We start from the raw sequence: 72,089 nt of genomic DNA, 5'->3' as shown, positions 1-72,089 counted from the left end.
CATTTACATCATCGACATGGTTGGTGATCAACATGGCGTATCCTCGATAGGGATTCTATAGCTGGCATATCTATCTAGCCAGGATAGCTACTTAGCGGGTTCACATTATGGAACGCATCTCTCTTTTGGTTGTACTACTTATGTAGTCAGTTTTTCATTATGTAAATACACACTCATTTTGTGAAATAGATAGAAGAAGAAATTTCAGCCCTCTACCGTGTGTATCTTCTTCTCTGTGTGTGTCTATGTGTAGCTTGGGAGAAGGTCTCTCTCGTCTCTCCTCTTTCTTTTCAAATGTGAGTACTTATATATTTATATTTTTTTTTCTCTAGTTGGTATTATGGAGCACTCTCTCTCTCTCTCTCTCTCTCTCTCTCTCTCTCTCTCTCTCTCTCTCTCTCTCTCTCACACACACACACACACACACACACACACACACACACTTGAGTTCAATTTTTCAAATTGATCTCTAAGATCCCTTGGGTGTTTTTCTAGAGCATTAGAAATTCTCCTCATGGGTGTATGAGTGAGAAAGACACATTGACATACATACATGCATACATATATATGTATATGTGTGTGTGTACACACACACACACACATTTGAATAAATTATCCTCGTGCGTGTATTGTTCATGCGTGCGTGTGTGCGTGCGTGTGTGTGTGTGTGTGTGTGTGTGTGTGTGTGTGTGTGTGTGTGTGTGTGTGTGTGTGTGTGTGTGTGTGTGTGTGTGTGTGTGTGTGTGTGTGTGTGTGTGTGTGTGTGTGTGTGAGAGAGAGAGAGAGAGAGAGAGAAAGATTGCAGAGTGTGATTTTGGTGGAAGTGCCTATCTTTCTGAAGCTAATGTCATTCTCGCTTACCATGGGTAAATTCTAATCTCTTTAAGAGAGGTTTTTCAATTGGTTTTTGGTTTTTCCAATTTTCTCATGTACCTAATTCTACTCAGTTCTCACAGTCCCAGCTTGTTACTTCAATGCCGTCAAAATCAACACCATTTGGAATTCTTAGAGTTGTTTTCAAGTAATACAAATCAACCTCTTTTTGGGGGGGGGAGAGAGAGAGAGAGAGAGAGAGAGAGAGAGAGAGAGAGAGAGTTAAAAATTCCTTTTATTGCCCAGATGTAATAGAAGGGTGATCAAAATTCTCTTCTAAGGAAAACCTGTGTAACTGCCTTATGACCGTTTTGGGTGGTCTGCATAAGAATGAAACAAATGCCTTGAAACTCCATTAGAATCATGAACAAAATGTACTTATCATTAGCATCACAAAGCTTTATCGATGTAACATGGAAGCTTTCATTGATTCAACTTCACATGGATGCATCATATAGATGGAGATGTGTACAACATTGTCTCCATGCACACGAAGAGCATTTAAGCATACACAAAAAGGTTCAAATCAACATAGGTCTACTTGGATATACAAGTCTACGCATTGCCTCTTCCAAGTTTCCATGAAACTTAGAAAAACATTTAAAAAATTGTGTGTATGCGATGCACGAGCGTGTAGCTTTTGCAAAAACTCTCTGTGAGAGAAGAAAATACACATGCACATCTCATGAAAATAAGAAAGAATTCTTATGCTTACAAAGTAATAGATCACAAGAGTGTAAAGAAATTACATGTACATAAGCAAAAGTCTCAACATGATAGTTCTTGAATTCACAATGCATTGGCATATATGCACGTGCATGCAAGACTAAGAGTGCAAACTTCATCACATAGAGGGTTCTTTTGCCTCAAGCAAGTGCAAGACAAACTACATGAAAGCCCCAAAGGATGTCAGATATGTAGATTTGTGAAAGAACCTCTTATCATAAGCAAAAACAAGGAAAAACACACCTGGTATATCTTGAGGCATTCATAGATTACATTTCTTATGCAGCTCAAATGAAGGTAAAATTATCTTTGAAAGGGGGCTTAAACTTGAGACACCTGCTGGAAAATCTCTGGGGATTGCGAGTATGCCTACACGATAACTTCTATGAAAAACAACCTAAAATTTTGATTGTGTGTGTGGCACTCGCAGGGACCCAAGCTTGGTTCATAACCATGCTCAAATACCAATATGAGAAATTGGGGACTAGCACATGCACATCTCCACCCAACCATGCCATGTATAGGCCGTTAGACTGCTAAATGTAGGCCCCCTATCTGCATGTGTGTCATGGCCCTTGGTCTGGTCCATCTTACCCTAGGCCTGATAGTTTGTGCATAAGGAAACCTTGTAGCTTGGTCTGCATTTATGAAAACCCTCCCATTTGAATTTTTCAATTCCCTTTTCTCCCATAGTGCTAGTAGAGGGCTCTTAGAAACTGATAATGCCAGTGTCTAGCCTCTAAACAAGTGCAATTGAGTGACCTTGCCCCTATATGTGAGACTATACCATGGATATTAGAGTTTATGAAGAAAAGCCTTGAGCCCCTTGAGCTCTGTAGTCTTGGAGCTTGAAGTCTTTTGAATCTTGTTGGGGCTCTTTGAATCTCAAAAGAAATTCTTTGATACCTCTTGGTTCGAAGCTCTTTTGAATGCTTGAAGAAGGTTTGAATACCCTTTAATTAAGTTTCCAAAATGGGAATGACCACTAAGTAATGTATGTTTCTTCCGTTGTTGGAACAATCCCTTAAGACCTTGAACTTGAAGGCACAAGTTTACTACAAGCGGGATTGCCTAATAGCACTCTAAAGCCAAAGTAGCTAGCAGGTGGCTGCTTTTTGCAGTCATAGATGTTTGGGAATTTCTTGCAGGCTAAGATGTCTCGAGGAATTGGGATATAGCTTGATGACAAGTGATTGGCTTGAATTTTTGAGTTCATTGCAAATGGTGGCAGGTCTATAAATGTGCTAGCCAGGAGAGAAGCCAATTAGTTGGATTGCAAAGATTGGGGAATGATATAATGCAATGTCAATGGTGCTCATGTACCTACTGAGAGTCGCTTTACAAGTTGTTGATGAGGTAGTTGGCCTTGCTATGCATGATCCGTTGTTGTCAACAATTGACGCATGCATTGCAAGTGGTGGGGCTTGGTAGTGGCCTCAGGCAAGCAAGGCACAAGAGGCCTTGCTAATGATTGTGCAGCACCAAGAGATTTGTCAGTAGATTGCAGATGATTGGTGTGTGAGGATTGTCATGCGAGGTTGTATCTGACTTGAGATGAAAGCCCTTTAAGAAGCTATAAAATGTATTTTCTCGCATGAGGTAGCTCCTACCCAAAAACCACACACATAAATTTAGTAATGGCCATTTTGGTAGGTTTGAAAAGTTATCCTAAGTTGGGCTACACATACACAAAAATCCACACACACACACACACACACACACACACACACACACACACATAAGGATAGGCAAATTTAGGCAATGGCAAGCAAGATGTTCCTGATCTTAGATCACAATGTCTGAGAGCTTGTCAAAAACCCTCAAAGAGAAATTTCATCACAGCTTCCAATGCATCCAAATGGGTGTCAAAAGAGGAGCCATTTGAGGAGCAAACAAATTGCAAAACAAACACCAAAAGAATTATGCACACTAGATTGATGGAAATTTGATTCGATTTATCAAATGAAAAATGCAAATGAATCCAAAATAATGCTAAATTAGGGAGCGTTTTAGAGTTGCAATGCAAAATTCCAACACTAATTAATCCCTAATTAGCTATGAAAGTAGTGGCTCAAGAGATAAACTCAAGCACATGCCAATATTAGCTAATTGAACATTAATTAAGAATTGGAAAGGGACGATAGAGATTAGAATCAATTGCATCCTAATAACTTGGTGCTTTTATACTAGTTGTAAAGTTAAGGGGGATTAAGAGGACTAGGATTTTAGCATACTTGATAAGCACACTTATTACTAAATGCAAGAGAGAGAGAGAGAGAGTAGACTCAAATGATAACTTGATTAGAAATGAATTAACAATACTAGAAGTGTGTACAAATGAGTGGCTACTTAAATAGTAGCAGCATATGGCTAGGTGTACCTCTCAAGGATCACCTAAGCATTTTTTCCAAGGGTCAAAGGGAAACTCCCAAAGGGAAAGAGTGGCTCCATAGAATATGGAAATCTAGGGTGATTGGGAATGGCTTTTGGACTCTTGTACAACTCTCCATGCCATGCGTACTAGGCTATATGCTCTCACATGCTCATAAGATGAGTAGACTACTGACTGTACAAGAGGTCATGCCCATAGAGTTTGAGAGGTTTCGGTCAAAGGTCATAATCCCAACACAAGTGGATAATGTCTCCCGCTAGATCAACAAATGGTTCAACCCTAAATTCTATATAAAAATTGGATTGAGAGTGATGAATAAGTTGCAATCACAATGAGGAATGTAATAACCCTCCATCAAACAAGGTATGCCGATTGGTGTCATTCTTTTCAGTCATAAATAGTGTTTATGCTTGTGATCTTTGAAGATAAATAAACCTAAAATTACTTCTTTATCCTACATGCCACACCTCCTTGGAATCTTCGTTGCATTTGATTTTTGGTTTGCATCAAAGAATGTATATTATATTTGTTCAATCCAAGAATTTGTTGGGCATCATGCTCTCATGTTTCAACGAGAGAGAGAGAGAGAGAGAGAGAGAGAGAGAGAGAGAGAGAGAGAGAGAGAGAGAGAGAGAATTAATTCATCAACATCCTCCTTGAAGGTCAAAGAGGATGTTGATTTATTTCATCAATATCATCCTTGAAGGTCAAATACGACCTATGGCACCTAAAGAAACATATCATGTGGGGTGTGTGGAGTTGATAAATGACTCATTTTGCTCAACAATTGTGGAAATGAGCATTGTTGGAGAGAGAGTCCATATTGTGGCTAGGAGATGAATGTGTGTAGGGAAATATCATGGCTAAGAATGTGGGCAAAGCAAGCTCTAATATGATCAAAATTTGAGCACTCAAATTGGGTGTGATTTTTAGACTCCCACACTTTATGGGGGCATAAAGTGTATAGTCGATGAGACTCCTCCTCCATGTCCCAGCACCGTGTCTTGCATAGTAGAGGATGAGATCTCAATCAGATAGAGTCAATAGTGGGGATTGAACTCAAGGGGATAGGCTTAATCACGTAAGTGTGGGGTCGTTTCCCACGTTCAAAGGAGAAGACGATTTTGTAGATAGAGACAACATATGTGGTGTAATGTATGAAGTATTGAGAGGCGGAAGTGAAAAATAGACCCGGTGGCCTCTACACCAAGACAATGCACAATGGCCTCATCATGGGGGATACACAATAGGGGCACCACCTAGCAAGATATGCGGCTAGGACGCATACATATACACAATGAAGCATGCCATGGAAAACAATTTCAAGATCCACGCCCAAATGTGGAATGGGGTGGTCGGAGAATAAGGTGAGAGGAGTGGTGAATGAGTGAGAATGGGCTTGCTACTCATGCATGTTAGTAAGGAAGATAATGAGGTAGGGAAAACTTGCGAGTATGCTCACTTATCATACAAGAGGTGGCAAATCCGCACACCTCAAGATGGAAGTAGCAAGATGATAGGAATATGAGAGGGAGAGAGAGTGTGTGTGTGTGTGTATGGTGGCGAATCCGCACGCCTTTACATAAGCAGGAAAAAAAAAGGCAAGGAACAAGCATATACCATACTCACAATGAGATGTATCCAAAGCGACACAAAGTATGGCACCAAGATGGAGTGTGTTGATTGCTTGCAAAAGATGAATACAATAGGTAGCGTATGGCAGGAAAATGAGAAGGGGACAAGATCGTAGGAGGCATAATGGAGAGATGGGAGTTGATGGCAAGGAATATCATGAGTGTGTTCATCCTTCTACTTCTTGAAATTGTGCCTTCAACCCTTAATTACAAGTGGTGTGGAGGTGTGGTGCTCATCTTTTGTGCATGGTGATGGTGATGATGATGGTGTTGTGATTATGTGATTAGGGTTCATGCTACAAGCATGTAGCACAAGAGTGTGTATGGATAGGTGTGTGTGTGTGTGTGTGTGTGTGTGTGTGTGTGTGTGTTTTTAAGTGAGCTCTCATGGCCTCCTTATATAGGGAAGGAGGGGAGGATTTAGCAATATTTCTATTTGAGGTGAGTGTCCCACTTTGGTGACTAGGAAAATGGGGTGCATGTGACTGTGGCTCCCATCTTGTCTCCTCATTATTTAAAATACCAGAGTCAATAGAGAGAGAAGAAGAGAGAATGTGGGTAGGATGTAGAGGATAGGAGATATTTACAATAGTCTAGCTTTGGCTAAACTTAAGCTTATTAGGGAGAGAAGAGAGAGGTAAGAAATTTACAAGAGAGATTGTCAAAGGTGGATAGTTGTTGATGAGGATGGATCCTCCAAAAATGGTGATAGAATCACTCTAGACTTGCCAAGACCTCATTAAAAGAGCCTTGTCTCTTGTAATCATGCTTGAAGACTTGTAGAACCATAGCCATTCTAGAGGGAAGAAAATTGGGATGGCCTGTGTCACCATTACACGAGAAAACTGGGGTCCACTACAAAAATCATATCTCCGTGTTCATAACTCCAAAAATTCTGAAAAAAATTGAGCTAAAATTTGAGATCACAAGCTACATCGTTCATGTTGAACGCTCCTTCAGATTCGGGGTTCTTCTCTACTTGAAAAATTCAGCCAAATAATGTATTATTTGTGGCTGCAAAGGTCTTTTGGTGGTCCCCTTTGAGTGGACTTCTCTCTTGCCTTCAAGTGTGAGCTCCTTCATGTGTATGAAAACATGACCTAAAGTTTTTAAAAAGATTGGCAATCATCTAGATGGAGATATTATTGAAATTTGAAAGTGGGGTTGAGGTTTGAAAATGAAAACTAGTGAATAAAATATTTGGTAGGGTGGATTAATATATATATACATGAAAAATATATTAGAAAATACTAAAATATATAATGTAATTTAGAATATATATATTTAATATTTAAGGTCAAAAGAGAGATCAACAAAGAAAGCTTACTTATTTATGCTACATCGTGATTGATTTAGCATAAGTCTTATTTATTTAATAAAGGCTAAAACGTTTGTGAAAAAGGGTAGAAAAAATCAAAAGTAACTTATATAATAGGAAATATTTTTGGTAAAAGAGAAAAAAATAATGGGGGGGTTCCCATGCATGGAAAAGCATGCCTCATTAGCCCTCCCTCTAAGGCTAGAGGTATTCATGCCTCTAGCATTGTACTTGATTCTTTTTCAATTGAGGTGGAGGAGTCTCCCTCCTCGGAGATTTCCATCATAGGTGCTTGATCAAATCTCAAAAAGTACTGCTTCAACCTCCATCCATTGACACGTGTTTTGTGGAGCCTACCATCTGCATCCATCAATTGGTAACTGCCATTGGCGTAGCGCTTTCTAATGACAAATGGCCCCTCCCATCTAGGTGAAAACTTTTTATCCTTCCTAGTGTCAAATCTGTTATCTTACCGTAGGACCAACATACCTTTCTTGAGACCTTTTGCCCTAAGTCCCTTGTTGAAGGTAAGTCGACGTTGCTCTAACTGTGATGCATAATAGTTGATAGCATCTTCTCTGTCTAGTTAAAGCCTCTCTAGATCAAGAATGTGGTTGTGGAGATGAGCATTAGGACGTTCCACCTGCCCAGCTAGCACCCTGAGACTAGCCAATTGTACTTCAATGGGTAAAATGGCTTCCTTACCAAACACCAAGTGATATGGTGTGAACCCAAGGGATGTGCGAAATGAAGTGCGATAAGCCCAAAGTGCAGCCATAAGATGCTTGTCCCAATCACTTTTGTGATTGTTTACATGTTTAGTGATGATCTTGCAAATCATACCATTTACCTTTTCCACCAAACCATTGCATTGTGGGTAGTAGGGAGTTGAGTGTCGTCGTGAGATACCTAACTTCTCCATTAGCTCTCCTACAAGGTCTCCTCTAAAACCTGGTCCCCTGTCAGAAATTACTTCAAGAGGAGTGCCAAAACGGCAACAAATGTTTTCAAATACGAACTTAGCCACTTCCTTAATTGTAATCCGGGTGGTGGCAACTGCTTCAGCCCACCTGGTCATGTAGTCCACACCCATGATGATATAAAATTTACCTGATTGGCTCCTTGGCAAAGGCCCAATAGCATCAATTCCCCATTTCTCAAATGGTCCATATGAGATTATAGGAGTTTGTGGCTCTTATGTGAGCCTCCTATCCCCTGCCTTTTGACATTCCTTGCATGTTTTACACCAATGATGCACATCCCTATGTAGACTAGGCCATACAAACCCGGCTTGTAGAATCTTTCTACTAGTGATGTCAAGTGCAAAGTGTCCTCCGCAAACACCATCATGGCAACTTGAAATGATTTCAGTGATCTCTCTAGAGAGAGGTACACGCCTAAGAATTTGATCCTTACCCTTGTAGTAGAGGTCGTCATTGATAAGGCAGTATTTTGTTGCCTTGCGCACAAGCCACTGCTTTTAGACCATAGTAAGATCCTTAGGACACTCTCCTGTGTCCAAGAAACTCATGATGTCAGGCATAGCATCGCTACCTTGGAAGAGAGGAAGCTTCAATTTGATAGCACCCACCACTGAAACATCTTGCAGCTTCTCTCTAGCTAGAGCATCTGCTTCTTGATTTTCTACTCGAGGGACATGATGTAATTGTACAACTTGAAATTTTCCTAAAAGTTCCTTGACTTTGCGCAAATGGCCTAGCAAGCTATGATTTTTACAAGCCCAAGTTCCTTGTATTTGTTTTATTAAAAGCATGGCATCACCAAATACATTTAACCGTTGAATGCCCTGTGTCACACACCACTCTAACCCAAGAGTTAAGGCTGCATATTCTGCCTCATTGTTAGAGTGAGAATCCAAGAGATTCCCAATGGAGAAAACCTTATCCCCTTGCTCGTTGAAGATGACAATGCCTGCTGCAGCTTTGTCCACTTTCCTCTTGTAGGCTCCATCAAAGAAAAGAGAGTGAGCCTCCTCTACCTTAGGGACTTCCAGTACGGGTGTAATATCTTGATCATTTGGCTTTATCTTTAGCTTCTTTTCATAGTGGCGATGAGTGAGAATACCTCCTAGACTGGCCCTTGTGGAGTTCTCCACTTGCATTGTGTAGTCAAACTCTTGCAGCCTTGTGAGCCATTTGGAAATCCTAGAAGAAACATCCATGTGCTGCATTACATAAGGAAATACTTCTTCCATTGTTAAGATTATGAATGGTCTAGACAATAAATAAGAGCAAAATTTGGTGGTAGCAAACATTAATGCAAGCACCATGTGCTCCACTGCCGTGTATCCCTTTTCTGATGGAGTCATCATTCGACTAGAGAAGTAGATAGGACGCATGAAAGAAGTTTGAGGATCCTTTTGCATTAATACAGCCCCAAGTGTGTCATTGCCCACACTAGGGTTTACATAAAATGGCTCGTCCCACTTTGGAGGTGCTATGGTGGAAAGTGAAGCTAGAATTTGTTTTACCTCATTGAATTGTTGTTCATTTTTTTCACTCCAAGTGAAAATCTCTTGATGGGTAACTTGTTGTAAAGGAAGAACCACTTGGGAGAGCAAGTGAATGAACCTACTCAAATACCTCACCTTTTGAAGAAAAGAGACCAACTGCTTTGTTGTGGTGGGAGAGGTCAAAGCCAGCAAGGCTTGAACCTTGCTTGGGTCAGCTTCAATGCCATTGGCCGAGATCACATGGCCAAGAAGAGTAACCTTGCTTTCACCAATGTGGCATTTCTCCACATTGAGTTGGCCCCCCAAATCTTGTAGCCTAGCTAGACCTTCATAAACTTTCTCCAAATGAAGAGAGCGAGAGCTATAGATACAAAAGTCATCAATAAAAACACGGATTGATTTTCCAAAGAATGGCTGAAAAACAAATGTCACATATCGCTGAAAAGTGGCTGGAGCATTAGTGAGACCAAAAGGCATAACTCTGTAAGCAAAACATCCCCATGGTGTGATGAAGGTTGTCTTCTTTTGATCTTCTTCAGCGATGCTAATTTGGAAGTAGCCTGAGTAGCCATCACATACCGTGTAGCGCTCATGTCTTGCTACCTCATTGAGTATTTCATCTTGAAAAGGAAGAGGAAAATGGTCCCTCTTTGTGGCTGCATTAAGAGGCTTGTAATCAACACAAACCCTCCACTTACCATTCTTCTTTGGTGTGACTACCACTGGAGAAACCCACTCTGAGTCTTCAACAGGATAGATAAACCCAGCTTCTAGCAACTTCCTCACGTCTTTGAGCAGGGCGTCTTGTTGAATTACTCCTAGCCGCCTGAGCTTTTGCACTACAAGTTTACTTCCCTCCTTGAGCTTAATGTGATGTTGAACTACTGTGATGCCAGTGATTTTATCATATTCATCAATGAACAATGTGGTAAAATTACTTAGCATCAAAATATAATCTTCACGCTCCTTCCCACACAACTCACTAGAGAGCATTTGATGTAGCTTACGTGCTTCTACCAGAGGTTATATACCTGGTGTGTCCCCTTGGTTTGATGATGAGAAATCAGGTTGCTCCATCTTCTTAGGATCCTTGAGAATGATCCCCATCACCTCAATGCTACTGTCACTTTCTTCACTCACTGTTGACTCCTCCTCTGAAGTGGTTGAAGAGTCACCACTAGAAAACTCATCCATAGAGGTTTCTAGATCCATGTCGCATTGCCGACCTGTCTTCATGTCGTAAAGTATTGGCCTCCCTTTTGCATCCTTCATCTGGATTATGCCGGTGTCCCAGTCCTGCTTAGCTCTCATAGCCATAAGCCAAGGCCTCCCTAGAATGATAGGATAGCCCTCCCCTTTGTGTGGCATGACAAAGATGTCCACATCTACCTCGGTGTTGAATGCCTTTATTCTAACTGCATTTATGACACCAACACATTGAACTTTTAAATTATTTGCCATTTTGGCTCGGCATGGTGCCGGCCGACTCACCTCTAAACCCAAACGGTGCATCATTTTTTCACTCATGACGCATATTTGTGCGCCACCATCGATGTAGATATTGGAGATGTGTTGCCCTTTGATGTAAGCATCCATCACTGGTAGTATGTCATCTAGATTCCTCCCAGAGATAGCCCCAGCTATCTTTGGCTTTGGTCGTCTCGTGCTAACCATCTTTGTCCATTGTCTCCTCACCCTAGGTGCTAGGTGGAGTAATTGGGGCCAAGTGATTTTTGGGCCCTGCACAGAAACATCTTGAACCAAATCATATGGTTTAGAACATTCACCCAAAGAGAAATCTACAATGTCAATTTTACGTCGTGACTTGGACGTCTTTTTGCTAGATTCCCCTTTAGTCTTCATCTTTTCTTCCTTTTGGGAAGATTCACCTTGCCTAGCGCGTTTTACCCCTATGGCATCTACTCCTTTAAACTTGGTCTTACCTTTTGCTACTCCCTTGATATCCTCCTCCACTTTCTCCTTTCCTTTACCTTCAAGATTGATGACGCTTACTGTTTGATTGCCAACTAGTGGTGGGGGTAAGGGTGGAATGAGAGGTTGTGGTGGTGGTGGTGGTTGTGGTTGAATGGGTGGTTGTAGGATTTGCATGGGTGGTGCTTGTTGTGGTGCCCTCGGTGGTGGTGGTCTTGCTCTCGGTGGTGAAACCTGGTTTTGCGTGGCTCCTCTGTTGAAATTCTGCCTCCTTGGGTGTGGACAGTAGTACATGCCATGACCATCCTCCCCACAATTGTAGCGGTGACATTCTTGGTTTTGCCTTTGTTGTCCTCTTCCTTGCTCTTGGTTGCGATTGTGTGCATGCCCTTGTTGTATCAAATGGACTGAGAGATTCTCAAGTTGATTGGTGATTCGATTGAGCAGGTCTTGCTGATCTTCAATTGGTTCTTGTGGTTGAATCCTCTGGGCGGCTATTGTAGGTGGTGCTAGAGGTGGTCGGGTCCTAACGGCTTCCTCTTCATCGATATTCCTGGCTTGTAGGCGCAACTTCTTGTCTTTAAGGCGGGCCACTTCAACTGCTAGCTCATATGTAGCAGGAAACCTTCCCTTCACCTTCTCTTTAAGAGTTGGCCATAACTCAGCCACAAACCGATCCTTCTTTAAGAAATCAGGTGTCCCCTCATCCTCTCTTAGCGATGCAACCCATCGCCCCCATAAATCTACAAACTTTGACTCATATGATACGTATTCCAGCATACTGCCCTGCTTCAACTCTGTCAACAATTGCCATAGCTTCTCTGATGTTGTGCCCTCTCCAAAACGCTTGACAAAGGTTGCTCTTAATAAGTCCCACCCTTCCTTGGTTGCTTGTGCCAAGGCATTGTACCATGATCTTGCCTCCACCTTCATTAGAAGTGGGAAGATGCGCAAGCATGAAGCATCATCATCTCTCGCAGAGATGACACATGCTATTTCCAAGTTGTCTAGAAAGTCTGCAGCATCCTCACCCACCTTACCAGTAAATGTTGGAAATGCTACACTTGCCATTGTGAGAGTGAGAAAATTAACTCGACTTTTTTTTTTTTCTTTCTTTTTTAATAGAGATTCAATACATGGGTGCTCGGTAGATGGAAAACATACTATACAAGGATGAAAATAACTACATCAAAAGACACTTCATGATTAATCATAGGGAGGATAAAGGGTAGAGAAGAGGTGTTTATCTCTTGCAGTCGTTCTCTACCAAACATGGTTGTAATGATCTGCTGCTAAAACATCTTGCGGTCCAAGATTACTTTGATTGATTGAATTCGTTGTGATACATAAGTTTGGTTACTTGCAAAAGGCTGATGCGCTGGGTCCATCACATGATAATTCGGAAAGGCTCTCCCTTCGTGGTGGAAGGTTATAGTCGGAGGTGTAGAGCTCTTGGTAGTTGAGGTCAAATTTATAGTACCACAGGACAAGGTTGTCTTCGTCTTCTAGCTCTAGGACTACCCCTCTAGCAAGCTCTTGGAAACGCTTGAACTCTCTCTCTTTGAGCAACTTCACTTTCCTGCAAGATAGAGTGCCATCTAGTGTATACACAGGTGTGATGAGGTAGGTGGTGAGTCTTACCACTTGTATTAATCCAAGTTGGATGGATACATAGCAAGCTGTAAAGTCGTCATCATAGCCTTGATTCACAAGCAACACCCCTTGAAGGTGGAGGGTCTTGTCTTTCCGCCAAGCAAAACCTGTGTCAAAGACCTTGTCGATGACAAGCTCCGCCACTTCACTCGATAGACGACGTAAAATCCATGCTGCTGTTTCTAGTTCTTGGCTCATGAGATGAGAGTGAGGTATAGAAAGACTTTGGAGGATTTACTCTTTTGTTTTGGAGACGGGGTGATTGTCGGCGCTGGAAAACCCTTGAATCTTTTGGTGCAAGGGAGAGGGAGGGACCACGCGTTCGTAGTAGCTTCCTCAAGTTGTGAAGGCTTGTTGTGGATGTAGGTGGAATAGGTGGCAAAGATGGGGACGTAGATGTAGAGAAATCTGGTGCTACTTGAAAGCCTACCGTTGTGAGAACGCCTGTGCGGATGTCGAGGGAGAAAATGATGGCCTTTTCTTCACTTTGGGTTGCACTCATGTCGAAGGTGCGGTTTTTTGGCTACAATGTGAGCATGATGCAGCTTGTGCCTTGCTTTTACACTTGCGGGGATGATGAGAAATGTAAACAATCTGAGTAGGGAAAGAGGGTCTTACCACTTCTTCTATGCTAACAATACAACACCCTGGCAAGAGTGTCTTGATGACTTGAGTCAAACCTTCCTAAAGCTCCTCCTCTTCAGTGGTCCAATTAAAGAATTCAAGAAGCCACTCCTCCATGAAGAGAAGTAAACATGTCAACCTTGTAAACTGAAGGTCAAGAGCCCTCCTCAGTGGGGGCACCAAATGAGAGGCGGAAGTGAAAAATAGACCCGGTGGCCTCTACACCAAGACTATGCACAATGGACTCATCATGGGGGATACACAATAGGGGCACCACCTAGCAAGATATGCGGCTAGGACGCATATATATACACAATGAAGCATGCCATGGAAAACAATTTCAAGATCCACGCCCAAATGTGGAATGGGATGGTTGGAGAATAAGGTGAGAGGAGTGGTGAATGAGTGAGAATGGGCTTGCTACTCATGCATGTTAGTAAGGAAGATAATGAGGTAGGGGAAACTTGCGAGTATGCTCACTTATCATACAAGAGGTGGCAAATCCGCACACCTCAAGATGGAAGTAGCAAGATGATAGGAATATGAGAGGGAGAGAGAGTGTGTGTGTGTGTGTATGGTGGCGAATCCGCACGCCTTTACATAAGCAGGAAAAAAAAAGGCAAGGAACAAGCATATACCATACTCACAATGAGATGTATCCAAAGCGACACAAAGTATGGCACCAAGATGGAGTGTGTTGATTGCTTGCAAAAGATGAATACAATAGGTAGCGTATGGCAGGAAAATGAGAAGGGGACAAGATCGTAGGAGGCATAATGGAGAGATGGGAGTTGATGGCAAGGAATATCATGAGTGTGTTCATCCTTCTACTTCTTGAAATTGTGCCTTCAACCCTTAATTACAAGTGGTGTGGAGGTGTGGTGCTCATCTTTTGTGCATGGTGATGGTGTTGTGATTATGTGATTAGGGTTCATGCTACAAGCATGTAGCACAAGAATGTGTATGGATAGGTGTGTGTGTGTGTGTGTGTGTGTGTGTGTAAGTGAGCTCTCATGGCCTCCTTATATAGGGAAGGAGGGGAGGATTTAGCAATATTTCTATTTGAGGTGAGTGTCCCACTTTGGTGACTAGGAAAATGGGGTGCATGTAAATGTGGCTTGTCTCTTGTAATCATGCTTGAAGACTTGTAGAACCATAGCCATTCTAGAGGGAAGAAAATTGGGATGGCCTGTGTCACCATTACACGAGAAAAATGGGGTCCACTACAAAAATCATATCTCCGTGTTCATAACTCCAAAAATTCTGAAAAAAATTGAGCTAAAAGTTGAGATCACGAGCTACATCTTTCATGTTGAACGCTCTTTCAGATTCGGAGTTCTTCTCTACTTGAAAAATTCAGCCAAATAATGTATTATTTGTGGCTGCAAAGGTCTTTTGGTGGTCCCCTTTGAGTGGACTTCTCTCTTGCCTTCAAGTGTGAGCTCCTTCATGTGTATGAAAACATGACCTAGAGTTTTTAGAAAGATTGGCAATCATCTAGATGGAGGTATTATTGAAATTTGAAAGTGGGGTTGAGGTTTGAAAATGAAAACTAGTGAAAACAATATTTAGTAGGGTGGATTAATATATATATACATGAAAAGTATATTAAAAAATACTAAAATATATAATGTAATTTAGAATATATATATTTAATATTTAAGGTCAAAAGAGAGATCAACAAAGAAAGCTTACTTATTTATGCTACATCGTGATTGATTTAGCATAAGTCTTATTTATTTAATAAAGGCTAAAACGTTTGTGAAAAAGGGTAGAAAAAATCAAAAGTAACTTATATAATAGGAAATATTTTTGGTAAAAGAGAAAAAAAATATGGGGGGTTCCCATGCATGGAAAAGCATGTCTCAGTATGACACCCTAGATTTCTTCCAAGCCATGATACATTGGTGTTGTAGAAAAGACTGATTCATGGAGTCAAGGTGGGGGGCTCACTTTCAAGAAAGAACAAGGCTAAAAAAGGTGCACATGGAAGTGGTAACAATAATGCAACCACTTCTTGAAGTTCTTCTATGAGTAGCACGTGTCACATGTGTGTAGTGCTTCTACTAGCAACAAATTGTTTGGGAATTTTGGTGAAAAAGGAAAGAAGAAGATGTGTTGCCATTATTGCCATGCTAATGAGGATCACTTGTTAAAGAAATTTCCAAAGTTGAAGGCCAAAGAAGCCTAGAAAAAAGAGGCTAGATATTCTACAAGTGCAACTATCATGTAGAACTTTCTTTAAATGGAGATTGTGATATTGATGTAGATGCAAAATGGGCATTTAGGGTACAATGTACTTATGATCCTTTTGTCCATGATGCATGTATGTCACTTGTTGCAAAGTCACATGTTTGGTACTTTTATAGTGGTGCTTCAAAGAACATTACTTTGCATAGTGACTTGTTTACCTCTCATGAAGTTGTCCCTCATGGGAATATAGTCACTTGTGCCAACAATGTCTCTTATTTGGTCAAGGGAGTTGGAAAGATTGTGTTAACTACTACAAATGATAGTCATTTCACACTTATTGATGCACTATATGTACCAAGGATCGAAAAGAACCTTTTTATATATCTACACTTGCAAGACTTGTCCTTGTTGTCAAATTTGTGATTATAAATCTACAATTTATGATCTCAATTTTGGTGATAAAATTGTTGCATCTAGCATTTTGTGTCATGGGTTGTATAAACTCATTTTGTATGACAAGTGTGGGTAGAAATTTTCAAATACAATTTTGGATTCAAAGGTTGTTTCATATGAAAAACTTTGGCATGCACGTTTTGGGCATTTGAATTTCGCAAGTTTAAATGTTTGCAAAAATCTGATATGATTATTTCTTTGCCGACTCTTGAAGCACCTTCTAAGCATGTTTGTGAAGGTTGTATTCTGAGTAAGATGCAACATGCAAATTTTACAAAGTGTGGTTCAGTAAGGGCCACATATAGATTACAACTTGTGCATAGTGATGTTTGTGGGCCTATGCAAACTCTATCCCAAATAATTACCTACATCATGTCCATTCAAAGGGTATCAAAAAAAAACCACTATACTGACATGCTCTAAGGTAATTAAACAACCCATTTTTCTTCATAAACCAATGAAACATAAACCACCTTCCGTAAATCAAACTCTATTAATTTCTCCTCATTAAAAATCCCTTATGTTGAACTCACCAATGTGATATTAACATACCTTTGGGTGATCACCCAAGCATGGGTATATTTGCTTAAATTTAAGTCCAAAATAATCCATGTACTTCCAAGAAATTTGTGGTTATGGCTAAAAACATCTCAAAATGTGCTATGGACACCCTCCGTTCAGATGGAGAGTTTGGGGGGGGGGTATGATGTTAAATGGACTATTTTCTTTTTTTAGTAATTTTTTTTTATTGAAGTTAGGATATTAAAATGTGTGCACTTGAATCGTAAGATTAAGAACTATAGATCTACTAGCATATTAAAGGCCATCAGGAACGGACAACTCTAATGTGTCATATGGTGGGAGACATTAAGCATCACGAAGGGGTAGTACCATTAGTTTGGTAGGAGAGACCGACAAACGAATATTCTTGATGCATCACGTGATGCGTGATGGGAGTATCAAAAATGATATACTCCATGGGTCTAGTAGGAAATCCGCACTGGAAAAAGAATTTGTGTAAAGATGCAAGCACAAGAATAAAGATCGATTTTGAGAAGCTTTTTCTAAAAAGTAGAATATTTTAAAGTGTTTTTTGAGAAAAGCATATGCTTTCTCGCAAGAAATCTGTGTTTGCATTACATCTGTGCCTAAGAACTGCAACTGAGGACGCTTGGAATGTGATTGTATAGCATCAATTTTTAGCTCACTCAATTTTATTGAGTTTTGTCCAAGTTCACTTTTTTTTTTTTTAAGTGATCGACCGCCCATTTAATAAGTGGGTAGCCCACTTAAAAATAAAGCAAGGCTTTCAAAAATAACTAGCCCTAGATGAAAAAAAGCATCATGTAATCTCTCTCTCTCTCTCTCTCTCTCTCTCTCTCTCTCTCTCTCTCTCCAATTCAACTGCTAGCCTCTCCCCTTTCTAGCGCTACTTCTTGCCTCTATTCCGGACGGCACTGCACCGGTTATTCTTGTCAGTGCGGGTGCCCATAAAAGCAAACCACTCCCTCTCTCAGCTTATCAAATTTTCCAACGCTAGTGTTAGCATATCAAATGTAGCCAACAAGCATCCTCCTAGCCTACCACATCATCACAGGGCTAAGATCTTTTGTAAATTGGCCAAATGAGCCTAAGTATAAAGTTCAAATTTTCAAGTTTGAACACAAACTTTGTAGCTTATTTAAAATTTTGAAGAGCTCTGAGCATACGACTAAGAGAAGCTACTTAGCAACACATTATAATCCATTTTTCTCAAGCTCTAGTATTCATATTTCAATTTTGAAAAGTGCATTATGTTCTTGTCTTTTATTCTTTAAGTGTAATCATTTTTTAACTTTTTTGTGGCTTGTGATTTCCTATCTGTGAGCTGAATCTATTGTTTTGAGTGCAAGAATGATTGTTTTTTGACGTTTCAACCATATGATAGTGTTCTTAGGCCATAGGGTGACCTTTTAGAATAGTTTTGTTACAATTTTCAAGACCTTGATCATGATGGATCCTGATTTTGGTACCTTGCCAGATTGTGATCAGGCTATGTAGGATAGTGCCCCTAGGCCTATTATACCTCCTCCTAAAGTTTTGTTGCATATTGAGTCTATTCGAGTGTTGAAATGGGCGTGATGGCCGAGGGTGTTGAGACAAGACATAGGCCAATTTGCATGAGTAGGGAGTGATAGTTTGCTTGTTGAGGATAGCTTAGTTTAGTAGATTCACTTCTTGAGGCTGACACCCTCAAAGAATCTCCGAGCCCCATCCGAGTTTTTTCCTTGAGTATTGATATATTATGTTAGTGTGAGACAGCTATGCTGCAAACATCCATCACGACGACCCAGTAACATTGGCGTTGTTGTTAGGGATTGTGATCCTTAGGTGGTGAGTGACCTAGTCATAGTTGTAGCCTTCTTGTCTTTAGATTTTGATACCCATTCCATCTACACCTTAGCAGTCAAGTAGCTAGACGTAGGGTTTAGTGCTTGGTGGCTAGAAGTCGCGGACTTACTAGATCTACTCTAGACAGGCATAGAGAGTTTCTAGTGAGATACAAAAAACATTTCATTGTGCATTTTCCTCGATGCTTTGAAAGTACAGTCCCATTATCATTTCACCTTCAAATTTGCATTGTTTGTCTGTTTCTGTTTCTAGATTCATTTCAACACTTAGGAGTAGATTAAGTAACATCCAATACCATCAAATTGGGCTAAAAAAGTTCATAGCAAAAATTACAGGACACCATATTTTGGTAAATGAGAACATAACTCTAAAAAATTGTAAATTTGATGGCCAAAACTTGAAATCTGATCAAGACTCAAAAATTGGTGCAAAAAGGGGATAACCAAGCCCATAAAAAGCAAACTTGGAAGTTTCACCCTGATTCATGAAGGAACATGGATCACAATTCTTGTACCGCTGTGACATTTTGACCAAAGACTGATACCAGTGACTCAAAAGGTGACTCTTGGCACCTAAATACACAACTTGGCAGTGAAATTGGCATTGAAAACACACTCAAAATCAAGAAATTGAAAAACCTATAAAAGCTTGGGAAATATACCAAAATTTGGGGGTTTTAGCTTTTACAAATCCAAATCCAAAAAGGGGTGAGAATTGACCTCTATAGGGTATAGGCAATCTGCTGATCAAGTTTCATGTCAAAATGCTATCAAACATGGATCACGATCCATGTACCTTTTGAGCATTTGAGCGTAAGATTTGGACAGTAGGTAGATGATATAATTTGAAACAACTTTCCCAAGAGGCACCATTGCAAAAAATTATTGAAAAGTTAATCAAATCACCAAAACATCAAAAGCTTGCCAAAAAACCAACGACAGACACAAAATAAAGTTTGGGAGTAGACTACTAACATTGCAAGTAACCAGTAGACCAAAAGGTTTCCATATTTGATGGAACATGGATTGCGATCCATGTACCTTTTTTGAATTTTTGGACAGAGACCATACCAACTTATAGCAGACAACATTACAAACAAAACTTCCAAATGCAAGGTAGTCAAAAAAGTCCAAAAAGTGGGGCAAAATGAATTCAAGAACAAAATCGCTAAGCAAACTTAGGGTTTGACTTTTGGGTGACCAAAACTAATCCAAATTGGACAAGAACCATAAAGTTGTAATCAATAGACTAAGGCAAGCTATGTACCAAGTTTCAGCAAGTTCTGTGACACAAAGGTACATGGATTGTGATCCATGTTCCTTTGTCATAGATTGAGTTTAGACTTGTAACATACCTAGAAATAGTCACAAGGAGAATAGTGGTCTTTTCAAGATTGATTTTGGAGTTAATTTGTGGATTTTACAAGAAAAATCAAATTTTTTGCTACTAAAAGTGTGATCAATTTTTGTTGACTTTAGATTTTGACTAAAAGAGCGTCTGTAAACACATAGCCACCAAGTGTTTTTTGTACAGGTTGCAAGAGCTGGAGTGTGCGGCTCAAAGTGCTATCAATCGGGGGATTTGCATGCATCAAATACGGTAATAGTTTAGGTTTTTCAAGAGTGTTTTCTTGATGTATGTGCAATCATGTAAACTATATTGGAGTAGAAATACTGCTGTTAGAGATCAAGCTAATCACATTTTGACAGAAGGGAGTATCAATCAAGGACCTTTGCCGGCCTTAGAGCCCATATAGAGGAAAGTCTTTCTGATACTTCTTTGGAGTGATCTTACACCTACATGGTTGAAGGCTGTAGATGGATTCTGGTAGCTTTTGAATGCTTTGAAAGGGGTGGCCACAGACTAGCCACACTCTAGATTATCAATGCTACCTCTTTGCCCAAGGTGATCTGAGCCCCACCCGGACCGACCGGTGTGTAAACACTGGGCGCCCGTTGGTGAGCGATCCAAGAGTGCCCGGGCGTCCGAACCAAGGAAGGTTCAACTCTAAGATGATGTCCTCTGGAGCATGTCCACCGATGTGGCCATGCAAGATGAGCTCAGTGTAGCCCTGTAACCCTACTATAGATGCCCACCACTATTCCACTCATCGTCCCAAGAGTGGTGCACCAAGGACTGAAAGTGTACTGAAAACTGAAATTTGAAAACTAAATTGAATAGTGAAAGAAACTCTAGGGAAAAAAATCCAACATGGTATATACAATGGCGTCAAAAAGATGGGAGGCACTAAGGACACTACTGCTCTGATGACTCGGAGGAAGAGGCTGGTGGTGGCATGGGGTACTGTGGAAAATAGTGGGGTGGAGGAGGGAAGTGTAGAGGTATGGTGGGTACGGCAGAGGGTAATAGGAAGGTGTGGAGGATGGAGTGGGAGAGCCATGGGGAGGGTAGACCTGAGGTGTGGCGAGGCCAATGTAAGGAAATGGGTAATGTGGATAGTGGGCCTGGAAAGGGTGGAAATGTAAAGGAGGGGCGGTAGAGGCCACACTGTGTAGTTTGAGGTGGTGGTAGAGATGGAGGTACTAGATCTGTAGGTAGTATGGGTGGTAGGGTAGAGTTGGGTGAAGAAGTTAGCTATGGAAGCGAAGATACTGGAGCCAATTACAGAGCGTAAGTGAAATCGCCTATCGTAGGCTCTACCAGAATACCCTGTGTTGGTGGTGGTGTCGCCAATAAGGAGGAGCCAGTAGACATAAGCGAGATGACCTGCAGGCTGTCTGAAGAGGGTGCTGGTATCATGGGATGAGTGTATCATGAGATGGTGCAGGCGGTAAAGAGGATGAGTATGCATGTGAAATAATGGTAGAAGAATTGAAAGTCGTGGGCAAGAATGTGGGAGTTGTGCAAGTTGTGTCAGAAGTGGGGAGTAAGTGTGTGCTAGGTGTGGAAAGTATGGTGGTGTTGCAGTGCCATGGTGTAGGCGGGGAAGTTGGGGGCACGTAAGAGAAGGCGTACCTGAGGTGATTGGCGAAGGCAAAGTAACCATTAGCTCCAATGATGTCGTTGAGGCTAGTGTCATGAAGGTGGCGAGTGCGCCCTCCGTTGTAGTCGCTCGACAAAACATGTTGCTATAGCGCTCCGCTAGTCGATGTATATCCTCCTGTAGAGAAGCAACATGAGTGTCCTGTGTGGTAATGGTAGATGTCTCGTGATTGAGAACCCGACGAAGGTCGAGGTTCTTTATCCCCAATCGCTAAAGCTCTAAAGTCTGAGTAGTGTAGATCTGGTGTATCTGGGAATGGAGAGAAAAGAATGTACCGCTTGCTCTCGGACCTACATGGTGATGTTGAGAGCGTCCGAGAGCACCAGATCCTAATCAAGTGAACTGGTAGGTCTATTGACTGAGAGGTCGAGGTGGAGAATGCAACTATGAATGGTCTAGTAGTGGGAGGTGTCTGGAGCAGTGCGTCGTGAGCCAGCTCTGTAGGTAGCGTAGGATGACATGGTGAATATGGGGGCCAGTGATCGTGGAGTGCAAAAACAAATAGCGTGAAATTCCATGTGCAGAGGTTTTCAACGTAGTGTTGGAAAGTGTTGCAAAAGAGGAGGTGGCGAGGTGTCGTGACAAAGGTCTATGTGAGTGGGTGATGAAGGTGCATGTGCGGTGAAAGATGGTTGGGCAGAGTGAGTGGTGGTTTGTGCAAGTGAAAGTGAGGCGATGTGTTGTGACTCTGAGAAGGGGAGGACTCTGAGAGAAGCTGGCGAATCTCAAAGAACTTTCACCCGGAGATGTCATGTAGAGACAAAGTAGATTTCCGTTTGCCCTTTCTCCAGCTGAAGCCAATGTCGGAGGTGCTGCAGTCGATGTCAAGGTTGTATGTGGATGTGAAGATGCATGTGCATGTGAAATGTGCCTAGACCTAGATGCAGACTCAAGTTGTTCAATGTACCTACCAAAGAAGTAAGGGAGTGGAGTAGCAGCGAAAACACTGATGATGGTTTATTTTCTACCTATAACACTTTGGTCGGTCACACAAGTGATCTAAAATGAGCTTGTGAACGGGAAAAGAAGTGCATGTGACTAGGCAACAAAATGCATCACAAATATTGTGTGCTGGGTGAGGTTTGGGGTTGCTATCAGGCTCTAACTGTGCTCTAAACAAAAAGTAGTAAGAGAGGATGTTGAAGATTTTTTTTGTTTTCAGCAAAGTTGGTATGTGAAGGTGATAGCAGATCATTGGTGGTGGATACTACGTCCTCGACCAGGGAGTACTGATGATGACCCTGATAGGCACGAACAATATTAGGGAATGATGCAGATGCAGTGGCCATCCCCATGGTATCCCCAAGCATTTCCAAAGTGACAATGCGGCAAGACAAAGTGTGAAAAAAGTTGGTGCATTTTTGGAGTTGAAAATGTGTACCTCCAAGAGTAGCCGCCGCTAACGTAGATACGTGGAGTGTGGACAGAGCAGTTGTATTGAAAATGGTGCTGAGGGAGTGGTAAGGGAGAGTGGGGTCGAAGACAACCAGCGAGTCCGGCAAGGCAGTAGGGTCAGTCAAAAGCTTGGCGTCGGAGATGGAAGCTGTGGGAGAGTCATCATCTGTCTCCACGCTTGACTCCTCTTCCGTGGATGTGGTATGAGCTTCTTTTTCTTCCTCTAGGATCCCTTGAAAAGCGTCTTGCTCTAGACTATAAAGGTGCACGACAGTGATGTTATCTGAATCTTCATTGTACTCTATGTCATCCGAGTTGATAGGAGAACTGACTGGGGAGCCCAGTGAGTACATCTCGTCAGAGGAGGATTCTTTGGTAGGAAATTCCATGGCGACGGAGGCGAGTGGGCAGAGAATAAGTAAGGTGAGTTGAGAGATGGAAGGGGCGCGAGGAGGCGATGAGGAGAGGCGGGCGAAAGAGAGACGGTTGGGGAAGGTTGGGGCAAGGCCAAAGGAAGAGAGAGGCAAAGGGTCTACGGCGAGAAAATTCGGGTTGCCTGGCCAGAAAGGGTGAGGGCAAGCGAGAGAAGGGCGGGCCAGAATGGGCTAAGGCGAGAAGGAGCAAAGTGGGGTGGAAGGCAAGCTGCGAGGGCAGGGTTGCGGCCTGGGGTGGTTGGACGAAAGTATAGTGGAAGAAGGGCGGGCTGGAAAGTGCGAGGGCGAGTGGGGGCTGAGCTGGCCAGAAAGGGCGAGGCAAAGGGGCGGGAGGGCCAAGGCGGTTGACGAGGGCGATGGAGAGCGAGTCCAGAGAAAGGGTGAGGGCAATCGGGAGAAGGGCGGGCTGGGCTGGGCTGGGCTGGGCTGGCCGGAAAGTGTGAGGCAAAGTGGTGTAGTCTCATCTTTGTTTTGTGCAAACGTAGAGCCAATTGCTTCATTTTTAGCTTGTTTATCTCTTTTCGAACTCTTTAGATTTAGGTGAGCTAACATCGCTCTCAAGTTGCAAAGATTGTTTTGGGCCACCGAGTGCTTGATGTAGTCAAATAATGCAGTGTAAATGCCTACCACATTCAACACTAAAGTAATATCTCTCAAAGGATGCGTATATGCTTAGGATATATGCTAGATTCAAACCCAAGGTCAAGAATCTTGAAAACTAGGGATCTTGCTAGTGGTCCCACGTACATAGTCCCATCGATTTCTCTCGCAAGGAGGCTCAACTTTTGTGGAAGCTCTATTTGAAGCGGCTCATTCCTTTCCCTCTTTGTTAGACTTGAATAATTAGCATGGCTTGTTTTCCAAGCCAAGGGCTTGTCATGTGAGTATGCTTATTTTCGTGCCTTGTAATCTAAGGATCTTTGTAGTGCCGAGATGGCATATACAAAGTCCCATTGATTTGTCATGTATATTGGTTCACATACTCGATAACATCTTGAATATTTTGTCACGGTTACATAAAACAGTCAAGATGCCACTTTTGCTTAGCCAAAATTGTGCAGCTTCATAGTGCTCTTTGAGTTGGATAACGAAATTGGAGGAGATCATGTGTATGTGGAGTGAATCAAAAAATAACATTTCTTAAGTACAAATATCTTATCGATAACTGCTACTAAAAATTTGGTGTCAAGAGTTTCTCATTTTTCCTAGTAGAATAAGAAGGCAATACAAGAACTAATAGTTCAATTTTTGAGGATATTTTGGTGCAAGGGAAGCATTAGTCAATTGGGGAAGCGCAAAGCCCTCTCCATCAAGTAGTCTTTAACTATCTTTCCATGCCCCCTGAGCAGAGAAGCGCAAAGCCCTCTCCATCAAGTAGTCTTTAACTATCTTTCCATGCCCCCTGAGCAGAGAATACAAAGATAGTCCTCCCTTGGCTAATAGAGATCAAAGATTCGATAAAGACATCAAAACTTCAATGAACTTAAAAAGATCTTAACATTGTGAACAAGGTTGTAGCTATCGAATGTCTAGCACTTATCTACTATGAGGGGCCATATAGATAGTTCTTGAGGGCTCTCATCCAATACATGTTGTTTAGTTCTTAGACACTTGTGCTATAAATGCATGGGCTTTTACATGTTGTGCATACATTAAGTATATATAATCTCTTATTGTGTGCCTTAATACCTTTGAACCAGTCAACCTTCAATTGCTCAATGTGGTGTAGTCTCCTCTTTGTTTTATGGAAAAGTAGAGCCATTGCCTTCATTTTTAGCTTGTCTATCTCTTTGTAAACTCTTTAATTCTCTACGGGATATAGATGAGGTACTACTAGCACATTGCATTATACTTGATACAATAGCTGATTTTCATTATACATTAGATCGCTCTCAAGCTGCAAAATATTGTTTTGGGCCACCGAGTGCTTGATGTAGTCATATAATGCATTGTAAACGCCTACCACATTCACCAGTAAAGTAATATCTATCGAAGGACGCATGTATGCTTAGGATATATGCTAGATTCAAACCCAAGGTCAAGAATCTTAATAACTAGGGATCTTGCTAGTGGTCACACATACATAGTCCCATCGATATCTCTTACAGGGAGGATCATACTCTTGTGGAAGCTCTATGTGAAGCGGCTCATTCCTCATGTTCTCTTTCCCTCTTTGCCAGACTTGAAGAATTAGAATAGCTAGTTTACCAAACCAAGGGCTTGTCATGTGAGTATGCTTGTAATCTAAAAATCTTTGTAGCGGTAACATATACAAAGTCCCATTGATTTCTATGGCAGATTGGTTCACATATTGGATATTCCATTGACATCTTGAATTGGATATTTGACACCTAAGTTTTGTCGTTGTTGCGGGACCTCCCCCGTGTATTCAAATCAGCCCCCCCCCCCCCCCCCCAAACTCACGAGTAGGGAGGTTGGTGGACAGGGAGCCATCCGCCTATCGAGGTGTGGTGTCAGCAGGATGGTGAATGCTTGCGGACAAGGGACACCCGATGGGCAGCTGCGCCGCTCAATCATCCTGCAGCGCTGCCTTCCTGCATCGTCATTCTTTTTTTTTAAACAAGGATGTGACACTTCCCGGTCCTGTGCAAGGAGAATCATTGGTGCTAAGATACTCTTGTTCCCAGTGGAGGTCGCACAGCTAGTTGTAGGGAGCCATGTTCTGGTGGCACCATCAAGAGTTTCGGCCTGTGCTCAAGCTGGCCTTGCTTGGTGGGTTGTTGGAAGCGGCAACAATTGATGATTCTTGTGAGGTTCTTTGGGCGGCCTTGTGCCATCCGGTTAATTTCGAGCACTCAATGCCGTGTGGCACAAGTGAATACCCTCCGATTCAACTTATCTAAAACTTTGAAGGGTCTTCGCTAGTGCCACGTAGGCACTAGCACTCAAAATCTATCATCACCCGACATTGTGTGTGTGCGTGCACGCGCATGCACGTGCGTCGGGCGGGTGGGAGCTCCTTGACTGCATGGTGGTAGCCAATGTCTATGGGTGTTGTTGTGATTGATTGAAGGTATGCCTTCTTGTGGCTTTGCATATATATTTTTGTTTGTGACTCTGCGGTGGCACCTTGTAAAACCGAAAAGAGTTTGGCTCATAATGGAAGGTCTTGCCTCAAAGGAGGTAGTTTGTAATCCTTTAAATCATCTCGATACAACTAGAAAAAAAACTCTATACATAGTTGGTAAGGTTTTGTCATGGGGATGAAGAGACTTAGCAATGTCTCTCTACCTATCAAAGAAGTCTCCACCAATATTTTCATGATTGACAAAAGAACGCTCTAATATAACTCTCTTGGAGTGAAGAATTGTGTATCATATATGCATCTTGGTAGGATCAAAAATGATATGGAGATGTACAAAAGAAGACGAATCATGCAAGGATAAAGAATCCATTAAAGTTCTTTGTGACTACAACGGGTCATCGGCTATCAAGCATGTGTTTGTTGATGTGGCTTTAAAGATGGCCCTTGACAGTCACATTTAACAAGGTAATTCATTCCTAGATTTGTCAATTCTAATGCATTGATTTTATTTCATATATATGAGATCGGTATGTCATATGTAAAAAGAATTTGCATGCATGTGATTGTTGAGACTAGGTGGACATGAGGCAATACAATATTCTTGCATAGAAGAAGGCAACTTGAATGTAGGATATGTGACAAGTTACCGTATTGAGATAAAGCCAACATGCCCAACAGCTTATACATCACGTAAAAATATTAGAGTGGTGAGTTAAATGTCACTCAAGAATGTTGAGCTAGTTCAATGCACGAGACTAGAAGTTGCAAGGTCTCTTTTTTTATTTTATACTCACAGTTGTGAGTGGAGATGTTATATTAGCTCAACAGAGAATGTACAATGAACCTCAAGCACTTCATGTGCCTTGAGGGGACAACCTTTCCAAAGAGGAGTTGTACAATTCATAAGCAAGAACTCTACAAGGTCTTAAAGGGGATTTCCTTTTTTTGTCAAAAGCTTCTAGAGCACCCTCATTTGAATATTTGTGGAAGGCAAAATAAAGTGTCTGGACTTAATATTGTGAAGCACTATGTATCTTTTTGCCATGATTTTATCCAAGGAGGGCAGACAAAATCATGACACTCACAAAAATTTTGTTTGATCCTCAAGAGGAGAAACCTTCATTAGTATAACCACTATGGTACAACATTAGTATAACCATTGATGATCGTATGGTCATACAAACACCAAATTAAATGAATCTCTAGACCTTGAAAATCACATGAGACGAGCCACAAGGGGGTTGAGTCTATACACTTGACAAACGACTACACTTGTAAAGTTCAGGCAAAGAGATGTGTACAGATGTTATGGTAAAATGAAGAGTCTGCACAGAAGGTAGTATTGTTATTAATGGCTTAATCTAGATTAATGTGCACTAAACGGAAGATAATTGATGGACATAGTGTGGAGAGAGTGAGAGTACACAATTAAACTAGATAAACTCAAACGTGGAAGGATAGTATCCTAATCAGTCACCTAATCTAGAGTAATGTGCACTAAATGCAAGATAATTGATTGACATAATGTGAAGAGAGAGACAAACGACAAACAAACTAAATAAACTCAATTCTTATCCCCACAAATCTACACACACACACACACAGCGCGGGGGGGGCGGGGGGGGGGGGGGGGGGGGGGGATTACCGGGTTCATACCGTTGGCACCCGGTGTGCGGAAAATGATCCAGATAATTATTACCAACATTATACAACATGACATCCAAACAACTAATCAAATTGGAGCTATTAACATGAACAAGGCACAACTGAATGTAAAGTAACAAAAAGCCCATAATTCAAGCAATCACTTGAAGTGGAACTCGTCTAGACATAAACGTAAAAATACACTTGAGTCTTACCCTCTCACGTCTAACTTGGGCTGTCAACTAGATGCTCCTGTGTTGGCCAAGCAAGATCTAGCACGCATAAAATTATATCAAACATTATGGCACTTAAAACGTAACTGTCCTATTTATTTCAACATCAACCGAGACAAAATGGAGAGGCCTCTCAAGTAAGTGAACAAGGTAGTGAGCTGAATCATCAGGTACACCACAATCAATCTGTGCTTGAACTCCTTGTCGGGTAAGGTAAATATTCGCGCCCGATGGGGGTTCGAGTTGTTTGCCCGCTTACATCCACAATTGCTGCTACAGCTGCACAAGCCCCGCTTGCGGCGAGCCCCACTCGAAGGTTTCGAGCTAGGATGTAAGGCACCAAAACATCATTTTAGTTGGAAATAAGTCCCAATGAAAAACTTTGTTAAAAAGTAGCACAATGCAAATTTCCAGCCCCCAAAAAAAAAAAGAAAAAACTCTTCACTCATCCTATCCTGCTTAATGTTTTTAAATTGAAAAAAAACTTTCAGGCTAGAATTGAAACTACAAATTCACAGGTATAAATGTTTGAAATTCGCCTCCTTGGTTGCTGGAAACTTTGTAAGACAAATTTTACCCGTTCCAAATGAAAGTTTTTAAAAACTTTACAGCTGGTGGTCATCCTTTTCTGAATGTAATTCTAGGGTGAGGAGGCTGATTAAGTGACGGTTCCCAATACTGTCACAACCACATGAAGCAGTCAAGGGCTAGAACCTGCGCAAACAGAGGGAAAGTGGATGAGCGCGCACTAAATCGACAGCAGGGAGGAGTGTTCTTTTGCTGGCCCTCCTGCACACCATTACTGCAGGTTGAGCCTGCAAATTAGAAATTGACTTGCAACTCCACAATTCTCAGCCAGATTTTGTGCCACATTGCAAAGCAAAATTCGTAGGCAACACTCATACACCACCTTGGCTGGAACACGCAAAATTTTGCTGCAACATAGTTGCCCCCTTCATCTAATACCCGAACCCTGTCCTCTTAAGCTAAGACAAGTATCAACAAATTGCTCCTTCCATATAACACATTGCTGAGTTAACCACACTACTACACCCTTGTTGCAGATTTTTTCATCACCATTGACGGTACCTAGACTGCATCTCATGGTTGTGCAGGCTACTATAGTAAGCATATGCACTTTAGCTGGTTTTAGCTATTAATACTTTCTTTTTTAATGGGCACCAATTATTATTTGAGCACCCTTGTTATTAAGATTGCTCCTTCAATATTAATTTATCGCAATGCTTCAATGACAGGAGTGGAGTGGCTCCTCTCTTGTTCAACTAGTTCACTTTTGGAATAGTCGCAACCTAACCAAAAGCCTCAATGTAAAGCTCTAATATCTGAGGAGTGTCTAATATTTGAGGAGTGTCTGCCAAGTCCTCATCCTCCATCCACTTCACATCAGGAGTAGGGTATTTCCAGAACTGGACCAAGTACTACCAAACCTTTCCCTTCACTTTCCTTTCCTAGTGTGCTATGACCTGCTCAGGTATAAGAATCTCCTCAATTTCTTCTCATTGTGAATCTTCCAAGTGTCTGGCAGCTTCACTCAGAAGAATACATCGTTGATCTTTTTTGAAATCTCGAAAGGCCCACAATCTGCATACTTGGCACTAGAAAAAGCTTTGCTTTACCCTTCTTCTTTCTAAGGCATGCCTTGTCAAACCTAAGAAGTATCCAGATTCCAATCAATTTCCTACAGCTTGTCTACTACCTTCTTATGCCATTCTTGAGACTTCTGCAAAGCCTTCTTAACCTTAGCACACGCAATCTCTAGACCCTGTACAAAATAATCTGCCTAAGATATCCGGTTGAAGAAGAGGGTTGATGGTGGGGCTCATCCTCTCGAGCCCGATGTGGTCGCACTACATACCTTTCTTGAATACCTTGGAGGCTCCGAATGTGGGTCTTGACCTGTAAGGGCTCTTGTCTTAGCCGAGTGTAGGTGTACGCTCTTTGGTACCTGCATGGGCGCCTGTGTGAGCCGGATATAGGTATACTTGCTGTCTTTACCTTAGAGGGCTCCTGTCTGAGTCCAGATGTAGGTAGCTTTGCTTTGTAGGTCTATGTCGCACAATGACTCGACATAGCCTTGAGCCTGTCTTCTGCTAAAGATGAGCCCACTCTGATTGGGCTGATATTGGCTTTGGTTCATGAGCAGTGCTATCCTTCGAGACCGTCACTGTGGGAGGCATCACTCAACCTCCGGCCTTCTTGTGAGGGGGCCTTCCTCATGTGGCCCTTGCATTGAGCCGTCTTTATGGGGGGCTATCCCCGAATGTCTATGCTGAAAAAGATGCATGGCCCGCCCGCTCGCAGGCCTCCAGCTTCGCTGTGGTGCTCGGTCCACCACCTATGGGTCGTCCGGCTTCACTTTGAGTGTACGGTCTACCCGCTCACATGTACCCAGGCTTCGCTGCCTCTTTTGCTCGGTCCACCCAAGTCGATTTGGGTCCCCAGCTTCGCTGCTCTTCCTTGTGCACGGTCCACCCGAGTCGTTTCGGGTCCCCTGCTTCGTCGATGATAACCTTGGCTCTTTATGTAGCATGATGGTCTGTAGGCACGCTGACCTGCTTATGAAGATCCTGTCTCTCTGTTTGTTGGGACTCTGGATATAGCCAGATGTTCGGCAGACACTGGTCCTGCTTTTTGAAGTTCATCTCTCGCTGCTTTGAGGCTCTGGATGTAGCTTGATTAGCGCGGCGCTTTTCCTCGCCGGCTTGTATTCGCCGATGATAAGGAGGGTCACTCTTGGTACCTACCTCGCTGCTACTGATGCTGCTGGATGAGGGGGCTATCTAGCCTGACCTCAATGAGTTGTCACAAAGTGATGACGTGGCGGACAACAGAAACCCTAATTTCTGGCTGAAACCTCCCGCATAACCTAAAAAGGTCCGGGCCGGGAGATATAGAGGCCCAGGGTTGTCCACGTTCGACGTACGGGACGTTCCGTACCGTACCGTACGACTCGTACGTTTCGTACATGAGTCGTCCGGGTTTTTTTTTTTTTTTTTTTTTTTTTTTTTTTTTTTTTTTTTGCGGGGCGATTTTTGGTGTGGGAATGTTTTGCATCTCGACTGCATTTGAACAAGAGCCCAATGGCTGCATTAGCTCAAACCACCATGACCTATGTCCGACAAGGCTTGGGTAGCGGATCTACTATGGCCGCCACCACTTTGGAGATCATGATTCTTCTTTCTTCGGACATTGCCGTTTCCAATGTCCATGGACAGATCTTTCATGTTCTAACTTGTAAGACTTAAGTTACAAGTATTTAGTACTAAGCAGTGTTAGAAAAAAGCCGGGGTCTAGTGTATTTTAACCGGTTGAAATTATAAAATCCCGATTAGATTTTGAGCTTGCCTCTAAGAAAACCGGCAAATTTACACAAGTTTTAGTGTAATTACCGGCAAAAGCTTCAAATTTTGACCTGAAAACTCACGTTTTCCCTTATTTTGATCGGTTAGGAAAAATGTTTGTTTCTAGCCCTGGTACTAAGTACTAAGGTCGATGTCATGACTCATATGATCTATCATGTGTAAGACGCATTATTTTTTTTTGCATCGTACGTTACGTCACCGTACATCTAATTTTTTTTAGTTCGATTAGTACCGCACGTCTTCGTACGTGTACCCGTCGTACGTGACCGTACGTGTCAACTATGTAGAGGCCTTTTACAACCAAACGCCCCCCAGACCGCAGCCTGCATCGTTTGGAGGTGCTGAGAGTAACCACTGCTCAGACTTCTTAATACTCCTCCCGCATAACCATCCAGGTCCGGGCCGAGAGTCACAACAACAATTATTTTACAAGTATACAACGCTCCCTAGGCATCGACTTGCGTCGTTGGGAGGTTTTCTAGCATACAACGGAACGCTCCCCAAACATCGACCTGCGTCGTTCCGAGGTTTTCAAACATACAACGAAACGCTTCCCAGGCATCGGCCTGCGTCGTTCCGAGGTTCAAACAATACCAAAACAATATTTTTCACTTCTCCACTCGGGAGTAAAATCACCAATCAATGAAACCAGTATTGAAATCAGAGTCAAACATTTCAAATGGGCACCAAAACAGATACCATCCATTTCAAACAAACTCCAATACGATCACCAAACAAGTTCTCAAATAGATTTCAAACTTAAAAAGCAATCTCGACATCAATCGAGCTAGAAAAGTCGACTGACTTTCCATCCTGAAACATGCACCAAAAATTAGGGATAGGTTCATTCCATGAGGTCGTAGCCGAGCACACCATGGTCCATCTACTCTTGGACAGACAGTGTTTTCTTTGGCGACGATGGTAGTCCCAAGATAGCAACCGCACTGGACCTCCAAGGTCATCTGCTCGTGACGCGACATCTACTGAGAGATGTCAAGAAATTTCAAGTTATAATCTGCTAGGGTTTCCATGGCAAGCATTTCAGGATACCCCCCCTACCAGAAGTTGCACTCCGAAGGAAGACGTCAGAAACCATATAACTGCGGGCAAAAATTTTCTTGAAAGCTTGCCAAGTCCTTGGAAGTGTGCGGCTTGGTAGCTATAGACATCAACATCGGCATGGCACTGCTTTTGAGAAAAACAATGACTCAAAACAAATCTAGGATCCTTCTCTTGCAAGTGATCTTTTTGGCTTATGTCTTGTAAGACATAAGCGGTGAAGACGGGAGCACGCCCGATGCGCGATGAAGTAAGGGTGGGAGTGGCTAATAAGTCCAGGTCGGAGCACGAAGCTAAAATTTCCAATGAACTTTGGAAGTGCGATCTTGCTTTGTCTGCTCTTTGGTAGGACTGGTGTGCTTTTAGAAAAGCACACGCCTGATGCTCGGATACCACTGTCACAAGACGGGCACCACATGCCAATAGAAAAGAACAGACTGAACAGACTTTTTGCACTTCAATAACAACTGAATTGAGAGAGAGAGAGAGAGAGAGAGAGAGAGACGACACGTGACACGGAGTGGCGGAATTCCACCCCAAAGAGTATTGGCCCCAAACCTTGGCGCCCCTTTTGGTATTTCTTTATATTGCATCAACACAGTACAAGCCGATACTCCATACTCTGCACCTTCTCCAGGAAGCATGCCAGAGAATGAGCCCATGGCCTCATATTTAAAGGCCCTAGGCCCCAAAAGCAGTTTACATGAAAAGCCTTCAAACTCAAAAGCTTCTGGTCCAAAAAGCAATGCCAAAAAGCTGTCAACGCAAAACGCAGAAATCCGTACAACTGCCACGTCAACAGTCATTGCAAAACGCGGAAATCCGTACAGTGCCATGTCATCATGTCAGCGAAAAATCTGGAGCGTCCGTACAGCTCTTTTGTGTGTATGCGGTCCTACTTTATTTTAATTGTTTATGTCACTTGGGACCCCATCGAACGGGGTCCACATAAGTTGGTAGGACTTCTTCTTCTGTTACTTGTTCTTCTTAGGGTTTAGGCCCCTCTGCCGTGATCTAAAGGTTGGCTCTGCTCTTTACTGACTTGACACGTCAGCAGTTTGTGACACCGATACTTGGAAGATTCACAATGCATTCCATGCGAGTCTCTTGAAACCTTTTAAAGATGAGGTGTAGTTGATGGGGAGCCTGATGAGCAACCCGCAGTTGAAGAGAGCGAGGAGATACTCGTTCTTGAACAGATTTTGGCACACAAGGAAAGAAAGATGAAACATAAAGTAATTGGACGGTTCTTGGCTAAATTCAAGAACTACCCGGCATTAGATGTGAAGTGGATAGAGGAGAAGGACCTAGCAGATATTCATCAGATTTTGGAACTTTACCTTGAGGCATTTGGTTTAGCATCGTCTACTCCGATAGAACCCGGAGTCACTCCGCTCCTTTGTCAATAGATTACCTCAATTGAATAAAGTCACGGATGTGCCCTTTGGGTTTCAGGGATACTGATGTGCTGACAATATTCTGCTGAATGACTTTATGAAACGGAATTCCCGAAATTAAATATGATTGATTTGTACTCTCTCATTTGATGTGTTTGAGTGCAAGAACCGAAAGACGAACTGACTGCAGCATTTCGGTCTCATAAATCTCTATAGACATGATCGCAATAAGGATTAGTTAATCGGGCATCAGTGAGGTCCGGAATAGATCTAGATGAGATTACTAAATAGTTGCTAGTAGTCATGGTCTGAGATTTGAAATGAATTTTTCTATGATTGATTTGTCATGTGATGTCCTGTGATGTCATGTGTAGTGATGTAACTATTGTCTTTGTACAAGTACTAGAGGTCTCATGTGTCCTGTGACACATCCAACCCTATGTTTCCGTGGACAAGCTACAGCATAACAAGGTTCAGTCAGTCCAGTCAGTCTAGATTTAGCAGTGATCTGGCACTTTTGTGAGTCTATTCGTAGACCGTGCATGCCCAGTCACTTAGTGTAGATACATATCCTCTGGTTGCACACAGCATGATCATCAGTATTCCCTTCAGAATCCATCAAATTCAGTCGGGGGAATTTTCCAGTGATTTTAGCCTATTTTCCCTATTTTTGGTCTTTTTCACTTATTATTTTTAAGTGACTTTCCAACACAAGTAGGTAGGGCAATTTTGCTAAGTTAATATATAAGCAAACCCAAGTTAGCACTTTCTGGCAGAAGAGGCAGCAGGAGCACATGCTCAACAGGCATACTTCTCAGCAAGAACCCTCAAGCGCCAAAGATTTCCCATAGCCTAGCGTTTTTGGACCCTCAGCACTTTCCCATCCCTGGCGTTTCCACAGCAGTGCATCGCCAACAGATACTCAGCCTAGCGTTTTCAGTTGACATCGCCAAGACCTCCACAGCCCTAGCGTTTTCAGCCATGATCGCCAGCAGCAGTTCCAGATTGCATTAGCTTTTTTGGATTTCATCAGCAACTACAGAGCAGCCTTAAGTACAGTAGCAAAAACGCAGCATAAACCTGCAGAAACTCAGCGTTTTTCAGCCCCGAAAACAGCAGACGAATCAGCGTTTTTCAGCCTCAAAACAGCAGCCACATCTGCGTTTTCAGCACCCCCAAACAGTCCTAGATTTTCAGCCCTAGCGATCAACCTCACGATCAGCATTTTCTTCAGCAGAGGAACAGCGTTTTCAGCCTTCTGGGACGATAGCAGATTCAGCCCTAGTTGGATGCAGAAGAACCCCAATTTTCAGCCCATAAAAACGCAGCCAAAACAGTCATTTTCAGCCACCGAAACAGCCCCGAAATTCAGCAGATAGAAGACCACAGATTTCAGCCCTAAAGTCGTCGTCGTCATCACCGTCGTCGTCACCGGCATAGTCCCAGGTTGCATCAGTCCATTGCATTAGCATTGTACCACTTTGTGCAATCAATAAGTAGACCACTCTCGCCGACGAGAGTGAGGCCTTCGGAGGAGGGTTTTACAACGTCTCTAGTGTCGTATCTCTCTTCTTTCTCTATCTCTCAGTCTCATACACTTGCACACACAGTGTCCATTCACTTTGTTTATGATCATAGCACTTTCCATTAAGAACGCAAGGCTCTACCTTCCATAAGAACTAAAAGGAACCCTTGAGCACAGTTCGGAGCACTCATCTTTAGCAAAGCGTAAACATTCATTCCGCTACACTTAACATTGGTATCAGAGCTTTGGCAGTGTTCTCTATCACTCAAGGAAAGAACCACAAAAAAAAAATTTGCTTGTTGAGGTCGCACGAATCCCGCTTGGGCGTGTCGATTCCTAATCGTGTTTTGTTGAAGAGTGACAGGAATCCCAAGAAAGAAGGACTTGTCCAGCCTCCCCTTGTGTCTCTTCTCACTCATTGAGAGCGGACCGTGCACTTAGCGGCCGGCCAATCGACGTGAGGTAGGAAAAAGCAACCTTGGTGTGAGCGCAAGGCCGCTAAGGGGTGCGCCCGCAGAAAGGAGTAGAACTCGGGTGAAGAGAAACGCGGTTTGCAAGCAAAAGAAAACCTCAAGAACCTCAAGACCCTCAAGAACCCAAGAACCCAAGTTCCTCGTGAACACAAGAACCCACGACTTCAGAATGATCATCACCCGAAGCGGAATGGATACTTCGCTTGGAGGTGATAAGCATGAGAGAGGCGAAGAAGAATTTTCCCCACCAGGAGGTTTTTCTGACCCTTCCCCATCTACGTCAAGGATTGCACTAACTCCTATGGAGGCTTTGGAGCAATTGTTTCTGAAACAGAATTTAGAACGCGAAGCAAGAGATGCAAAAAGAATGGCAGAAATGAAATGCAGACACGCAGAAGACAAAGCAGAAAGAGAAGCCGAAAGAAAGGCAAGACAAGAACGGCGCGACCGACACATGCAAGAGTTCTTGCGACTCTTGTCTCCCGTGCCGACACAGATGCAAGAGATTCGGGAAAAGGAGACTCTCTCAATCTCTTCTTCTCCAAAGCACAGGATTTGCATGATTGTGAGAAGCATGATGATTTGAATGATAATGATGAGCATGATGACAAGCATGATGATGATTTGAATTACAATGATTTGCATGATGATGATTTGAATGACAATGATAAGCGTGACGATTTGCATGATCAAGATGTGATTTCTCACGAGCATGATGATTTGCATGATCAAGATGTGATTTCTCACGAGCATAATGAGTTACATGAAGATGATGTGATTGTTCACAAGGATGATGTGTTAGTGGATGCTTTTTCTAGCGAAGCTAGCCTCGTTGTAGATTCGCTCAATCACGAAGAACCGATCTTGGCTTTCAAGTCGAGGTCCAAATAACCCCCACAAGACGATTCGATCATTCAGGAAGAACCGATCTTGGCTCTCCGAGCCTAGGTCCAAAGAACCCTCACAGAAAGTATTATGTGTTCGCATGATTGATACGCAAGCATTGTTCGAGTGTTTCATTCGTGATCATTTCCTGTATTTTAGTCAGCGTCTTTATGTGATCCCTTTTCCTAGGCATGACATATTGTACGTTGAGCACGTTTCACTCATGAATGAGCACGAATGTATGCGGATTTTTCATGAAAAGCTGAAAAGTATGTATGTAAGGAAGTCACATTCCATGTCTCTTCCTTGGCATGACACAGTTTCCGAAACGAGCACATGAAAGTATGAGCACCAAGCATGGGCATTTCTATTGTGAATTGCCACAATTGATTGCTCTAGATCATAAGAGAAAGATTCGATCTCATTGTTTGCATGTGTTTGATGAACGGGTTGTCACTCCGTCTCTATGTTCATCTACATTGCATACACAGTGTTTAGCGAAGACGAGATGTTTTCCACGCACTTTACATGGAATGGATATGTTCATGGTTTTGTGTTGGAAATGGTTTCAAGAATTTTCAGCCATGGAGATTCTTGAAGAAGAAAGAAGCACGACTCTCGACGAAGTTGAAGCATCGAAGGAGCCACAGAAGACTTTGTCGCTTTCGGCACGGCCCAAAGAAGCAAGCGTTGCAGACCTTTATGAAATTCAAGTACCGCATGCATCAGAGTGGGCCGGCAAAGAGTCCCTTCCAAGATTCCGGATGCTATTGGTGATCTCCCTTGATGCCATACAGTTTGGTACCAGTACCTCACTTTGAAAAGGAGGGGATGTCTCGTGACACATCCAACCCTATGTGTCCGTGGACAAGCTACAACATAACAAGGTTCAGTCAATCCAGTCAGTCTAGATTTAGCAGTGATCTGACACTTTTGTGAGTCTATTCCTAGACCGTGCATGCCCAGTCACTTAGTGTAGATGCATATCCTCTGGTTGCACACAGCATGATCATCAGTATTCCCTTCAGAATCCATCAGATTCAGTCAGTGGAATTTTCCAGTGATTTTAGCCTATTTTCCCTATTTTTGGTATTTTTCACTTATTATTTTTAAGTGACTTTCCAACAAAAGTAGGTAGGGCAATTTTGCTAAGTTAATATATAAGCAAACCCAAGTTAGCATTTTCTGGCAGAAGAGGCAACAGGAGCACATGCTCAACAGGCATTCTTCTCAGCAAGAACTCTCAAGTGCCAAAGCTTTTCCATAGCCTAGCGTTTTTGGACCCTCAGCACTTCCCCATCCCTTGCGTTTCCATAGCAGTGCATCGCCGACAGATACTCAGCCTAGCGTTTTCAGTTGACATCGCCAAGACCTCCACAGCCCTGGCGTTTTCAGCCATGATCGCCAGCAGCAGTTCCAGATTGCATTAGCGTTTTTGGATTTCATCAGCAGCTACAGAGCAGCCTTAAGTACAGCAACAAAAACGCAGCATAAACCTGCAGAACCTCAGTGTTTTTCAGCCCCGAAAACAGCAGATGAATCAGCGTTTTTCAGCCTCAAAAACAGCAGCCACATCTGCGTTTTCAGCACCCCCAAGCAGTCCTAGATTTTCAGCCCTAGCGATCAACCTCACGATCAGCGTTTTCTTCAGCAGAGGAACAGCATTTCCAGCCTTCTGGGACGACAGCAGATTCAGCCCTAGTTGGATGCAGAAGAACCCCAATTTTCAGCCCATAAAAACGCAGCCAAAACAGTCATTTTCAGCCACCGAAACAGCCCCGAAATTCAGCAGATAGAAGACCACAGATTTCAGCCCTAGAGTCGTCGACGTCACCGGCATAGTCCCAAGGTTCGCCACTGAATAACTATAAGAGAATTGCTCCCTGAACCAAGCCGATAATTTGCACTGGTAGTGATTGGGCCAAGGAAACTCATTGCTGCTCTCGCTCACACACGCGCTCCTCCCTCGCCATCGCTTATCCCCCCCCTTGCCCAGCAGCTCGCATTGGCCCCACCTCCCGCCTACCCTTCACCTTCGCTGCACCCCACCCTCGCGGTGTCGCCCTCAGTCTCAGCCATGCCCGCCCGCTCCCGCGCTGCTTGCTTGACCCGCGCCCGCACAGTCTGCCTGCCCGCTGCCCACCTGTGCTCGCACTTCCCTCTGCCCACCTGCCTTTTTCCGTCTCCCCCCCTCGTTGCTTGCTGGTGTTTTTCCAAGTGGCAGCGGCTCAACCTTTTTCGCCCCTTTTTGCTCCCCCCTCCCCTTCTAGTCTCTTCTTCGACGCTATCTTTCGCCTTTGTCCTCGCCCGTCTTCAAAGCAGCAGACACTGATGAAGGATTCTGCTGTCACAATCTGGAGCGCACACGAATAATCAACAAGATGAAAATAAATAATCTTTCAACTAAACAAAGTTGAGGGAGAAGTTCGACACAGTATTTGGGACCAGAAGATGGGCTGGTCCCCTCCCCCCCTTAAAGAGAATCTTTTTACAAGCACAAGAACCGAAGAAAACCCCTCCGTTCTAAATCTCTGACTCAATGGTCGTTCCTTCCCGTAAGGGAAATCCGACAGACGAGCTCTCAATCCTTTTTCCGTCTGTACTCGGAGTCGAGACTCCGCAGACAATTTCCAAATTCCGTTCCCAGAATTCCCAAGCGTAGGCCGAAGCCTTCTCGCTTCTCCTTCGCGATGAAGTACCTGCAAACAGACACACAAACACGCGACAACAATTCGTATGGCGAATCCACAATAGATACCTGTCGCTCTTTGCGCGGGAAAAGCGACTTCCGTGCTTCGTAGTCTCGAGATCTCTTGCGTTATCTGGCGGCAGAGTCTTCTCTTGCTGACGTTGGTACTCTTCCTTCAGTGCCTTGGCCACGGCACGAATAGCTGCTCGCGTAGAGATCGCGGCTGTTTTTTTTTTTTTTTTTCTGTTCTATCCGAAATAGGGAGAGAGAATTCGCTGGCTGGTTTTGTTGCTTTATTTTCTAAGTGGTTGCCCACTTATTAAGTGGGCGGCCGGCATATTTTAAAATTGGTCTGAACCTACCCAAAAACTCAATAAAACCTTATAAGTTAAAAACAATGCCTTTCACAACACTTCCTAGGCGTCCCTGGATGCAACCACATGCACGAATGCAATGCAAACATAGACTCCTCGAGCGAAAGCGTCTGCTCTTCCCGGAAAACTCGTTAAAATATTCCGCTTTTTAAGAAAAGCTTCTCAGAACCCATCTTTATTCTTGTGCTTTTCCAGTTCGGGTTTCCTACTAGACCAACGAGATATTCCCTTTCCGATGCTCCCGTCACCCAATCACGGGACGCATCAGGAATATTCGTTTCCCGGTCTCTTCCACCGAACTAACGGTAAAACCCTTTCGCAATGCTTAATGTCACCCATCATATGACGCATCAGAGTTTTCCGTTCCTGATGGCTTTTAATAATTCCAATAGATATACAGTTCCTAACCTTACGGTTCAAGTGTACATCTTTAAATATCCTAATTTCAATAAAAAGAAATTACTCGAGAAAATAAGAAAATAGTCCATTTAGCAACATCTGCTCCGCCAAAGGGGGACTCCACTGCAGCCCCGTCGCCCGACCACGCAGAATCCACTATCCGACTTGCTCTTTCGCAGACAGAGCAAGCGAGTTTAGAGGCCGAGGTGGCGCGCCTCCAGGCCACCTCTGTTATTTGCAAGATTCTCGGCTCCAGACCCAGCAGAGGGGAAGTGCGTGATCTCATTCAGGCCCACCTTCTCGCAGAGGTGGGCAAGATTCTCGATGTTCGGCTTTTTGGACGTAGCTACTACCAGATAGAGTTTGAGACTCTCGAGATGGCGTCCAAGGTCATTGCGATGAGCCCCTTGGCCATCCGTGCAGTTCGAGCACATTTTCGACAGTGGCGCCACGGTTTCGACCCAGCTACCGACGTTCTTGTCGAGGAGGCAGACCTGCCCATCTCAATCTGCTTCCCCGGCCTGAGGAGGGAGTACCTTCCGCTCCTTTCCAGGATAGGCTCAGCGATCGGGCCTGTCCTGGAGACACCACGCACGGCAGCCTCGGTAGCTGCCAAGGCGGCCGGCATCCCCACAGTACGTGTTCTGGTTCAGGACACCCACACTCTCCTAAAGGTCATCCTTCTACCTCGGGTGAGTGGTGGTTGGTTTAGACAGAGCGTGGAGTATTCGGGCCTCTCGAATCAATGTTTCATTTGTCGACAGATGGGCCATCTTGCGAAGGCCTGTCCACGGAAGAGACCCCGACCTACACCGCAGGTCCATAGCCCCAACCCTCAAAGGCTAGCCAACAGCAACAGGCAGAGTCACAGAGTACGTAGGTAGAGCCACCCTCCAAGCCTGGGGCTCAAGCACAGGAGGGTTGCAAGCAGGTTCGTGGTCGACGTCGGCAGGGGCCACCGTGCCAGCCTGGCACTCAAAGTGGTCCCCAAGCTCCTGCCCAGCAACAGTAGGTTCCCACGGGAAACCGTTTCGACCCTCTACAACATGCCGAGGTCCCTGCTCTAGCCTCCACCTCAGCCTCACCCTCGACAGCTCCTCCTTCCAAGTTCCCCCCCATCGTCCGCGTCCGCCTCCCCCCCTCCTCCTCCCTCTGCCTCTCTATCTCGCCTCCCTACCTTTGCCGATCCCCCTCCCCCCCCTCCCCCCTCCCTCCCGCTCCAGTCCCTCGGCCGTCCCAGGGGGAAGGGCCTTCCTCAACTGCTAGGAGATCTCTTGGCAACGCCTTTGCCACGAGTCGCTTGGCGAGAGAGGGACAGCCTTTCTTGCGACCCCCTCATCTGGTGCAGACGTCTCCCTTTGCAGCAGTTCCTCGTGGTCTGAGAAGCTTCGACATTCGTCGCCGTTGGGATTTCTTTGCCTACGACTTTACACGGTCTCTCGACGACCCCTCGCCAGACCTTGAGGCAGCCTGCTTCAAAGTTCATGTACTGTTCCTTACAGCTAGGGGGATAGAGGCCTTGGACTCAACGGTTGGCTTCTCTTTTCCCCTATGCGGCAGGGACCAGTCTGAGTGGACTATAGACTCAATGATGGAGTGGCTGCAGACACAGGCCCTAGAGTTCTCTCATCACATGGGAGACCTAGGGGTTATAGACTTGTAAGGTGCAACCGAAGTGAATGTTGAACTTTGCTCAAGATGAGTGCTCCGAACTGTGCTCAAGGGTTCCTTTTACTTACGGAAGGGAGAGCCTTCCCTTCCTTTAGTGAGAGAGTGCAAATGGTCACAAACAAAGTGGATAAACAATGTGAATGAAGGTGCTAAGACTAAGAGAGAGAGAGAGAGAGAGAGAGAAGAATACGACACCAGAAAGTTGTCAAACCCTCCTCCGAAGGCCCCACTCTCTATGGCGAGAGCGGTCTACTATTGATTGCACAAATCTCTACAATGCTTGGACTTGCCGATGATGTCGACGACGATGAGACGGGCTGAAATCCAAAAACGCTAAGGGCTGAAATCTGCAAATCTTTATCTGCTAGAATCTGACTCTATGTCGATGACGACAATGCAGCGACGCGCTGAAAACGCAGATGCTGAAATCTGCGTTTCTGGGCTGAAACTGCAAACTACGCTGGATCTAAACACGGGCGAGGATCTGCTGCGGGAAGGTGAGTTTTGCGAGGTTTGGGACTTGTTCTGCGGTGTCTTTGTGCTGAAAACTGAAAACACTGGTGCTTGTGGTGGTTCCATCACGGTGAATCTGCAAACGCTAGGATGCCAAGCTGATGCAAAAACGCTATGGATCTGTGGTCCTGTTGTCGCCAAGTTGTCCTGTCAATGCAAAACGCTAGGATGATGCTGTGGATGAAAACGCTAGGCCTTCAGATGCAAAAACGCTAGCTCTGCTGATGCGGGGGGGAGTCTTGCTGAGAAGGTGCCTGCTGAACCTTGGTTCCTGCTGCCTCTTCTGCCAGAACGTGCTAGTGCTAGGTTTGCTTATATACTTGGCTACTGTATTTGCCCTACCTAGTTTCCAACAAAAGTCACTTAAAAATAATAAGTGAAAAATGTCAAAAATAGGGAAAATAGGTCTATGCATTGTAAAAATGCTCCTGATGGTTTCTGATGGAAATCTGACGATCATGCTGTGTGCAACCAAAGGATATGCATCTACTCTAAGTGTATGGACATGCACGGTCTGCGAACAGACTCACAAAGTGCCAGAACACTTCCTAAGCTAAGCTAATTGAACTGAATTGAACCCATGTCATGAAGTAGCTTGTCCACATACACTATGCTTCGAACCTCCTGGGGGTATTAGGGTCCGTTTAGGGCCGAAACCGTAAACCTGCAAAAATACACAGCAGGCTGTAATTCCCTGTTTTGGGCTCCGTTTCGCGTGCCGGTCGCATCTATAGCAAGACCTCGAGCTCCCGCACCTGTAGGGCTACTTGCCCTTTGAATCGGACGAGATTTCTGACGTAAAACCTCTCCGAATTCACCTGTACCTACGGGGGATTAGCCGCTAGCTAATCCAATACCTGTGCAAGAGGCTCTTGCCTCGGCAATCGCGCATGAACCCACATAACTGTACATTGGTCAAATGAAAAGCCCACTAGTGGGGCATAACATACTGCTCGTAGGGGAGAGAGAGAGAGAGCAGTGCATAACGTGCAAGGCATCACTCCTGGCACCGCACTGTACATAAGGGGGAAAGGAAGCACTCCATAGCTCTTAACCTGTGTGACAGAGAGCAAATGAGGCCTCTCCCAGCATCAAATTCAGCGCCAACTCTTCTTGCATGAGGAAAGTGCACCAAAGTGTGCCACTTGGCGCATTTACAAGCATTTTCCCGTTTCGGGTTCGCCGCTTAAAAATCTCCCGACTGGTCGCCCAGTTGACTTCGCGGCAGAGTTGTAAGATGTTCCCCTAGTCATACCGGAGGTAATGACTCGAACACATTTCATGGCCCAAAATAGCAGTTCCCTAAATTTTAGGAAATGATTTCGTTGGGCTCCCTATGGTCATCTGACCATCTATCCTCATTGGGACCGCATCCAAAAGTGCAATGTGGCCCAACTGTCGGATACTTTCTATTGGCAGTCACACCTTGACTTTAGGCCTTTATTGAGTTCACTTCCTAGTATCCACCAACTTGCTAAGTGCGACAAGGGGACCTATATGACCTTGCTCTGAGCCTAGACATCCTCTTACCCATCTGCGGGTGAAACTACCGTTCACATTGGCCATACAATGTCCAACCGTTTGCTACTTCAAGAAGAGGTTCTCAAAAATAAAACAAAACCCCTTGGAAAGAAACCAACAACTAAAGTTAGCAGTTGCCACATCCTCGTGACATAGTTAACAGTTGCCACGTCCCCGTGACAGAGAGCTTTTGAAGCTTTGCTTTAATTATGAATGCTTTTAAACTAGCAGCTTTTGGAGATTATTTGCTTTAATTTCCCAAGAGGTGTTGTGAGAGGATATGCTTTATTTGTGAAAGCTTTTGATTTTCAGCTTTTGGGGCTCGACTTTTGGCATCCCTTGTAAAACCTTTATAAGTGGGAGCCTTGTAAGTGTGGGCAGGGCTCCCACTTCTCAGAGCATCTGGACGCAGAGTCTGAGAGTGAGACCCTCCCACTCCCTTGTACTTTGAGTTGCAGATTAATACAAAAAGAAATACCAAAAGGGGCGCCAATCTTTGCGGCCAATATCTCTACGCACAGAACTCCGTCGGGCCATGTCGAATCAATTGTGAACTGTGAACAGTTTTGACGTTAATTCCTGTCGTGTCGCGGTAGAATCTTAACTTGGAGTGTCCAAGTCTGTTACATTCCATCTCTTCAATCTCAGCTTAAGTAGGCCGAGGTGGGCTGTACTCTTCATGAGAATCTTCTTCATGATCTCCCGCATTCTTAGATGCAGGAGAAGTCAATTGATCTCTGTTGGAATCCATAAGTGTCGTGAGAAAAGGATCAGATTTCCCAGTAGCAGACAAATCGGCCGCGCTTTGATACCACTATAACAAACTTGGACACCCCAAGTTAAGATTCTACCGCGACACAACAGAGATTCACTTCAAAACAGTTCTCGGTATTTCTTTTTGTATTAATCTGTGTTCAAAGTACAAGAGAGTGGGTAGGTGCTCACTCTCAGTCTCTGCGTCCAAATGCTCTGAGAAGTGAGGCCCTACCCACTTATTTATTGGTACAAGGGATGCCCAAAAGCAGAGCCCCAAAAGCAGTAAGTGAAAAGCTTCTCCCTCTCAAAAGCAATTATTCCCAAAAGCTGCTAATTCAACCAACACTACGTAGTGCCACGTCAGCACCTCCGCAAAAAGCGGGCTTTTCGTACAGCCAGTCAGCAAGTTTTACGGAGCGTCCGTACGGGCTTGCCATGTGTCACTGTCAGCGCATTTACCGGGTCCGTACTCTGCTGCTCGACTCTGTGAGTGTCTAGGGGCATGCCACGTCACCCATTTGTGACAATGTGTGCTATGATACCATGTGAGAGTGCGTGTGTGCGGGAGAGAGAGAGAGAGAGAGAGAGAGAGAGAGAGAGAGAGAGAGAGAGAGAGGAACACAAATGCAAGGTATGGTGGAAGAGGGGGCGATCAGTCCCCCCATGACTACCATGAGCCAAAGACCCTGTCAATACATCAAATGATCTGTGTGATGAGATAAGGAAGTGGGTACCCCCCTAGCCCCATGAATAGGTGCCCAAGGGGAGGTAGAGCAAGGCCTGATAAAAATCCCTACGACCCGACAGTATAATGATATATGGAAATATATGAGAGCGCTTCGACAGAAGTGGGCGGCCGGACAGTGATGCAGTCTAAATCTATATACAAAGGGTGGCCAGCCCGGACGCACACTAGCCGTACATGCATGCCCTAGACCTATGAAGCAGCAGAGTGGTGTAAATCTAACACTATCACAGTGTAGTCTCAAGCCACATGTTGAGCCACATCCTAATACATGGCATAGGAGGAGGCACTCTTAGGTGAGAGATAGTGGCATGTAGGTGGCACATAGGTAGTCATGCAAAGTGTAGGGTTGCTTCCCACTAGTGTGAGTAGCATCACTAGGGGTAGTTCACATAGGCATAGGATGGAAGTAGCTTTAACCCTAACAATCGCCCCCTTAAACCTAACTTCATCCTAGGATCACCTAAGATACATCATGCCTAGTTCTCAATGGATTCAATAGGTCATGGTCCATACAAGGGTTCCTTAAATAGACGCACGGGCTCACATTTGGATGGCATCATAACATGCTCACACTTCAATGCATCATGCAATGGCATGGAGGGGTGTGTAGTAGGTAGGGATTCATTGTTCATCCTAAGCGTACTATGATCCTCGTTTGTCGCGTCGTAGTCCTCCTGTTGCTGATGTTCTTCTTCTTTGGTGAAGATGGTTATTGATTCACTGCATTGTTGCAGCTCATCCATGCTAGTTGTCTTTGGTAGCTCCATCTTTGATTTTCTTTGATGTGGTTGCCGATCTTCTTCACAAAAGGATTTGCCATACATAGAGTGAAAATAAAAAACCCTTGGAGTCTTAAGAGAAGACTTTGAAGTGTGAAACAAAAGACCAAAGCCTATGTGAAGTTGCACCCAACACACGCACACTCTCACAATATAGGCCTAGGCCATCCTAATGCAAGTTTTGAAGCTTCAAAGCTTGAAGGCAAGTTTATTGGCGATAGCAAGAGATGCCACGGGTTGATCTGCCGTGAGTGAGTTGATAGCGCAAGTGAGAGCTTGTAGGTTGCAAGTTCTTTGGAGATGCAAGAACGCAAGGAGTTGTGGCAAGCTGAAGATTAGACTATGAGCAAATTGGAGCCAAGCAGATACGAGAGAGAGAGAGAGAGAGTGACGATTTGAAGCTTTGGAAAGATGATATCAAACAAGAAAAACAAAGAAAAAATGCTTATAAGGACAAACGACCTTTAGTCTTATTTAAAAGCTCACGGTTTTGTGTCAGGCATATGAGGCATAGCTTTTACACTTAACATGCATGCAGACGGACATCTAACTTATTTCTATAATAGACAAGTCAAATGAAAGATATTTACAATGAATGGTACATGTTTCTTTTCATCTCCTATCTAACAGAGGCTATGTATGCAATTCATTCAATCAACCAAATCAATTCAACGAGTGTTCTCGTCTCTTGAGTCTCGGTTTAATCTTTAGTAGAAAGTTCTAGTCTTAATTTTAGGATTAGCACTACTAATCCTCACACTCCATCTCAAACCCCCTAAACGACTATCATGGCTTTTCTTTCTATTTATTCAGCACCAAGTATTCAGAGAGGGTGTTACAATCCTCTCTTGCAACTTCATGCTAGGACACACAACCAAGTTCTATGACCCTTATGCTTATCAGTTCTGAGAAATTTATATTATTTGATTACTCTTTCCCCGCTAGTTTTCACCACATACTTGCTAGAGTGTCATGGATTCTTGTGTCTAGATAATTGTTCTTTATTTAGTCACCTCTTTGCGTGTGGCTACATGTGGCAAAAAGGCTTCCTTCATTAATACACATGAAAAGGCATCTTGGGACCACACTTTCCAATTAACAAATATTCCCTATAAGGAAGAAATCAATGCACTCCCCCTTATACAGCTAAAAGAATGGAACCTGAACTTTCCCAAACCTTGACCATAAGAATGCTAGAAAAAAAATCACTTCTCCTGTTAACATCATTTAAGTTTTTCAAAGCAAAATATGAAGGTCATCGACAAAGTTATACACAATAGCATGTCTCAACCACTACTTCGCAAGTCCCAAATGAAATACTCTCAACCCTACGACTATCACAACAAGAAAAATCAAATTCACCCATGCACATATAATGTTTAAGGTGAAACTTTTGTAAATGCCGCCTACTGGAAAATGTGGAAAGAAAGTAACATACCTCGTATACCCATGACAGAACCAGCAGCAAGACCACCAATGACACTATTCCACATGTCCTTCTTGCCACGGATTTTTTCAGCAGAAGCATCCGTAAAAGCAAACACACCAGCAACAGCAGCATATGTGAGACCATAATCACCCATAACGCGCAGGGTCTTCTTTAGGCCAGGAAGGGCAACATTTCTTTCAACTGCAGGAATATCCCGCCAAGCTGCAACCACAGAACCCCACACACTACCTGCAACTAGCCCAGATACAACGGCTGTACCTGTTCTGAAGAAGATGGAGTCATATTCATCCCTTCTGTCTCCTGGATCCATCTATGTTCCCCTCCTCTACAGCCAAAATTTGCTTCCAGAACTATAATCCTTGCTTGAGAGGACAAATGGGGGCGACGCAGCCTATAGCACAAAAAACACGCGCATCCGCGCGCACACACTCTCGATCAAACATCGCTACTGCATTCAGCGTTTGAAATGGATATGGTGCTTTACAAACATGTCCTGAAGCGCACCTCTGCTGGGCCAAATTGAGGGAGCGCGCGGTTTTGATCTCCTCCGTCCGATCGCCTTGGTAAACTAATACGGGCCTCGTCACTTTATGGCTCGGGGTCGGGGGGTCCAAAGGGGATCAAGGGCCTAGATTGAGGGAGGGTGCACAGTTTTGATCTCCTCCGCCCGATTGCCATGGTGATCTAGGGACAAAGACGACGCCCAAGTTTAGCCCACCTGAAAATCACCCTTGGTTCATTGACCTTGGGGGTACGGGTCAAACCCGAGGCCTCTTGCTTGCCACACAAAACCCTATCGCCACGCTAGCGCTCATCGGTGGCCATGTCGTCATGCCAAATGTACACTATCGTACTTCACGCCTGAGTTCACTCCAAGTTTAGCCCACCCCTAGTGGTTCACTCCTAATTCATCGTGGCGATCAACGGTGGAGATCGAAGCTGCCCCACGTCCCCAAATTTGGACCCTAGATCCCCTTTGGGCCTCAACCCCGTGCCATATAGTGACAAGGGTGGCCCTATAAGGAGAGAGAGAGAGAGAGAGAGAGAGAGAGAGAGAGAGAGAGCTTTTAAACTATTTGTGGTATAATGTGTGTTATTATTATCAAAGCTTATAAAGTAGGTGAAACAGAACCCCTAAGAAGACCTAACAAGGTGAGGGATCACGAGGGCATGCCAATGGAAGGATTTGTGGAGGTGCTTTTAGGAAGTAGGAAGAGGGGAGCATTGAAGAACGAACATGGATATGGTAAAGTGCAGAGCTACAAAAATAGTGAAAACTTCTGGCCAGCTTCGTCTTCAAAGGAGGCTATATCATACAAAGGTTGCAGCTGAATGATGGCAAAGGACACCATTTTAGAGCAAGCGAAGTTCTACAGGCAAAAATTCGCTCAAGAGGGCTATGAGACCAACTTAAGAAAAATGGCCCTCACTCAATTCTCTCCAGCTCCGCTACTACTGCCACTGTCAATTGATGACGACTTTAATGTAACCATTCTGTGATGAAAATCCGGAGTGCTCACAATTTTGGACCCTTTCTTGTGCTTTACGTGGGGAATCAAAGATTGAACAACATCTGTCATAAGAGGACGATAATCTGCCTCAGGCTGAACACATGGCAGCTACCTGCACAACAATTTTTTGTCATTCAAAATCCTTCGGTTTCTGCTTTACTATTTTCTATCCAGAATCACCCATTTCAACACCTACAAGCGCAAATAGCAAGCAAACCTGAATTAGGTCCTTCACTGCAAATTGTCCCTCCATGACCGGATCCACCATCTCCACAAGCTTGTCCCTATCTGTGAGTTGAGGAAGAGCCTAGAAGCAATGTCACCTTAGAAACGTGTTGCAAGTATAGAATGCTCATTCACCCATTTGAAGCTTACCCAAGATACAAGAACACCCTGCCCAGGTGGCCTTTTCATGTCAACTGGGACGCGTCCTGTGAGAAGTTCCAGTAAAACCGCGCCATAGCTATATACATCGGACTTCATTGTCAAATGCCCCGTTAGTGCATACCTTCAGAGACATTGGAGCACATCAAGAAACTCTGAAAGAGCTCAAAAGACCTACAAAGCCTATACATAATTTCTCTTCATTCTTACTCTGGGGCAACATAGCCGTGGGTTCCCAAAACACGAGCTGAAACCATCCCTCCAACCTTGTCAGATCCAAGCTTAGCTAAACCGAAGTCGAACACTTTGGCATTGAAATTGGAATCTAGAAGTATGTTGCTGCTTTTGAAATCGCGATGTATTACCGGAGGACTCACGCACTCATGGAGGTACTCAAGACCCTTTGCAGAGTCTAGAGCTATTCTCATGCGAGTTTCCCAGTTGAGAATTGGAGGATTGCCAGATGTTTCTGCACCATTTAACGATAAGTTGAGAGCAAAACATGGAAAATTGAAGTATGTTTGTTAAAACATGTCAGGAGCTAACACAGCATGAGCCTCAGATTGGCTCCATTAGTGAACACACTCTCCGCGCTTTTCGTTTCTTGTGAAGGACATAAGTTCAGGAAAACACGAGGGCCCATACCATTTGAATACAAGTGTTCTTGAAGGTTTCCATTCGGCATGTACTCATAGACCAGTAACCGGTGATCTTGATCGGCGCAATAACCAAGCAAACCAACAAGGTATGGAGAATGAAGGCGGCTGAGCATGTCAACCTATCCCACAATTAGGAAGGTCACCACTTAGGTAAATTTCACAAAATCACTTTTTGATAAGTGCTAAGATTGCAATTTTGCTCATACAGAATATCTTCCATCTTCCATAAACCTATAGCTAGCTTCACATAGAATGCCAACATCCAACATATGCCCACTCACACCCACATGAACCGTACTCCACATGTAGACAGATATATTTTACATCGAATACAAGAATATGCACCTCTATGCGAAACTCATGATCGCCTTGCTTGCTTGACCGATCTAGCTGCTTGATGGCAGCTTGTCGCCCGTCTAGAAGCACTCCTCAGAAACCAGATCCAAATCCACCATGACCGACTACATTGCCCTGATTGAAATTAGAGGTAGCTCCTTGTAATTGTTTGAAGGAAAACACCTGAGACTCTCTCTGCTCCAAGCTTACAGTTGAGACCGTGGTAGAATCTGGCAATTGCACATTCTTGCTCTTGAACCCTGCTCATGCAGAGAATTACATAATCAGGAAGGCAATCTTGATATAAACCAAATAGGCATCGCATAACAGCAAAGAAACTAGTATCAAAGTGCGTTCTCTATCTTTGTTAATGCATGAAATGGCAACACACACACACAAAAAGCTTGGTACCATATGGTAACGTGCACACACAATTAACCTATTACATAGTTAAGAGCCTACACTAAACACAAGCATATTAGTGTATGCTTGTGAATAAAATTATTGAAAAAACTCTTCGTAGCTCTTTGTCTTATAAAGGTAATCAAAACAATACACCGCACTCTAATTTACAAAAGCAGTTATGTACATACATTATTGATTCAAGCAATTACTAGCTCTTGTTGCTCAAACCTCATAAAGGGCAAACCCAAAAAATGGAAAAGGCACATCAATGAGAAGACAATTAGCTATCCCAAACTCCCATCATCACTTTGATTGTGCACATGACTTTGTATTCCTCCAGCCATTACTGGACTGTATATGGGATCATCGTCATTTCGGTCGGTCTTGTCAATGCCATCCTGAGAAATTTTAATGGAGAATATCCAAAAACATCCTTAACCAAATGATTTTTTTGCCTACCTTTGTCCTCTATATCCACAAATTGACTGGTTCCCTTTACAGGACACTCTCTCTTTATTGAGAAGCCTCGCTCAATTTTTCGGAACACTACTGGCATGATCTCTCTCTCTCTCTCTCTCTCTCTCTCTCTCTCTCTCTCTCTCTCTCTCTCTCTCTCTCTCTCTCTCTCTCTCTCTCTCTCTCTCTCTCTCTCTCTCTCTCTCTCACACACACACACACACACACACACACACACACACAATCTGAGACTCTGAGGCAATCGACTCATCTAATTGCATCACCAACCCTGTACGAACCCTTGCGGACTGCGGAGCGCCGTGTAGCTGCAGCCAGTTACTGTGTAGAGGTACTCCTAGGGAGAGATCTCGAGGACCTCATGCTCTGCTGCCGTGATGCCGGCAACCAGAGAGAGGCCTCCCTCGCCCTCCGCAACCCCAATCACTAGCTCCACGGCGCACATCGACTATTGCGCCTGAGTTGGACGCAGTCGCTGAGTGCAGCAGTAGACTCCCACACGCACACAAACTTCTAAGTTCTAAGGCTCAATTGTCCAAGTTGAACTTCGCACGCAAATCGCACGCTCTGCAAACTTGGTGGTCGTCCAGGTGGACGTCATCGATTAAAGGACGCCCAAACAAGCCCAACACTAAGGCCTTTCCTTAGCATGCCAAAAAGTAGTACACTTGCTAAACCCACATTTGATGGCTAAAGGAGGTTCCCTTTCCTTCTCCTCAATTTGACACTAAGAGACTTCTTCATGTCGTACCCACTTGCCTACTCTCGAAGCATATCAAAATGGTTTTGGAGAAAATCCTTCACTTTTTATATCTTTTTTGTAGCCAACCCCACCGTAACGGGTAATCTAGGTTGAAAACCATATAAAAGTGTAAATGGACTAAATAGTCACATGCTTTGAAGTATTATAAGCAAATTCCAATATAGGCAAGTAGTCTTCCCAATTGGTTTGCTTCTTGCTAACGTACGCTCGTAGAATATACTATTGCACTTGATTAACCCTTTCGATTTGACTATTTGTTTATGGATGATCAGTCATACTAAGGTTAAGTGTAGTTTCCAACTTTTGGAACACAGCCCTCCAAAAGTGATTATCGAACTTTTGATCTCTGTCACTAATGATACTAGCTGGAAGACCATAGAGTCTATATATATGCTCTATAAATAGACGTGCTAATTTCAGTGTCTTAATCATAGTCTTAGTGGGAATGAATTGACAAAACTTTGTTAGACGGTCTACAATTACCCATATGGCATCATGGCCATGATTTGTATTAGATAGTTCTACTACAAAATCCATAGAGATACTCTTCCACTTACCTTGTGGAATCTCTAAAGGATATAAAAGGCCGCCTACCTTGAGGCGCTCTGCCTTATTAACTTGGCACTAGTAGTATTTTAGTACGTACTCTTGAACATGATGTAAGCTTGACCAATAAAATTATCGTCGAACTAAGGCATATGTCTTATGAATACCTGGATGACCAGCATGAATGCCGTATTAACTTGGCACTAGTAGCATTTTAGTACGTACTCTTGAACATCATGATGTAAGCCTGACCAATAAAATTGCCGTCGAACTAAGGCATATGTCTTACGAATACCTTGATGACCAGCACTTAGACTATCACGACACTCAATTAATATTTGGCGCCGCCTAGTGTTTGAGTCCTTTGGCACACATACTCTATGCTTGTGGAGTAAGTAGCCATCATCAATGAAAAAATTCTTCCATCGCTTAAGCTCGTCCTGAGTAGGGGTAGAACTCTATGTGTTGGAGTTTTTATATGCGCATGCAGAAACATGTTGATCCGGCCGTGCAGAGACATGTGAGTTCGAGGGATCCCTTCTTAAGATTGCACTCCACACTTTAGCTTATGATTAATCTTGTGTACACTTGCCACGTAATGACTCCAAAGTTTCACTCTTTTTTTATGTGAAAGCAAGTGAATTAATCTGAGGCATCTAGCTTAGTGCATCCCCTACTTCATTATATCACCCCTTGCGATATCGTAGCTTACAATCATAATCTTGAAGGATCTCCGTCCATCTAGCTTTACAACCCTTCAAGTCCGTTTGAGTAGTAAACCATTTTATACTCTCATAGTAAAAAACCACTTCAAATTCGATACCACATAAATAATGTTGCCACTTTCGTAAAGCATGAAACTATGGCATAGAGCTCCCTCTCATAGACAAAATAGTTCTATTGAGCTCTATCCAGCTTTTTACTTTCAAAGGCTATAGGTCTTCCCTCCTAGACATGTACCACACCAATTGCTTTATCACTAGCATCGGTCTCTACCACAAGCGGCTTAAGTGGGTCAATGATTGCTAGGATGGGAGCATTGGCTACAACTACTTTGAGCTGTTCAAAACTACGTTGTTGGGCTTCTTCCCAAGAAAAGGTCTTACCTTTTGCTTTAAGTTTATCCATCATAGGAACAACAATTTTGGCATAATCACGGATATATTGTAGATAAAATCCAGCCATGCCTAAGAAGATTTGAAGCTCCTCAACCGTGTTGGGATGTGTCCATCAAAGAATGGTAGCAACCTTATCAGTGTCCATCTTGATGCCAAAATAAGAGATCACATGACCGAGGTAATGTATCTCTGTTTTAAGGAAAGCGAACTTGCTTGGCTTAGCATACAGGGCGTGAGTTCGTAGCTGTTCGAACACTAATCGTAAGTGTTCTATGTGTTCATCTTCAGTCTTACTGTAAATAAGAATGTCATCAAGGAAAACCACAACAAAATTTCCAAGATAGGGACGTAAGACACTATCCATGAGTGTCAAAAATGTAGCTGGATCATTGGTTAAACCAAAAGGCATAACCAAAAACTCATAATGCCAAAATCGTGTTCTAAAGGCAGTCTTAGAGATATCTTTCAAAAGGATACGCACTGGTGGTGTCATAATAACTAATATCTAATTCTCCTAATGTGAAGCCCCTTGGGGAACTTCCTGAGAATGATCCTCCCAACCACCCATTACATAGCCCCTTGGGCCTCATTCCCTATCCACACTAGCAGCCGGCCCCTTGGGCCTGGTCCTTGACCATCGGGCATTGCCCTTGGCATGACATTACTCCCCCCTTGGAGAAGTGTTTTCGTCCTCGAAAATAAGAGTGATGATGCACTAATGCTTTCCACAGGGGCATCCTACAGGGATGCAAATGTTTACTTGACCAGAACACGGTTCAATAGGAGGTTCAATGAAACCTAGAGTAACATCTTGATTTTCCATTTTCTTGTCCTATTGCAACCGTCTTGGTGTAACCGGCGCATAGATAATATAGCTTATAAACTCCAAGTAGAACTCACTTGAGTAGCTAAATGAGTAATCACAACTAAGATGTACCCAAAGAGTACCTTTTTTCACTTTCTTTGAAAGTAACTTGCTGACGTAACTCATCGGCCAAGTTTAAGTCCTTGACTTGTTCTCAAATTTCATCAGTAAACAACCCCACCATTGTTAGTGTTCATGATTGAGAATTTGACCTATACATGAAAAGATAATGCCTAGTCATTAACATGCTTTAACTTATGGTAAGCAACTCCAAGTAGAGCAATAAATGCTTTTTAATTGGATTGCTTGGTGCTAATATACGCACTTTGCATATCTTTTAGCACAAGATTACACTTTGTAATGTGCCTATCCTCTTGGATAACTGATAGTATTGAGGCGTGCTTCCCCCATGGTGTACAAACAGTCATCCAGATGACTAGTAAACGGGAATCACAATATTGTAAAATATTGTTGAGGAATCAACAATGTCCTGAATAATCGTCGTGGTTAACTTGAAGAATCCACAAGCACCCAAACCGAGCCATGACCTCTATTGGTGATTGGTAGACCCAAAAGTAATCTCATAGAGTGCAAAATGCTTCGTAAGCAACAATTTGATGAATATGCATGCCATTCCAAATCAGCCTTTGCTAAACACTAGGGCCCATAACACCTAGTGTGCATGCATTTAGCAAAAAACAGATCCAAACCTGTAGATCCAAAATCATCTCTGCCAATACTTATGGCGAATGTGATGTTCCTAGCACACATTGAAGAGGAGTGTAAATAGTTGCAAAAAGGAACTAAATACTTGCTATTGCAATCATTTGCAAGTCTTGCTGAAACGTTAAACCATAATAGAAGGTGAAACAGAAGTCACTTCTAGGTGCAAATAATGAAACTTTTTCATTAACAACTCAGCGTCTTGCTATATGTATAAACAACCATTTGTAATGTTGTTTAGCAGTACTTGTACTTGAACAAGCCATCCTAAGTATCTGACAATTTTTGACCACCGAAATTGCTCCTAATACTTCGTGCCAAAAATGGTCTAGAAAACAGATTTGACCAGCACCTAGGGACTTTGTCGTGACACATACTTGAAATAGGGGGCACCAGTGCCAGTCCCAGAGACTCATATTCTCCACATGTGTAATATGTCTCATGGAAGAATGTCTGAAAAAAGAACATCCTTCAAGTACAAAGTGTACTTGTGCGTGGAGGTAATTGCAAACACTCTACGACGCACTTGGTATACCCTACAACCTAAACCACTACACAACCATGATTTTCGAGTGCGATGCATGCTCAAATACTACATTTTAACCATGATTTTCTAGTGCTACACACGCTTAAATACTACATTTTAACCCGACAGACTGCTCTCAGTCGGGGCTCATGCTCATACTCACGTGTCTGCAACTTGAAGCTGAGCGACGCCTACACTGCTAAAAAACCTCTCAGTCAAGGCTCTAACTCTAGAGCTTGCCATTTTGGAAACTTGTAAACTCCCTAATATCGGCCACCTAAGTGCACTGGTTCCGAGTAGCACTCACCCAAAGGTCTGCGATATACTTGCTCCCAGTATCGGGGAAGACATCATCGGCCACCTAGGCGTAGCCGCTCACTGAAACCTTACGCCCTCAACATCGACAACCGATTTATTTCATTTGGGCGCAACACCCCAACCCTCAACACCGACAACAAGTTTTGTGCCTTTCAGGCGAAACACTCCACCACTCCAACATTCTTCTAAGGTTCGGCCAGGCAGTAACGCCCCCCTCTCAACGTGTTCTCATCTTTAAAACCTCAGCTTCGACTTTTCCTTCAACTTCCCCTACACTCTCGGCATCACGCAATATAAACCATACCTCTGACTCTAGCCTTAAGCCAAACCCTTAAAACTCATGGATTCTCCCACAACCAACATCACACTAAACCTCGATGATCCCTCTTCCTCGGTTGTTGGCCCCCCGATAATTGGCCCACCACCCGACATGTCTCTAGACTACCTTACACTTGACCCTTACAAAGATATCAACGACGAACTCGAGCACCTCTCTGACGATTCCTTTGACTTCTCCCCTAACCCTCACCAAGCCGAACTAAGGGTGCGAACTAAGGGTGGAGGACTCACCCCTTCGTCGAGACCCAAACCCCAACATGGAGCCCTCCCCCCAAACCCAAACCCTCAAAGGAAAATCCAATCAAACCTTCGCATTTCCTTCTCCACTATCAAAACCGCACCCTCGTCACCCAATACTTCAACCCCCCCCCTCTACCATCCACCATCACCTAAAGAACTTCACACCCCCTCCGAGCCAAAATCCTTGCCTCACGCCCTTAAGAAACCCAAGGAGTTTGAAGAAATCATTCACCTCTCCCTTCTCAAATTTACCAAGTTACACAAGAAGTTGTCCAAAGCCACTTCTTTCACCTCACACCTAGTGGAACTACACAATAACAATGCCAATCCAAATAGCCTTAACATGAAACCCCCTCGGCTACAACTAGAAGATACCCAAGATCAAGCCCTTCTTAATGCAAAGTTCACCGCTCTTACAATCCAATATCAATTGGATTGTACCTTAGCCCTAATCCAAGCCCAAAAGCTCCTTGTTCAAAACCTCCAAAACATAGTGGATAAGTACCACCTTGAGGTAGAAAACCGTCTCACCGACCTCGTCAATAAGCTCGCTTCTATTACCTTACCCCTTATTGCCCCTTTTGATTGGCTCCTATACTTAGAGGAATGGAAAAACACCTCCCTCCAAATATTCCTCTCCCAAATGCCATCCGTTATTGTAAACTCCCATTTGGCCTCTAACAAAGAAGAGGAAGCTATCAAATCTAGGAAGCGCAACATCTCTACCATGAATGAAACAGTCCCCCACCTCCCTAAGGAACAAACCATCAAGGAGCTCATAGAACAAGAAGTCCAAAAACACTTAAAAACTCTCCCTCTCCCTAAAATCCCTATCACCACTCCAAGCATCTCTAACCCTCACCTCATCAAATCACAAAAGCACCTTTCACAATCTAAAGCTCCCTTTTGCCCCCCTAGAGCTTCTCTCCTCGCATCCCCCCACCCACCACACCCTCTCTCTTCCCCCAACAAAACCATCAATAATTCTTCCAAAAAACTCTTTAAAATGCATGAACAAACTCTCTCCCCTCCCGATTCCCCTCCCTCCAAAAAACCCTTTTTGTATTCGTCTCCTAAGAAACCTACTCTAGCCCCTAAATACACTCTCAACTGCATTCACAACCTCTTCACACCCAACATCCTTTCTTCCTCCACTTCGAAATCGTTTCCCTACAACAAGCTAACCAAACCTCCCCAACACAACAACCGCAATCATCGCATCAACAACAACGACACCAACCGACACCGCAACTTCAATTTCAATCGCGATGACACCAAACGCCATCACAAAAACAACAACAACAACGACGACAACAACGGCAACGACGACAACGGCGACAACAACAACATCTACTACAACACAAACGTGAAGGCAAGGACTTGGGAAATGGAAGAGGGAGGAGGTATTAGGGCCTACTTGTCCAAACTCTTGGCTACACTTGCTTTTTAGCAAGCCCCCCCTCCTCCCATATCTTTGGACGAGTCCTCTCAATACTCCCCCTACCACCCCATCCTCTTTCAACGAAGTGTCTCCCCTCTACAATCTACCATCTATCCCACCCACTTTTGGAGGAAGAAAAAGGCATAAATTTTGGCTTCCACTCACAAACCCCCATGCCTATGAGCTCTTAATTTTTGGTAAGCTTCCCTCTCACACCTTTGTCAATAACCTTTGTACTAATTTTATCCACAATTTCACCACTCGTCCCCTCTCTCTCAATGAAAAGAAATGTTTGGATCTTGGGCTCAAATACATCCCCCCTCCCCCAAACCCCACTCCCGAACTCATCATCAAAGCCGTTGACTCCTTAACTAGAAGTCTACAACTCAAAATGTCCTTCCAAGCTTCTACATCTAACACTCCCTCCCCTTTCAAAACCCCAAACCCCTCTTGGATACCTCCCACCTTAGATCCTAAACTTGAAAGTATCACCTCCCTAAACCTCCTCAATGTTAGAGTTATACTTTCACACTACAATACCTCCCGCTCCAAATTCCCTAAATTTGTTAAAATGCCCTAAAAACCCTCTCAATGGACCACTCAATCATCATTAAACCAGCGGATAAAAACCTAGGCCTCACCATCCTATCTTGGGATTGGTATGAGCAAGAGGCCTTTAGACAACTCAATGACCCCTCCACATACCAACTCATCACTCCACCTACACACAGTTTCCTTGCCTCCTTACTCCAATCCATCACCATAAAAAATACTCTCCTCCCATGTGAGGAAGCCACCTTTATCCTCGCACCTCTCTCTAAACCCTTCAAACCTCGCCCTATCCAATTCCTCCCTAAAATACACAAACCTTTACTTGTAGCCCGCCCTATTTGCTCATACCGAGGCTATTTGTTTGAAAATGCCTCCAAATGGCTACACTATCAGCTTTACCCCATCCTTCTTTCACAAAAACAACACCTTACAGATTCTTTATCCCTCATCATCGATCTCCAATCCAAAACCTTCCCTCCGCATAGTATCCTATTCACCTTTGACGTGATCTCTCTCTACCCTAGCATCCCCATGACTGAAGGGCTTTTAGCCCTTACAAACACCATCACCAACTCCTTTGATACCCCAAAAATAGAGTTTATCATCTCACTCGCCACTCTTATTCTATCACACTATTATCTTTGCTTCAAGGATAAAGTGTGGAAACAAATCAAGGGCACCCCTATGGGATCAAACTTCGCGGTGGTTTATGCTTGTCTATTCCTATGCCACCTAGAAAACCACTCCCACCTTACCCACAACCCTAACCTAGCCTTTTACAAAAGATTCATAGATGACGCCTTCGGGGTTTGGACAGGCACTCTAAACACACTCACCGATGCCCTTGCCTCTTATGCCTTCCCTCTACAAAAACATATAGTAATCACTCCCACCATATCCACCTATGAAGCCACTATTCTTGATATCCATTTCTTCAACGGACAGTCTTTCAACCAACTCGGTATCCTCGATTCTAATTGTTACCAAAAGCCTCTTAACTTATACCAGTATATACCTTGGATCTCTTGGCGTCCTCTCACCAAAAAGTAGCCTTCATTAAAGCAGAAATCAGACGATATATCATTAGAGAGAGACTGCTAGAGGATACTCTTCTTTGAGAAACCTTTTTTTTCAAAGGCTCCTTTGCAGGGGATATCCAAGAGTTTTTCTCCTTAAAGTATTTGGTTCGATCACTTATGAGGAACGACCCACTCTTTTAACAAAACCCCCCTCTTCCATTAAACCTCCTCCTAGCATCTTGAAACTCCCTTTCACACCAGAAACCCGGAGAATGAATCCTACCCTAACTATTGCCAAACCTCTACATCTCTCTTGTAACATCTCCCCTAACCTTTCACACCTCGATAAACCCATCCTATGCTAGACCAATGGACCAAACTTAGCTGCTCTTCTAACCCATACATAATATGCTAAAACAAATTTTGTTCTTTAACATTACCCCACCCTAACTCTTACCTCTTATTTTTTTCAGGCCGATTCTCAAATCTCCTTGCTCCTCCTTTGCAAATTCTATGGAGAAAAGCACCCCCTGCCCACCCCCCCTCCTTATATTGTACCTTCTTCCCCCCCCCCCCCCCCCCCCCCCCTTTTTTTTTGGAAGAACCTTCATACTTTGGTTCCCTCCTCCTCCCTTGCTTAGTTCTCTAGAGAGTAACACCCCCCACCCTAACCCCCTCTCCATATAATTATACCCTTTCTTTCTTTTGGAAGAAAACTTTTTGTCTCCTTGAAGAAGAACACCCTTTTCTTGGATTCAACACTGCCTGGGTCATTTAAATTCTCTCTTCCTCTTCTCCTCCCCCCTCCCCCCCTCCCCCCTCCTTTTTTCCGAAATTCAACCACCTTTCAAAAAGGGTACGCAATACACACCCTTCTTTTCCTTGATTAATTAGATTCCTCTTTGTGTGAACCTCCCCCCTCCTTTTTTCAAAATCTACCACCCTTCAAAAAGGGTACACAATACACACCCTTCTTTTCCTCAGTTGACTTTGGTTAATATCCCTTCTACATCTTTGACTGCTCCCTCCCTCCCCCCCCCCCCCCCCCCCCCCCCCCCCCCAATCCTATATAAGAACACCCCTCCCCTCCTAGCACATACAATAAACCCCCACTCCTAAACTACCACTGAAGAGCTCCACATGGAGCGAAACGCGTTTGGTATACCCTACAGCCTAAACCACTACACAACCATGATTTTTGAGTGCGATGCACACTCAAATACTACATTTTAACCATGATTTTCTAGTGCTACGCACGCTTAAGTACTACATTTAAATGTTCATCTTCAGTCTTACTATAAATAAGATTGTCATCAAGGAAAACCACAATAGAATTTCCAAGATAGGGACGTAAGACACTATCCATGAGTGTCAAAAATGTAGCTGGAGCATTGATTAAACCAAAAGGCATAACCAAAAACTCATAATGCCAAAATCGTGTTCTAAAGGCAGTCTTAGAGATATCTTTCAAAAGGATACGCAATGGTGGTGTCATAATAACTAATATCTAATTCTCCTAATGTGAAGCCCCTTGGGGAACTGCGTGAGAATGATCCTCCCAACCACCCATTACATAGCCCCTTGGGCCTCATTCCCTATCCACACTAGCAGCCGGCCCCTTGGGCCTGGTCCTTGACCATCGGGCATTACCCTTGGCATGACATTACTCCCCCCTTGGAGAAGTATTTTCGTCCTCGAAAACAAGAGTGATGATGCACTAATGCTTTCCATAGGGGCATCCTGCAGGGATGCAGCTGTTTGCTTGACCAAAACACGGTTCAGTAGGAGGTTCAATGAAACCTAGAGTAACATCTTGATTTTCCATTTTCTTGTCCTGTTGCAACCGTCTTGGTGTAATTGTTGCATAGATAATATAGCGTATAAACTCCAAGTAGAACTCACTTGAGTAGCTAAATGAGTAATCACAACTAAGATGTACCCAAAGAGTACCTTTTTTCACTTTCCTTGAAAGTAACTTGCTGACGTAACTCATCGGTCAAGTTTAAGTCCTTGACTTGTTCTCAAATTTCATCAGTAAACAACCCCACCATTGTTAGTGTTCATGATTGAGAATCTGACCTAAACATGAAAAGATGACGCCTAGTCGTTAACATGCTTTAACTTATGGTAAGAAAACTCCAAGTAGAGCAATAAATGCTTTTTAATTGGATTGCTTGGTGCTAATATCTGCACTTTGCATATCTTTTAGCACAAGATTACACTTTGTAATGTGCCTATCCTCTTGGATAACTGATAGTATTGAGGCGTGCTTCCCCCATGGTGTACAGACAGTCATCCCAGATGACTAGTAAATGGGAATCACAGTATTGTAAAATATTGTTGAGGAATCAACAATGTTCTGAATAACCGTCGTGGTTAACTTGAAGAATCCACAAGCACCCAAACCGAGCCATGACCTCTATTGGTGATTGGTAGACCCAAAAGTAATCTCATAGAGTGCAAAATGCTTCGTAAGCAACAATTTGATGAATATGCATGCCGTTCCAAATCAGCCTTTGCTAAACACTAGGGCCCATAACACCTAGTGTGCATGCATTTAGCAAAAAACAGATCCGAACTTGTATATCCAAAATCATCTCTGCCAATACTTATGGTGAACGTGATGTTCCTAGCACACATTGAAGAGGCGTGTAAATAGTTGCAAAAAGGAACTAAATACTTGCTATTGCAGTCATGTGCAAGTCTTGCTGAAACGTTTGAACCATAATAGAAGGTGAAACAGAAGTCACTTCTAGGTGCAAATAATGAAACTTTTTCATTAACAACTCAACGTCTTGCTATATGTATAAACAACCATTTGTAATGTTGTTTAGCAGTACTTGTACTTGAATAAGCCATCCTAAGTATCCGATAATTTCTGCCCTTGAGGCAGTCATTCGCTTTGACTAATCTCAAGTATTGCGTTTTGTCAGTTAATAGAGGTACTGAGTCCTCGTTGTGCTTGTTTCTGCGTTTATCTCGATACCCGTGTTGTCTTCAAGGGTTTTGGTTTGGGAAATCATAGTAGATCACTCGTTGATCCTTCCGTTTGATGCTCTGACTCGAGCTACTAGACAGATCATCGTCCGTGTTATCCTCTAGCGTCTTATCAATCGAGTATTGAAAATCTTCTTCTTCATCCATTTGGACAAGGTCTCTTACAGATATTTCATCCACTATGCGTCGGCACTCGGCCACCCCTTCCTTGTTAGGTTCGTCTTCCTCTGTTTTCGGAGTTAGCCGGACATTCATCATCTGGAATGGAATGATATCATACCCTTCCTCATCACAGAATTTGGTGAGGGTCACCTCGTTTACACAAACATCAAGAGTAGCTAGTATTTGTTGACATCCAAACGGTTCGAACATCTCTTATGGAAAAGGGTCTGGTATGTATGCTTCGTCTTGTGCAATCCTATCGAGAATGAAGTTTTCCTTTTTTAGACTTCCACAATCCGAAGCTTCTCCTGTCCATTGGTGAGCTTTGTTCTTGAGCCAAGCTGGTATTTCTCCTTCCTGGTCAGTTGTGGAACGCAAGTCTTCTCCTGGGGTTCTTTCTACGTCTCTATAGCTGTGATCTGTGATATTTATTATCGTAGTGACATCCTTGTTCCTGAGATAGATATAGTCGTAGCCCCAATCTTGCACCATTTTGAGCTGACGTATGAATGGTCTTCCCAGTATGATGTCAAAATTGCTGCTCTCATCAAAATTCATAATAGCGACGGTGTGTTCATATGCAATTCCACAAGAGGTTACTACAATCTGCTCCAAGATGCCAATAGGTCTCTCAAGGTACCCATCCACTAGTTGAAGTTTCATTCTAGTTTTCCTTAGAGCAGGTTTTTTCCATTTTTTCCACATTGCTTTTGGTGGCTATGGCAATTCCGGCTCCACTATCCAATATCGCTACCGATTTTATGTCCTTGTACTCTACCGGTAGGGTAGTATTTCCTTCTTCACCTTCATAATAGTCCCCTACCTTGTTTACTGGCACTGGCTCATGTTTACTTTGCTTCGAGGGTTGTGTCTTTAGTGTGTTTTGAGAAGCCCCGGGTGAAGGAATTACCAGCCCTATTTTTTCCAAAAAATTTGCGACCTCGGCCCAAAGATGCGGTCAATATTCAGTAACTCTGACAGAGTCAGTGTACAACGGATAGGGGATGACATCAGCTTGTGAAGAGTTTTAGTATCCATCATCTTAGGATTGGCTTTCCATTGAGATGGGACTTTCCTTACCTCAGATCGAGTTTCAAGGTATCAATAAATGAAGGTAAAGTCTTCAACGACTGTGGTTTACTGCCTTCCGATATTGATGTGCCTGCATCGCCATACAATGATCGGATGTCATTTGGGTAGAGCTCATGCTCCAGGTGGATTTCTGGGATAGGAGCTGACACAAGTGTGGAACTTCCATCTTTTCTATTCCTAATCTGTTCCCATAGCTCTTGAGGCCATTGTTCTTCTACCTCCGGAATTGGCAGTGGTACTTGAGAATGTGTTCCATCTGTTGTATTGGCTACCACCCTTGTATCCAACGGTGTTTCGTCTACAAGATTGGGTAGGTTATTCTCTTCAATTCCCCTCCCCTCTAACGCTTGAATCTTTTCTCGTATGAGTACCTCGGTTTTTGGAGTCGTAGGAACTAATGGTTCCATAAGCGCTTGAGCGGCTTGAATGAGCTCTTTGCACATCTTTAGCCTCTCTTTCTCATAGCCTGGATGAGGGTACATTAACCACCTATCTTCTTGGGTTTGGTTAGGCTTTAGCCTTGCCTCGTAAGCTTTCAGAATTGTGTCCAAAGGTTCGAACACCTTGTCTACTAAGACTGACCCTCCTGATGGCAGTTCCGACGGTTTCTTTATCTTGTTGTTGCCCTTAAGGTCTCTTTCCCTTTGAAATTGTTCCTCTGTTTTCAGCAATTTGGTTTCCAATGCCGTTTTTTTTCTTTTCTCTTTTGGCTTTCATCTTGTTTCGTTTCGCCTTCCAGGATTTTCTAGGGGTTCGGACAGACAAGTTGTCTATCTCTGTTTGGCTAGCTGGGACGTTCCTTGCTACCTCATGTGCTTGAGCTATAGTGACCGCGTTTATTGGAATGTTCGGTTCTGTTTCTGATCTGCTTGAGCCTGGCACAATCCCTATTTTGTTCATGGTTGCTTTTTCTTTGTTTTCAGGGTTTTTTGGGCAGTGTGGAATAAGATGGTCGGTCGTGCATCCGTCACAGAATCCAAAAAATTTCACCCGCTCTCCTTTGTTTGGAAAAACTCTAGCCCAGTGATCACCGCCACATTCATAGCATGGTCCTACAGGTGGTGGAGAAGCTTGTGGAGCTCCCATAGGTTGTCTTGTTCTAGGAGGGTAGCCTCTAGGTTTGTAGCCCTGATTTTCCATAAACATGAGCATATTCTCATTGACCAAGTAATGATTTTTGGTTGGTTCTGCCATGTATGAGGGTCGGACATTTCTTCCAGAATTATCCATGGATTATGTCCCTCTGGAGCATATGCATTCCTATCAATTTCCCTTTCATAAGTATTGTCTGAATCTTCTCGGTATGAGACTACTTGGATCATAATCTGATCAGAAGGTGGTTCTATGGGTTGAGAAATCCTTACCATAGCCCTATTTTCCTTGGGTAAAGGAGGTTGATGTCCCAACATAGGTTGAGATTTTTCCTGACCCAAGATTGTGTTATTTGGCCCCACTTGGTACCTTGGAGGGGGCGAAAGTTGTTGTCCCCCATGTGGTCCGTATTGTCTCTCTACAACATAGTTCCGATTATAGAAACATTCATGAGTTTCATGGTTTGTCCATTTTTGTTCTGTAGCACACCATTTCAATATTCGTTGTGCGTTTACTCTTGGCCTTTGTTGAAGGTTGCACCACTGGGTTGGATGGTCACCTCCACAAGTATCGCATTTTTGGGTGGGCGGTTGTCGTGTGTTTGGGGTCGTCCTGTTTCCTTGGTTTATCCTCTTGATCACTTCCTCGATCATTCGATCAACGTCTGGCACAGTTGGGTTTTGCCCTCCCAATTTTGTCGTGGACTCACTCGTGGTTGAAGAGGTGCTACTAGTCCCCTGATTTGTGACTTCAGTCACCTCCCCATATGCTTTGTAGTTATCTACAAGATACAACGCCTCTTTTGTGACTTGCTCAAAGGCTACACATGCTTTCACGTGCAAGTCCTTTTTGAGCGTGTCATTTCGCAATCCCTCTATGAAGAGGACTGATAGTCTTTCATCCCGAGGTAGTTCTCGAGCAGGGCATCTTTCTTATGTACTGCTTAAAACAAAGCGATGCTTCCTTCACTTTCTCTTTTTCCTTTTGCCTAAATGCATAGATTTGGGAGACAGTGTTATGCTTGATCCCTCTTTTTGAGAATTCCTCAGCGAATTCTTGGAGAAGTTGCTAAATACTTGGGAATTCCAAGCTGTTTAATGGTTGGAACCAAGTCAGGGCAGTACCTTCCAATGTCAACCCAAATCCTTCATATGAGTGTGGAAATCAGTTACCTGTTCCGCTCTCAATACTTGTTTGAAGATTGAAACATGGGCTTACGGATCTCCAGATCCATTATACTTTTTGGGTAAGCATTTTGCCACCTGAGATGGTCGCATACACCTGGCCTCTATAACCATTCTAACAACTCCTGGTCCCCCTGGTGTGGCTTCTCTTGGTTCATAATCTCCTCTTGGTACTAACAGTGGTATCCTATCAGCTATACGTTCATCAAGTCGATCTCATGTATAGTCAGAGGGATTCCAGTGGAGTCAGTGAATTCAGAAACAATACTGCCCCTATGTGTGTTCATGGAAGTCCTAGTCGCTGTCGATCCTAAAGGTTCTGTTTTTTGGAACTCGTTCATGTCCATAAGAACCCTCCACTCTGGTTCTCAAGGGGCTCTCAAGTACAGTCTCAGGTCTGATGTGAGTAGTCGTGGTTTTTACCTCTTCCGAATTTACGTAGTATTGGTGGAGTGGTTCTCCAACATATGTATATCTCTCTAACTCCTTCCGATCCATTGGAGAGTACTTTCGGCCATACTTGTCCATTATGACCACCTGAATACTTCAGCCCTCCGTGTACGTGTAAACAAACAAGTTTTTTCGGTTTGTTAATTCTTTGATGCAAGGCTCATCACATCTATAATAAAGTGTTTGTTCTCCATTATTGAACTTATAAAGCCCCACATATGTGTTGTCTGTGTGAAGGCGCTCTGTCTCATTGGTGCGTATGAGTACCATGTTTTGTTTCTCCATTTTGGGTGGTGCATCGGCCAGCTCATTATCTACTTTGTCCTTGGTGCCGGTCATTCCCCATTTATCCACAATAAAAGGGTTATGAACCACTAGGTACATCATTCCCTCTCGGTCAAAATATCTATCCCCATCATAATCAACATCTACAAGGTCTCTGAACTCGCTCGGCTTATTTTTCAACTTAACACAGTAGCGGTCCATTCCATCTTTATAGATTTTGGCTTTAAGCACATGTTCAAATTGAAACTTCAAATACAACAATTTCACATCAGATGTAGGCTTAGAAGGACCTGCACCCATTGAAGCTGTTCCCTTAGGGTTTGACTTGCTAGAATCTTCAGTCAAGAGGCCGTATGATCTCTCAGACGAAGTGTCAGAGAAACTCTACTCTAAAATGGGTTCCAAAGGTGGCAGTGGTCTCTGATTCACGCTTTCTTCTATCGAGTGATTACTCCCTTGATCAAAGATGTTGGGGTTCCTATTCTGGTACAATCTTCCTGATCGCAGATTCATGAAGAATTGGTAACAAAAAATCCAAACCGAGTTACCTCTTTAAATAGTTTGAATCTCTCGTTTGATCTTGCTTGCTGGGTAGTATCTTCTAGTACCTGCAACTTGTCAGGAATTTGCTTGATAGCTGTAAGCTTACAGCTGTTCTTGTTAGTTCTTGCTTTTGTTCGACAAAACTTAGCACACAATTCCCTACACAACCTCAAAAATTTTGATCCAATTTCAATTTTGAAAGAAGCACCAGGTTGCTATGGACTAGCTCCTTGTATGGTAAGTTTCTGTCTCTGTTCTGACTCAGAGGTACATGGATCGCGATCCATGTTGAGAAGCCAATTGACTTTTGTTGCTATCATCAGTTTTAACATGATTAAGAGGTCTTCCAGTACCATTTAAAAAAAAATGAATCTCTGGATTGGAGGCTAAGTTGATTTTGTCACTTTGTCTGAGCTTGTATCAGTTCTGAGCTGTTGGAATGGTTTCTTGCATCCAATTTCAACTCTGGAAGGACCACTAGACTCTCTGTGATTCCCTCTAGCTATGGTACTAGCTTGGTATCAATTTGTGTCAGGGGAACATGGATCACAATCCATGTTCCTTTGTGTCAAAATACACTGAATTTTGTCCCACAGCTAGTCCTTGGCCTAGTGATGCTGACTATATGGTTTTTGAATGCCTTGAAGCTTTTTTGGACAAACAAAAGTCAGATTTAGGGTTTATTTCAGTGGTTTTCACCTTGATCTGATTGTTTCCACCTTTTGCCCTCTTTTTGAAATTTTTTGATAAGGGTCCTTTAGGATAAAGTGCTCCAATTGTTATCACTTCCCTGCTTGTCTTTTATCATCTCAAACTTCCAAAAAGGTACATGGATCGCGATCCATGTTTGGCAAGATTTTGGACTGACACTTTGTGAGCTGATCACACAAGGTATGATGATGCTATTCCCCAAATTTATTACGGCCCTTCATATTGAAGACATCCTCAACAATCAACCACTCTGGCGGAAAAAATGGTTTGATCAGCGACCAACTGATGAAACATATTACAACAACGCCCCCCAGCATCTCATGATCGACCCCACTTACTGTTCCATCAACAGACGGCTATCCTGGGACACTTTTTATAGTGGCAAAGCAAAAGACCGGCAGTGATGAACTACCCAGTAATCACAAAACCGCTTAATAACAACCCCCCATCCGAGCATTACATGGTGCAAACTCTAAAAGGAGTAATCAATATGATGAAAGAGATCCCAGATCTCGCTTGTCAGATGCTTGTAAAGATTGCCAAAATGCTCATCACGTGCATTACAGTTTTCAGAGACATTGAAGTAGCAGAGCATACCTGGCAAGTTTTTTTCGAGGGTACACGGGGTATTTGCTAGAATATGGAGATAGAAATCCCCAACGGAAATGTTATCATGGGATTATATGCAAGAGTCATGTTTCTACCCTCTCATTACATGCAGACCTTCGAGGAAGCTTTCATGACAGGTTTCTTCGAAGTGGACTCTTCCATATTCAATCCAATGACGAAAGATCTGCCAGCCCGCCACATCGCCTACCAAAGTACCATCAACAATAATCCCTTCAGAGAGCTGGCAACCAAAGTTGAGATTGAAGCAAGAGCTCAAAAATTCAGAAATTTCACTGCAACTCTCGAAAGAAGACAGTAAAGTAAACTCACTCAGAGACAGCTTGCACGAGGACGTGCAATGAATAGGAAGGGGGGAATGTTTGGTGGATACAAACGCATACAGACGTATGCACACCAAACCTTGTGGACACTCTTATTTTTTTTTAAAAAACCATGTAGTTCAGCCTAAGATGAGTTGTAATCATGATGTGATTAGACCATACCCTCTTTATTTCTCTGAGTCTACACCCTTGTAAGAGGCTAGATGGCCATGGGAAAGCCCCCTAACTTTTAAAGTCAAAACCCTTAGTTTTGAGAAAAGAAGTATCATTAGCTGGAGGAAGTAAAAAACGTGCATTGTGGAGGCTTCTTGTGACTACAACTTGTAATCTTATTTTCTCCTGAGGTGGTAATTAGAATTCTATTCCGAATAGCACCTTGCGTTCCTTGTCTCTTGCTCTACAATTTAAGTGTAATCATTTTCAATTCTGATGTGGTTCGCGACATATTGTTTGTGAGATAAATGCATTGATTTGGGGGTTAAAATGGTTCTTTTTTTATGTTTTGACCATGGATAAGTGTTTCTATGCTTAAAGAAGATCTTTCCAAGTACTTCTGTTTCAGTTTTTTACACATTTTTTGTGATGGATCGTGATTTATGTACCTTACCAGACAGTGACAGAACTTGGTAGGATTGAACCCATAAGTGTTGTGATACCTCTCCTTAAGTTTGGTGGCATTCCGGATTTGTTTGGATACCGAAAAGGCGTGATGACGTTAAGTGGTGAGATTGGACGCATACTGATTGTTTGATTAGGAAGTGGTTGATTTGCTTTTGTCGTAGAACGAGTAGCCCTTGAGTTCATTTTGGTGAGATTGACACTCTCATTAAGTCTCCGTGCCCCATCCCGAGTCGCTTCCTTGCATATTGACATTATGTTAGTACAAAAGAGCTATGCTGCAGACGTCTGTCGCGACGACCCGCTATCACTCATATTCTCCACATGTGGAATATGTCTCATGGAAGAATGTCCGAAAAAAGAACATCCATCAAGTACAAAGTGTACTTGTGCGTGGAGATAACTGCAAACACTCTACGACGGGAGTGAGAGGGACCCTCATTAGCCTTGCTCAACACTGGCTAAACCGAACTCTAAACCGAACTCCCTGAGTTCCTAGACCATGTTGTATCCCATGTCACAACATGTGCCAAATAAACCCTACAAGTGGGTCTATAACTGCATAATCTAGAAACTTATTTCGCGCACCATAGCCCAAATTGCGTGCCTCTTACATGACCTTGTCATTTCTTTGAAGAGCAAACATTTTTTATGCATCCTACGTACAAAAATGAAACCAAAAGAAACCAAACAAAAACAGATGCGTACCTGTAGCTGAGGCCTAAGAACACTAATTGAAAATTAGTGAAATGCAAGTAATATTGTACATGTAACCTTGGGTGTTGCCTTTGCAAACCAGACCCCTTGGTTAAAATCAACATTGTCAAACCCCTTGGTTGAACTGTTCAGGAAAACTGCTCAACTAGCAGCCGATAATATCTTAATTCAACTTTGGAAGCTGAAATTATCCACGAGCCCTTGGCAGCTTATGGACTTCTTTCCTTGAATGTGCAAGTGTGAAGATTCCAAAAATTGACCATCACACTAAATAAGTGATTTAATAATCACGAGCTGGGTCTGACCCCAAAATTAGACTCATATAGACACTCGTAGTGCTAGAGATAAAATAGGAGATCCACCAAAGCTGGAATCGTATTCACAACTAGATCTTTTTTGGACCCAAAAATCCATAATCTTGGGTTTTTGTGAAAAATCGTGCTGTCTAAAATGCTGGCATTTATCTATACATCTTGGTAGAGATAGGACCTTACAAGTTTAAGACGTTCAAAAATGCAACTTGATTTTCACCCTTAGTGTGGAGTGTTAAAATAATGCCCAAAAGATCACTAATGGCAAGACCCTTGCTTGTCCATTATAATCGATGGGTACTTAACTAGATAGAAGTGTTCGATCTTGAAATCAATCAGTACTGAGCTACGAATAGATGGCTCTTAGCCATGCCAACACTCGTAGCGCCATGCCAAACTAGGTGGTAATAAATGGCTCTTAGCTCTTCCTGTTGGCTCGTAGCCCTTCTTGTTACCATATTGACATAGAAAGATTTCAATAAAATCATGCCTAGTTTCACCTTTCCCACATAGAAATTGAGGAGAGAGAGAGAGAGAGAGAGAGAGAGAGAGAGAGAGAGAGAGAATGCTGGGCTGAGGAAAACCCCTTATTCGAATGTATTGTATGCCCCTTGCATATAATCGTAGCTTATCCTATAAGCGTACAACGACATGTCCTCGTAGAGAAAGGCTTAGCTTATCCTATAAGTGGCCAATGGTGTACTTGTACTTTGCTCTC

At 43.3% G+C, this 72,089-nt stretch overlaps 3 protein-coding genes across 4 annotated transcripts; all 3 read right to left on the bottom strand.

Moving 5' to 3' along the window:
• Positions 1-21,168: 21,168 nt before the first annotated feature.
• LOC147444420 (uncharacterized) lies at positions 21,169-24,388 on the bottom strand. Of its 2 annotated transcripts, none has more exons than XM_086527857.1 (2): positions 23,048-24,388; positions 21,169-22,907 (listed from the first exon to the last, which is right to left on the bottom strand). In XM_086527857.1, exons 1-2 carry the CDS (start codon positions 23,448-23,450, stop codon positions 22,858-22,860), a joined length of 453 nt encoding a protein of 150 aa, XP_086383983.1. In that variant the 5' UTR covers positions 23,451-24,388; the 3' UTR covers positions 21,169-22,857. The 2 variants fall into 2 exon arrangements, with proteins under 2 accessions (XP_086383983.1, XP_086383984.1); XM_086527858.1 differs by having other exon boundaries at positions 21,169-21,783.
• A 3,948-nt stretch (positions 24,389-28,336) lies between these two features.
• LOC147444419 (outer envelope pore protein 16-3, chloroplastic/mitochondrial-like) lies at positions 28,337-48,558 on the bottom strand. Its single transcript, XM_086527035.1, has 2 exons — positions 48,029-48,558; positions 28,337-28,742 (listed from the first exon to the last, which is right to left on the bottom strand). Exons 1-2 carry the CDS (start codon positions 48,348-48,350, stop codon positions 28,600-28,602), a joined length of 465 nt encoding a protein of 154 aa, XP_086383161.1. The 5' UTR covers positions 48,351-48,558; the 3' UTR covers positions 28,337-28,599.
• LOC147444418 (putative serine/threonine-protein kinase PBL23) lies at positions 48,391-52,254 on the bottom strand. Its single transcript, XM_086527034.1, has 9 exons — positions 52,168-52,254; positions 51,643-51,733; positions 50,940-51,010; positions 50,581-50,713; positions 50,146-50,404; positions 49,927-50,059; positions 49,769-49,858; positions 48,545-48,608; positions 48,391-48,431 (listed from the first exon to the last, which is right to left on the bottom strand). Exons 1-9 carry the CDS (start codon positions 52,252-52,254, stop codon positions 48,391-48,393), a joined length of 969 nt encoding a protein of 322 aa, XP_086383160.1.
• Positions 52,255-72,089: the final 19,835 nt, after the last annotated feature.

The sequence above is a fragment of the Adiantum capillus-veneris genome, chromosome 13 (genome assembly GCF_014529385.1).
Source record: "Adiantum capillus-veneris isolate H3 chromosome 13, ASM1452938v2, whole genome shotgun sequence".
NCBI lineage: Eukaryota > Viridiplantae > Streptophyta > Polypodiopsida > Polypodiales > Pteridaceae > Adiantum > Adiantum capillus-veneris.
The sequence above is the reverse complement of the archived record's forward strand: the minus strand, read 5'-3'. Positions and strand labels throughout refer to the sequence as shown.

Bases quoted from the DNA above. Each gene is read 5' to 3' on its own strand.
- LOC147444420 (XM_086527857.1), bottom strand. From the start codon at position 23,450: ATGGAATTTCCTACCAAAGAATCCTCCTCTGACGAGATGTACTCACTG. The intron at 22,908-23,047 runs GTACACATTTTC...CGTGCCTATCAG, and splicing joins AGCGGCGGCTACTCTTGGAG to GGTCATCATCAGTACTCCCT.
- LOC147444419 (XM_086527035.1), bottom strand. From the start codon at position 48,350: ATGGATCCAGGAGACAGAAGGGATGAATATGACTCCATCTTCTTCAGA. The intron at 28,743-48,028 runs GTATGTTACTTT...CTTACATCCTAG, and splicing joins TTCTGTCATGGGTATACGAG to CTCGAAACCTTCGAGTGGGG.
- LOC147444418 (XM_086527034.1), bottom strand. From the start codon at position 52,254: ATGTGCGCCGTGGAGCTAGTGATTGGGGTTGCGGAGGGCGAGGGAGGC. The intron at 49,859-49,926 runs GTAAGCTTCAAA...CATTGCTTCTAG, and splicing joins AGGGTGTTCTTGTATCTTGG to GCTCTTCCTCAACTCACAGA. The intron at 48,609-49,768 runs GTTTGCTTGCTA...GGCCCGTATTAG, and splicing joins CAGTGAAGGACCTAATTCAG to TTTACCAAGGCGATCGGACG.